Here is a 61,074-nt window from a genome sequence, read left to right as displayed (position 1 = left end):
GAAAACTGAAAATGTGGAGGAGTGTAAAATAAGCAGAATTTGGTCTTAAAAAGAAACAAAACAAAGAAAAGGTAACAGGCAGGAAACTGAGCTGGGCTGCTTTCTGTATTTTCAGATTTCATAATTCACACTCCTCATTATACGCTTCCACTTCTGGAACATATATGTGGCCACTTATTTTCCAGTCAGTCACATAAGGTATTGCAGAATTCAGAAATCTTGACCCAGCTGTTAGGTCCAGCTGGTGACAAAAAAGTGTAGATGGGAAGGAAAGCCCTGGTCTAGGAGAAGCAGGAAACTGGAGAAACCTAAGTTGTTTTTAAATGAGGCTGGTTACTGTTTGGGCTGTAATTTATTGAGATAAAGGAACCATGCATCACAGAAAGACTTCGATTGTCTGCAGGGGAAGGTTACTCCTTTTTTTCTTTCTTTTTGTGTGTGTGAATGTGTGTGTCTGTGCATTTGCAGCTTATAACTAAGAGGGTAGAGCTAGAAGCTAATCAGCCATTCTGTCTCCTATCTGCTGATCTGCTGGCATTGGGGGAAGGGGAATGTGGGCAAACAGGCATTAAATTCCACCAGCAGGCGACGGGAAGGTATTCCTTGATAAGCAGCATCCAAGATGATGAGCCATAAAGCAAAGCCCCTGTGAGGAAGCAGCGGAATAGGCAGGAAAAGCTTTAGCCATCTGTCTTAACCCAGCCTTGCTCAATGCTCACCAGAGCAGAGGTCACCACCAACAATAATAACCCTTGAGAAGCCAGACGTATGCTTTCCATTCAACAATAATCTACAAAGCGTCTTAGGGTGAAATCCTGGCTCCTCTGAAGTCAATGGGAGCTTTGCCAACAACTTCAGTGGAGCCAGGTTTTCATCCCAGATAATTTTAAAGCAACCCTCAGGCTTAAAGATAAAACAATGGCATCCAGGAGTGGGTGCAGGCAGGAGCCACTTGAGGGCAGATGGGGCTCTACTAGCTATGCTCCTCTGAAAAAGCTATCGATCTTACTGACAGGATGCATCCACAGTCCTGGAGCAATACCAGGACTGTCAATAAAGGGGTAAAGCAGACAGGTAACTAAGCACCACTATCTTTTAACTGCTGGAACTACTGGGGTGAAGGACCCAAATGAGCCATGATACTCCTACCTTTATATCCTCCTCACTTCTGAGATAAGGCATGTAAAGTGACTTGTGTTATATCACAGTTTCCCTCCCTTCCGTGTTCCAGCAGTTCTCATGCTGGCTTTGAAAGGTGTCACCTGGTCAGCTGCAATGGCTGAGGCAGCAGACAGGAACATCACCAGCAGAACATGCCAGTGAGGACATTGCAAATTCAGCCCTAGAGACTGTTTCTTGGCCTTAAGCACCGAAGGTGGCCATGGACAACTTTGTGTGTTTTTGTTGACAGGCTGGTGTAAAGGAAACACTGGGGCCTCCCATCTGGCAGCAGCATGACTAGACCCAGCAGATCCACGAAACACCTCCCCAGGAGAGGCATCTCACCATACAGCAGAGGCTGCAACGTGGACAGCTGCACCCATGTTTAGAGGCTGTGCAATGAGGAACATAGGATCTGTGGAGTTTGACAGAGGCAAGACATCAGATTATGAGCTATCACAGCTTATTGACTCTTCATGCATTAGCTGAGCTACACTACTGATCATGTTGTGTGCCTCTCATATCACAAATGCTGCATGAAATCTGTGACTTTAACCCTGTTTCTAAGAGCTTGGGCTCAGTATGTTTCCCTGGCATTGCTGAAAGACTGGGAGCACACAGGAGCTGTCTGCTTTTATTGCCAGAGGAAAGAGAAATGGAAAGTAAAAGCTGGAGGTGGAGAGGTGAGATGTGAGCTGTGAACAGGGAAGGAGCTAAAAAAGGAACACACCTCCTTACCCTAATATCACAAGACCAACCTGCTGATTTACCTCCCTGCTGGGTGCTCATAACCACATCCCAGGAGCAGCATCCCCCTCAGGGCAGCTGAACCTCAACTTCTTCTAGGGACTAGATAGTAGCTGCTGGAGCAAGTGATCACCCAACTATGAAGAAAAAAAAAAAGAGAGAGAGAGAGCTTTTTCCATTGCTTTTAGGCCTATCTCCCTCACAGGTTGCAATTCAGCCATCTGGATTCATCAACAAAGTCATCTGCTAACTTAACAGTGGTTGTGAATTTAAACTGGCATCTACAGTGGACTCTCTGGTCACCCCAGCACAGCCCTGCAGGCAGGACAGCTGTACCCAAGTGCTGCTTTTACACTGACATTTTCAGGTGGGAAAAGGCTTTGGTTTCTTGCTGCCATGAGCTCACTGCTGATAGTAGAACTGCTGTGTCCCTTGCTGTCTTTAATGCATAAAACTTAATGTCCCATGGGGAAACCAGTATGGGCCCATCTCATCTGGATTAAAGATGTCTTTTGGTTCAGTCTCTTTCACAAGGCAAGGGAGAACTTACATTACCCAGAGCTCAGTGGTGGATCCATGTGTGTGTTTTCCACCAGGCTGTCACTTGGACTGTTTCACATCAGGAGCCTTCAGTCTCGCTCTGGCTGTCAATTTGTACTATTCAACTCTGAAATACAGAGCTCACATGCCAAGTTTCCACTTTTCTTCACCAGCCAGGATCCGCTGACAGCCACTAGGTAGGGCCAGACTTTGGCAAACTTGGAGAACAGTTCTCTTGCCTCTTTGTTGCCTGTCTCCCCAAATCTGCCTCCTGAACCACCCAGTTCCATGCTTGCAGTCATTGTGGTGTGCCTGACTGGGGACACAGCCAGGATCATAGCAGGAAGAGCCTAAGCCTAGTGATGACAACTGAAGTACTTCAGTGTTTTTATCTTCTCAATATTTTGATTAGCCCACGGAATGTTTGGGTTAAAAAAACCCAACACATATTTTTAAAACCACGTGACAGTCCCACAGGCTGTTATGGCTTTATGTAATGTTGAATAGCTCCGTACAATTTGCTGCATAACCTAGTGCATCGGTGCAATATCCTATCAGTGTCTCCTGACAAGTGATTTTGGATGGAGGGTTTGTACCTCTTTGTAACACACTCAGGACAGACCTGCAGGAGTCCCTGCCATGCACCATCATCTCCAATGATCGCTCCTACTGCAGCACAAACATGGAATACATTTTCAGATGAAAAACTCTTACATCTGAAGTGTTTGGCTCTGCAGCTTTTGGTTGCATCTTTCATGATACTTCAGTGCAACTATTTTAACCAAATTCCTGCCTGATGGCTAATTATTTACAGTGGAAGAGAAACCTATCTGACTGGAAGGGTGTGAGACATTGCTCCAACTCATTTGTGACTACAGCCTTCAGACACACCAAAGCCTGCAAGAAAGCTCTCATGAGCTCTGACTCTTCTTGTGCCCCATATCGGCCAGCTTCCTAGGTTGGGCATACCATAGGCAGAGGCTCCCATTTTGTGCCTCAGCCTCTGCTGGCACTGCACACTGCAGGCACAGCAACCCTGCTGAGGACATTGGCCTCAGAATGAAAATATTTCAGATGCAAAAAGCTTTTTATCCAATTTGTCCATTTAGACATTTTGGTATCAACACAGCCTCCCAGCTGTCACACACCTGGACAGGCCCTGATCGCCTCATTTTTATACATAACTTTCCCAGTTGTGGAAGAGCAACAACAAAGACACCAAAACTTCCATTTTAGATGACTTTATGTTTCAAGTTTATTTGAGCTAGCTGTGTTTGTTACACTGAGCTGCATCTCCAGAACGCTAGCTCCACCAGATTGGATGTAAAGACATTGACTTATAGCAAGCAATAATCCAACCCTGATTTGTCACATACTTTTAAATTCACATTAATTTTAAATTTGGAGGCCCCCCCATCCAAGAGAGAAAACTTTTTCCACTTTACTTAGCAACCAAGAGGAAGGGAAACGACAGTGAGGAGTGTAAAACCCCAGGGCCCCGAGCCCTCCCGCGCCTTCTGCCCTGCCGGGAACACACAGCGCAGCTGAAGAGGAAACGGCACCATCACAGCTCCATCCCTGCCGGTGAAAATCATTACGCAAGGTGCAGCCTCCCGTCAGCGGGGGCCCAAACCAGGGTTGCAGAGGGGCAACTCGGCACAAGGAGCAGAAGAGCCAGGCAGAGAGGGGGCGATGCTAGGCTGCAGCAGGAGCTGCAGAGTGGGAGAAAGAAGAGGGGGGAGCGAAAGAATAGGGGAGGACGGCAGGGGAGGGAGGACGGGCAGTATAAAAGCATCCGAGACGCATCTCTCCCGGCACGGAGAGAGGGGGTAGAAAATTGGTCTGGAAGCAGCAGCAGCCCGGAGGAGAGCCAGCCGCTTACAAACACGCACACACGGTGGCAGGAGTGAGCGCGGAGCTTCCCCTGCCAGCCCTAGGGCCACTGGAGGAAAGAGGAGAGATGGAGCCAGGTATCCAGCTCCGAGGGAGGGCTGGCAGCTGAAGCTTTTTTGCAGCCCTTTGGCCCTGCCCTTCCCCACCGCCGAGCCGGGGACCGGAGAGGAGGAGGAGAAGGAGAAGTAAGGAAGGACGGGGAGGAAGCAGCGATCTGCCCCTCTCTGTCCACGGGGACCGCGCAGCTGCCCCGTCGAGGGTTAGGAGCCGGCGGGGGTCGGGGTGCTGCCCTGCTCTCTCACACCCCCGCCGCGAGGGGACGGGACTGGCCAGGACCCGGCGGGGCGGGCAGCCCAGAGCAACGCCTCGACGGGACGCCGTGAGGGGAGGGGAGAGCCGCGGGGCGGGCGAGGACACAGCGGAGAAGCTTGTTCAGGAGCACACCCCCAACCCTTCGCGAGAAGGGAGGCGATAGCCCCAAGCTCTCTCCTCCCCTCGGAGCGTCCCGGCTTCCCCGCCATGTGAGAGTCGTCCCCAACCTCCCCACTCCCCCGCCTCTCCCTCTCTCCCTCCTCCTTCACTTTCACACACGCTCTCGGCTCCCCCCGTCCTCGCAGCGTTTCCCCGTCGGCAGCCGTGCCGCGCTGCTCTACACCGGCCAGCGGCTCCCCGAGGCGGTGGGGCCTCAGCCCGCCCGCTCCCTCCTTCCGACGGCCCACGGTGACTCTGGGTTGCAGGGCTGCCCGCAGAGACGCCGCCGGTCCGCGGCCCCGTCGCGGCTACCTGCCGCCCCCCGCCGCAGCCGGGCAGCGCTGGGATTTTCGCTGCCGCCGCCGCCGCGGCGTCCCGCCCCGACGTGGCTCCGCCGTGGTGTAGCGGCCCCCGCTGCTTCTGCTGCCGCCGCTGCCCCGCTCCCGCCGCCCGCCCCGCCGACACCGAGAGCGGCGCGGTTCCCACAGCCCGTCCTGCGGCTGCCGCGGCCGGCCCCGGGGCCGGAGCTGCTCCGGCGGCGGCCCCGGCGGCGGCGGCGGCCGCCGCGGCTCCTCCTCCTCCTCCGCCTCCTCCACGGCCGCCGCCGAGAGGCCCTAAAGCCGCCCGGCTCAAGAGGATGGTGCGGCTGGCCGCCGAACTGTTGCTGCTGCTGGGGCTCCTCCTGCTCACCTTGCACATCACCGTGCTGCGCGGCGGCGGCGAGCCGCAGGCCGGCAACCACAGCCAGCGGCAGGTGAGTGCCGCCCCTCCTCCCCCTCCCGCCTCGTTCCACGCCCGCGCGCGACCAACGGCTGGCCAGCGGCCGCCACCTGCCAACCCTGAGGGCTGTGATGGGACGCGACGGGGCCAAGCACCGGGGAGGGAGGACGGTCCGGGCCGGGCTGACGAGAACTGCCGCCAGGTACTGACCCCCTCGAGGGCTTGTCTCGCGTGGCTGTGCAGGGGGGTGCCATCTTCCTCCCCCCTTGGTTTTACGCTCTCGGGAGACAAGGTGGGAAAGAGCAGAGATGCTCCTCACACCACGATTTGACGCGCTGTCGTAGAGGTCAGGGCGGCTTCCATGTGCATGACAAGTGCAGCACGGACAGGTGGCAGGGATGATAGCCACCTCACCTGGGGAGCGCATGTGGGGCCCAGCAAGGGATGAAGCTAGGCTGCGCCGTGTCAGCCACGGCATGTCCCACCCAGGCCGCTCGTGTGAGGGCGCATCGTTCGCCAGGGCAAGAGGGGACACTGTGGGACTATGGCGTTGGGAAATACGGGAAGAAAATGCACAACTTTCCTTGGAAAACGTCAAGAGAGATGTAGATCCTGATTCAATCCTGAGATAGCCAAGAAACTCAGGATGATAGGTGCCTGTGTCCGTGAAGGACAGGGCTTCTGATCAAACCAATCTGCTCCAGTCTTCTGATCCCATGATACTAACGGTGAATTATGTCTGGTAGAGGTCAAGGATTTTTTTGTTCCTGTTTCCTTATTTTTGCAGGTGATTCTTTAAAAAGAAAAAATCAGCATCACATGTTGCCATTCCTTTAAAATAGTTGGAGACACTGATAAAAGCTGCAAACCCATCAAAATCCCCTGGCAAAACTTGTAAATTTCTGGTCAGTTGCATGTATCCTGACCAACTTTTCCCCCTGTATCCAAGCATTAAAGAAGAATCAATCACTGTATCATCCAAAGACCTGACAGAAAATGTATAGTTGTTATCACTGTAAATTTATGTAAACTCCTGCGCCATCACAGAAGGAGTCATTTCCAGCAGAGCATGAGGGAGAATAAGGAAAGTGCAGGCTCTAACGATTACTGTTTGCAGGGGTTCCCCAGCTGGCAGTCCACAACATGAAACCACTAGCTACAGGAGGGAACCCAGATCTGCAGACTCAACATCCCAGTTACAAACTGGGATCAGCTCCTTTTAACTCAGAAAGTCTCCTGTTGAACTTGGTAGGAGTCCTGCTTGGGAGTGCTTGGCCCTGTGCTTTGGGTGAGGCCCCAGGATGCTGTGTCTCTTTGAGCTGCAGTTTTATCACCTGTTCAACATTCCAGGATGTTTTTTTTTTTTTAATATCTTCAAGATTTCTGGTAATAATGTTTTATAAATGATGCTTTCTTTCCTCATGGGCACTTGAAATGCCTTTCAAAATGATGTTCCTTGGAAAAGTAAATTTGGGGAGGTTTTTATGAGGTGTTTGCTATCATTAGAATAACCCTGAATTTGCCTTTTCTTGACAGCCTTGTAACATAATGAGGGAAACATCTGGGCAACTGAGAACTCTGGGTGATGCCATTTCCCTGAGGAGCTCTTTTTAGAGCACTGTTGTAAAGTTAGGGTGAAACAAGGGAAATAATCTTCAGGTAATTATCCTAGAGTAGTATCATTCTAGTTGGCTGTCTTGTGAAAAATCTGTTGATTGTTGACTTTTTCAAGAGTTTTCTTCTGTCCAGTGATTTTATTTTTTTTTTTTTTACAGATAACTCTGTGGCTTTAAGCATCATGATAGCTTTAGCACTTCATATTTTCATCATGGGTTGCCATTTGTGGAAATGAAATTTTCATATACTTTCCAACTGAATTGATTCTGCAGTTATGTATTTGAGAGTGTGTCTGTACAAGACATTATGGGAGGAAGGTAAATTGATTAGAATAATCAGTTAAACAGATGGAAGTCTTATCAATTTCGGGGGCTTGGATTCTGTTGCTTTCTGTTGCTAGCCTGAACCTACTGTAACCTGCTTTAGAAACTTGTACTCTGACAGGCAGATGCTTCCTTGCAGAGCATTACAATTCTCAATGGAATTTGCACTGGGATCGTCAGATTTTGAGGCTTCTTGGGATGTTATCATGTCTCATAGTGAAGTGAAACACAAAATTCTAGTGTGTTGGGTTCCCAGGTAAATAGTCCATGTGGAAAATAAAACTGCACAAACCCAGGTTTGTTGGTATGAGCAGACAGAAATGTCTTAAGTTGCCATTGCATAGGCTGAAAAAAAAATCAGACAAACAAAACCAAAACCACCTATTGTTTTTTGCTCTCTTGGTAGGTCTATGGGAAGAAAAGATTGTGAAAAGTGATTAGGTCAGTGTTTGATTTGGTGAAATTTCATGTGATGAAGTCTGTTGCACACATTTTGGCAAATCCAGGAAAGAATAATCTTTGCAGCAACTGTTTATAGATGTACTTTGACAAGGCAAAATGGTATAAGACCAAACTGGCTGTTATCAAATGTAGGGTATAGTGGTATAGGACTTACGTGATCTGTTTGAACAAATAAAGTGGCCAGAATTTGGGTCTGTGTGAAAGAATATCTGAAGTATTAGTCCAAAAAAAAAGCCCCACCCACCCAAACTCCAGGAACTTGGCACAACCTAGAGCCTTTTTGTATAAAACAGCTTCAGAAGAACTCCTTAGTAATCTTAAAATATTGTTGGAGATCGAAATAGTCTAAAATAGAGATTTTGTGCATTTGAAGTCTGAGGAGGGGGAAGACCTTTTTCTTGCTCATGGGCCTTCAAATAAGGATAGGTTTTTGAAATTTTTTATTTTTGTTTTTCAGTTGTGTTAACCTCTGCAGTTAATTAGACTGATTGATAGATGAAGGAAATCCAAGAAAAATTCAGTCCTAAAATTAAACAAGTTATTTCTTTCTGCCTCTTATTTTTACTTGTGGTGCCCTTCTCTTTACTGTGTGTGTCTCTAAGATTGCACAGATGTCTGGGACTGTGGTGTTGTGCTGCTGTGACTGGCTGTAGCAGAGCAGCAGTGAGGAGAAAATCCTGATGTACTCTGCTGGTCATCTTTGGGATGGGTGAGATGTGGACAGAGGCTTCCTCTGTTCACTCCTGCAGAAACAGGCACTGGACCTCTGTGTTGCTTCAGTTTCATGCTGCTGGTAGAATTGGCTTGTGGTGATGAACTAATGCAAAATGGGAAGGAGTTGGAAACTATCTTGCATCTTTGAGAAGAAATCAGCTTTTTGTTTCTCAGTCATATTTTATTGCCTCTTCCCTTCTGTACCCAAAAAAAAAAAAAAAAAAAAAGAACAAGGAGAATTGGGTAGGGGGAAGATTTTGGGTTTCAATGGTGAGAAATCTGTTTAATTAGCATGCAGAATCTATTTTGGAATGTATTCATGAAATGAACAAGTACAAACTTTTGCTTCTGAATAGGAGCAAGTGAAGCTATATTAAGAGATGGAAAAATGCTGCTTGGGTATGTTTTTATCCTTTTATATAGTTAGAAAATGAAGGGAAGGCTTGAGCATAAGCTTTGTAAGATGTAATGGTTTATGATGCTCTAAAATCTGTGCTTTCACTCTGACAGAAAATATTTCATCAAGAAATTTCTTGCCATCACTTTTAAGTTTTCTGTAGCAAGCCTTGTACACAAGAAAAACAGTGTTACCATACCAAGACAAATGACCTTGTGAAATGTAGCAGGGCCACCAACAATACATGCCATGGCACATGAAGTCAGATTCTCCACTGCGGTACTTGCAGCAGTATTACATTAGCATGAAGTTCAGTAGTTGTGCATAAAGCTGGAGCCATGTAAAAGAACATAATTTGAAAAGAAGCACAAAGCTGTAAAAAGCTTTTTCCCTTGTAATCTGTTTGCTCCTGTCCTTGCCCTCCTCAGTAAGTTTGCAAGCAATTGCAGTGCCTTAGAAACATTCTCTGGGCCCTGCCAGAACAAACATGTTCTGCTGCTTCTAAATGGTTGCATGAGAGTCACTCTCCAGGCCATGAGGAGTCCTTTACAGGGCCGAGCTCTCCATTTTCCTTTAAGATGCACAGCACGAGACGGTGTGAATTTCATAGATGATGTGCTGCCTGTTACCCTTGCTGGACTGTGCTTCAGTCGTTTTGAGGTTGATGCTTTTGTGCTGCCCCCTGTACCAGATTCAGGCAACATACAAAATGATCTCCAGGTCAGAAATAGTGGCTTTCTCAGTTTAACTGGGACTCAAGCTCTGATTAATTTGGGAGAGTTTTAGACTGAGGTTTTTTTACAGCTTATCTGAGCTCTGGGACTTTGGATTTGGCTATCTCTAATAGGAACTGATAGTCTAGATAATCTGTGAAAAACATTTTCCTTCATACTTTCCAGACTGTCCTTAGCCTATATAAGATGCCAATAAGTGAATGTGTGTCATATATTTAATATGAGCACTAAATCCTTCTCTGCCTTAAGAGCAGTTTATACATTACACAAATAACTTTCAGAGCAGGTGGCTTGTTAATGAAGCAGGCTGACTCTCTGAAAAACATAATCTCTTCTGATGAGGTTGTTACTCATCACAGAGAATGCTGGTTTGTGCTTTTTGACAGTGACAGTAAAACCTGCCTGTTCTCAGCAGGCATTGTGGTATAGGTTCTTGGCTGTAGCTCACCCATACCATGAGCATGTGTTCTTCCAGTTATGCACTAAGCTTTACAAATGACTTTGACCACGTGCACTTCATTCTCTCATCTCCCAAGGGAGAGAATTATGTGTGCTCTTTAGTGGTTTTGCTAGTGGGCTGTGGCTTGTTTCAGGATCTAGGGGGAAGGAAGGGTGATTAGCTTTGCATGTCCTTCTGCTGCATGCATGGAAGCAAAGGATAAAATGGGAAACAAGAGCAAAGGAGTGAGGCTGCTCCTCTGAGCAGAGGAGCATTTGCTGTTGTCCTTTGCTGCCAGGAGAGATTCTTCTAGCTTCCAAACTTGGCTCCAGGAAAACTCCACGAAGTACGAACTAATCTCCTCATACCTGTCACTTCATTTCCTAGCAAAGTAAAGCATCCCTGGTGGAAAAGAGCTGCCATATCTTTAGGGTAGGATGTGGTAAGCTTTTTAGTATCTAAGACTACTGAAATAATTCAGAACAGGGATCCAAGAATAGTGTATTTAGTTATGGCTGCAAGGAACAATGTTAAGCAGGTATGAATGTCACTTCCTGCATTAGATTTGATGTTTGGGTGAGGCATATTTTGCTGAAGTTCTCTTCAGCTCAATAGCTAACAGTTACTGTACTAATCTTTTTGGGTCATCACAGATAAATACCTGGCATTAAAGCACAGTGTATGTTTCAAGTTTGTCTCTGTAACTGTAGCTTGGAGTAGTTTTTACCTAGTGCTTTATACAGAAGAGTCTGTTGGAGTTCTTTTTTTTTTTGTTTAGAGAAAGATGTAGGATCATTTTCCAGCTCTTTCTAGTATTGGGATATTTGTATGGGGAAAAAGAAAATAGATTCTATGCAGCTCTAAATTAGTTCTGAGCCATCGTGGTGTCTTTTATGTCCATTTGCATGGGCCTGGATCCAAACACAAACCACAATGACCACTACAGGGCAGAGGTCCCAGAGACACTGTTGCTTTTGCCTTTCTCTTCTTTCAGTCCATCCTTATCTGTGTTCTTATCTGTGTGAGTGTGGAGGGAGATTGGTTAAAAGGAAGCCTGCTAAGATGGGGTTCTGAGCCCTGTGCTGTTCAGACGACTGACTCATGGTAATGAAAGGAGTGGTAGGTTTGAGTCCAGATCCTGAGACGGTCCAGAGCTGTAATGATCACCTTTGGCATGGAGAGACTAGGCATAGATACACAGAGATCCTAGAAGGAGCTGGGTTGGTACTTTTCATGTTGGTACATCTACCATGGACAGACAGCACTAGTTCTGGAGTAACTTTTATTTTGTAACCTTCATTGATCATGTAGAGAAGTTTGTTCTACACAGGAAAAACAGACCTGGTCCATCACAGCTGTAACAGCAGTAGCAGCTGTAATAGCAGTGTAAAAGCAATACAACCATACTGTTACTGACCCTTCACTGTCATCTGATTGACACAAAAATCTCTCCATCACTCCTCCAGCTTCAGTTGTCAGCACTTAGGTTCAGTCACATTTCCCTTCTCTGTCCTTTCTTAATGCCAGCTGTCCACAGAAGCAGGAGGTCTAGAGCTGAAGCTCTGCTGTTGATCTTTATGACCTTAGCAATTTCATCATCATTTTATTGACTGGAGCTGGTCAGTGTGTACTCCCTTGTGATTTTTAACATAGATGTTATGACCTGCTAGTACATAACCAAGCCCTAGTACTTAAAGCTTCAGCTTACTAAGCTTTTCAACACCTTGCTGGGCTGTGGAATTCTTTTGCCAGGGAGACATCTGTTTAACCAACCCAGGTGACATTAAATGTAAGCTGGGAACCATGTTTTGAAATCAGCAGTCATTCTTTTGTCTCTAGTTATATCTGCTGCATCTGGATATTAACAATCAATGCTGTATTGTTCCAATATGGTGGGGAAAGTCTTCAAAGAAAAGAATGAACAATGAAAGAATTATTGATTAGTGAAAAATCCTGCTGTGTTGCATTGCAGCAGCCGAAACCTTTACAGAAAGTAAAGTGCAGAAGATGGTGGTGTTGGTAATGGTGAAGACTGGGGTGCCTTTGCCTGCCAGACCTAATACCTGCATATAGTAGTTCTGTTTGAAAAGCTTCCTGAAATGATATGGCAGAGATAGACAAGACTTGTGAAAACCCTGCCGTTAGTATGTGTGGTAGTGAGGAGAGAAGATTTCTTGGGAGGCACTTCATTTTTCTAGATGCACAGATTTGTAAATATTTGTGCTCAAGAATTTCTCTTTTCTCCTTCACTATGTAAAAGTGAACAGAATGCAAGTAAGGGTAGGAAATTATTTTGCCTTGCTTATGCTTGTATTCTTCATCATTTGAAAAATCTTGAAATGCACTCATAATTCAAATAGACAAGCAATTTAGGTGTTTCCTTACACAAACATAAACTAAAAACCTAAAGCAGTGTAGAGGGGTTTGTGCTTACATACTGACAGTATGGCAACAAGCATGATTTAGCAGCTTTGGCAGGTTCTGCTGTTGGAGCTGGTTGCTTTATTCTCGTCTGTGCATTTTGCCAACCTTCCCTGCTAACAAATGTGGTGATACCCAGTTGTGTCTTATTCGTTCTGTTTGCAGTGCATGTTTGGCCTTTTTGTTAGGGTTCTTACCTTGCTGTCTGCTTTGAGGCTACGTGACTTAAAAGTGCTTTGAATTGACTGAGTAACACTCTCTACAAAAGATGACTTTTTAAAGCATTATTTTTCAGTGGTAGCAGAGCTACGGCACTGACACCTTTCTTTTTCTTTTTTTTTTTTTTTCCCCCAATCTCATCCTAAGCTCTTTGAGGTTGAGATTCTGTTGTTGTGGCATTGCTTGTGTACAGGATGGTAGTGTAGAAGGTCTCTAGGCCTGAATGGAGGCTGTAAGCACACAAGTCCTTAGCGACTAAAAATACAGTGTGCTTTACTAAGTTGCAAAAGGAAGCATTAAATGATGCAGAGGTGGTTGCTGTCACACTTTAATACTATGGTGCTTCCAGGATACTGATGTTTCAAGTTTTGAAACCAGAAAATGCCAGGCTGAATTCATAGTCTAGAGCATAATGATGAATAACATTTCCAAGAAGTAGAATAGTGAGCTCATTGGTACATCAGTAAGAGCGGAATGTTTCCAGTGTTGGTATTTCCATGTACTTTTAATTTGAAATACCAGAAAAAGAAAGAAAAACAGTAAAATGTAGCATTATTGTAATAAGTGATGGCTTGCCACAGCAGCCAGTTGTGTGGCAGTGTAATATTTGGTCAGAGATGCTGGTGTGGGTGGTACTGGTAAGCAGTTGCTCTATGCTTTTGCCCTTGTTTTTCAGTGCTTGGAGAGCTCATAGCAGTGGGTCATATTTTTTTATTCCTCCCTTTTAGCAGTCAGCAGAATGAAAGCAGGCCTGGAGTTGTTAAACTCCAAGTTCATGTAGAGTAATGCCTATTTGGGTGCTTATAATGTTACGGAGGTTCTCATAAAGATGCTAGAGGAAAATTGGAGATGAAGTTTTTTGCCTCTCTTGGTGGAGTCAGTTCATGTTGAAAGGCAGGAGAAGTTCAAATTCACCTTGGCTTTTCCACCTCCATGCTACTTTCTCAGTGAGTTTAAATTGACCTTGCTCCACTGACTTTCACAAAGCAAGACGACTCAGTGACCTGTATCCATTACAGACGCAGCTGAAGTTCCTCTTGGATTTGAATCTTTTGGAGTGCAGTTTTTCTCAGAACAGATATGCACATAACACACATAAAGTGGACCTCCATCCATGAAGGCAAGCTGGGCTTTGGTGTGTGGCTTTCTTCAGATTGCATGAATTAATTTCCATCCATTATGTCCCATTGTTAGTTTCATACACACTGAAAAGTCCTGGACTCTTGTGTTCCACAGTAACTTTTCTCCCTCAGGAAGATTAGTTTCCTCTTTGCCTGCATGGCTGTTGAGATCAGTACTTGTGACAATACAATTGTGTAGTGCCTGTAAAAAACACCCAAATAACGTGACCCATCTTTTTCTGCCATGTTTTTCTAGGTCCACTCTAAAAAATAATCAAACAAAAGTGGATTTCTCCTTTCTAAGGAACAGTTACTGAGTTGGTGTCCATGGCCAAGTTTTAACTTCCAGAATTCTTCCTTTAGGATGTCTGGTCTTTGTATTCCGATAGGCTTTGAACAATGAAACACTGTCACTGAAAATCTTTCTTGTACATGCCTGGAAAAGCTGAGCATGTACAGGAGGTGAAGTCCTTGCAGGAGGTGAGGTCTGTGCACCCGAAGAACTGTGCTGTAGGATGTGATGGGAAGAGGTGACAGCAGAGCATAGCATAACGGAAAGAGCAGTGAAGAGGACCTAGCAATAACATGGTTATTTTTTGAAGCTAATGCTTCAAAAATTAGTCACATAGCTTGCTATCTTTCTCATCTTAGAAGTAACAGAACAGCAGCAGATTTTGCCATAAGGAAACCATAACTAGAGTGGAACCAGCTGCCAAAGATTAATATAGGTGTAACAAACCAATTTTTTTTATCTGCTACATGTATCAGTGTAGGATTGTAAAATCAGTATGGGCTTGATTTAGATGCAATATTAGATATTTACAGATGCCTTTTTGCACAAGTTACCTGAAGAAGGATTAATAGCTTAAACAGTATGAAACAAAACCTCCTCATGATGTTGACATGTAATTTATTAAAAATTAAAAACCATGGATTCTCTACCAACCCTATATACTCACCTATTATGTATTATGAGTTGCTCATACACTATCTAATTTCATAGCAAGAAATTGTTTAGTGTCTGTTTAGCAATGCAACGGCCGCAAAACTGTCTCTGTCTTTAATGTCTCCAGATACAACTCTCATCTGAAAGTGTCTCTTGTAATCACCTCAGTAATCAGGCTGATGTTATTTAAGATGCAGTGTATATATTGACATTTTGTGCCACTGATTTTAAGATTCTCTGGACTGAAGAAGTCTGTAAAGGTTCACTGCACAGAGCAGGCTATAACAAAGCAGTTAATGATTCTTGTGACATGAATGCTGCCATCTCAGTTTATTTGAATGACACTGCCGTTTTATCTTAAATATTTATCGCTTTTTATTAGTGTTGGTTTGGGTTTGTTTTTCGTTGTTTGGCTGGTTTTGTGGTGGTTTTTGTTTTGGTTTGTTTTTTTTTTATTTCTGAAACCAACTAGGTATTAGACATGGATATGTATTCTTATCTAAACTATAACCTATGCAGCCCATGCCTTTTGCCCTGTCAAGTGACCAGAGTTTTTCAAAACATGTAACCACAGTGATATTTTTATAGAGGAATGTTCACCTCATGGGATTTTTTTAAGGTGTTCTATTTTTTTTTCCAAGTTACAGCTTCACTTTATTGTACATGATGTCCAATAAAAAAGATATATGTCAGTGATTGGACTTTGAAAAAGGGCCATGGTGCCTATTCCATTTAAAGGGAATGAAGTCAAGCAGTAAATTTGCTGGTCGCCCTTTTCATATTGACTGTATCTCGGCCAGCAGTTGGTCTTTGATGTTGTAACAATAGAGCAAAGGCAGAGGAGGAGGAGGAGGAGGATTAGGACCTTCGTAATATAAAAACAAGCCTGCATTCATCATGATTTTATAGAGCACAGTCCCTGTCTATTGGAGTTTTGCAGTATAGACTCAATGCTGCAGCAATCTTAACATTTGCAGGTAGTTTGCAATTAATTTGTCATTACTATTGCTATCTCTTCTTAACTTAGTTTGTTCAGACATTCAGCATTTAACTTTTTATGTCTTATTCCTTCCTACAAGAGGAAAACAGATACAAGTCAGGATAGAGCTTCTGGAGTATCATTTTCCTTTACAGGGGTTGATTGTTGTGTTATTTATGAAAGGCTAGCTGCAGCTGGCCAATGGAGTATCTATTGCTCATCTTGTGCTTTAGAGCGTAAGCTTTCATTAGGAAAGAATAGAGGGGTTGATACGTCTGTGTCTAACATTTGTGAAAATATATATTAAAAGAGAACCTAGGGCAGCCACACTGAGTCTGTTTCTTTAGGCAGAGTGGAACAATAGCACCAAAGTTTTGAGTGAACTCTTTAGAGTGCTGAAGCTTTTGATGTGTATTTAAATGGTAGCAGCACTGGCTCGTGATGAAAACATGCAGAAGGAACAAGGGTCATCTATTTCATGAAAATGTGTAAGGTACCAAGTTGCTTTGTGTGCTGTTGGGAGTAGGTAGACATTGAGTTGTGAGAAGAGCTGGGAAAGCTGAAAAATCTGTAATGCACTGTTGTAGCCATATGTGTAATGTAGCAGATGCAGAAGGCAGGATGAATGGAGCATTCACGGGGATGTGACAGTGGCAGCAGGCATGAGCCCAGTGCAAGTGGATCTGTATCAGAAGCCTGAGGGCAGATGTTTAGGATACTGTCTGGGGATGCACCAGGTGAAATTGCTTTACTGCACCCAATTCAAGTGGCTTTTGTTTAAGGCATGCTCCTGAAGTGGCAGGAACACCTGGAAGCTTCTCTACCAGATTCCAAAGGCACTCGACCCAAGGAAGCGAAGGTGGGAGGCAGGAGAAGATGCTGATCTGTGTAGTGCATTTGACAGTTTAGGGCTTGATTTAGAGTTGGATCCTGTGCCTTCTAGGTGTTGAGTTTAGACCTGTGAATGCAAACTCATAAACAAGTCCCCGCTTGCGACCTGAGCTCCTTAGATGTTGTATCTCACCTTCATCCCACAACAAAACAGGAGGTGATCATATCTATCAGTAAGTCGGTGCTGAACATACACAACCTACCCAGGGCTCCCACCAGGATGACTGTGTCCTGCCCTTGTACGAAGCTCTCTATTGTATCACTCGTTCTTTTATTTAACATCTACCATGATGGCTATTAAAAAGGCAACATCTGGTACAGAAAATGCACATATGCTATTTCTGTGCTCTGCTGTATGTCTCCTTCATCAGGCCCAGATACAGCAGTGCCTTAGCTGTCTGTGCTTTCCCCAGTGTGCCAGCTGATGAAAGCAAACTATGTGAAACTGAGGAGGTATAAGGTGGGAGTTCTGGCTAGTGGGAGGCATCACCTAGTGTTTAAAGTTTGCCCTTGAGGGATCAATAGCTCTGAAAAAGCTGCTGAAAACTTTATCCTGAATTTGATTCTTGCACTTCTTTGATCTAGCATTTATGACGTTTTGAATAATGTAAATCAGAGCTGCCTTTCTCACCTACTTGTCCCTTTTCTTCTAAGAGGATAATTTTTTCATATTCTTAGGAATATAGCTGTGCCCATCTTAAGACTACCACAAAGGGAACTAATTATTTGCATAACATCAGAATAAGGGACAGACTAATATCACCTCTCTGATATTTTTTTCTTTATCCTATTTAAGTCTTCCTATACTAAAATACAAGAGGAATTTGCAGCTGAAATTGTGTATTTGCACATGCGATCTAAGTGGGGGTAAAGAGCTGCTTGCTTGTAAGATCCATACAAGGAGGTTTATCTCTTTAGCACAGTTCAGTAGCTGGAAATGCATTCTGTGCCACAGCCTACCAGCAAATGCTCTTCCATCTTGCTCTGCAGCCTGTCTACTGTATAGACACTTTGGAATATCTCTGTAGAGAAGCAAATCTAACTCCTGATGATGTGGCACATCAGCTAGGGTCCCATCTCTGGAGGTTCAGATATCTCACACCTGAACTGTGCTTATCTTTCCTCTTCTACCTTTTTACTATGCCAGGCTGCTGGGATTGATGCAAAGGTGCATTTGGCCTGTTCCATACAATTTACCATCAGTGGCATCTGGGTGGCTTCAGGCATATGCTAAGATTGTAACAAGTTTGAAAAATAAAGCCATTTATCCTAAAAATAGCTCAGAACTAACTAGTGATCATGGGGCGGAGAGGAGACAGAAATGAAGATATTTTCTTTTCACGTAAGTGTCAGATTCAAAAGCATCTGCCTTGTTCAGTGCATGTATGGTATTCATTTCCTGTCTGCAGTCGATTGGAATGCCCCCCGAGTCGTTTGAAATTGAAAATCGAGTCATGCTTCTTTAATCAGCTCTAGGAAATACCCCCTCTCTGCCTGTTCTAAGAAAAATTTTAAATACATGCACAGAATTCATAATACTAAAAGCCCATGCCTCTCTCCAGGGCAAATCTTTTCCTTCTTCCCTCTTAAGCAGAGAAGGGTCTTCACACTGTCTTGTCATGATGTATCTACTCTCCTCACTTGATCTTCTTCCTCATAATGTCACTGGAGGGAGGCCTTTCTCTTATGTATCTGCTTCCTCTTATTTCTTCCTCTTGTTCTGTCAGGAGGGCAGTTCACAGAGTTGTAGAGAGGGGGCATAATGGCCACTGCTGATGTCTTGATTCAAGAACGAGACAGTTACTGCACTGCGTGTACAGATGCCATTTATACTAATGACTTCCAGTTGCTCGTGTATCAGTCTCTGAAGTTTTCTAAATGGAGAGGGTAAAACTCTACACTCAGGCTTGAAAGAATACTTCTCTGCAGGAGCAGAGGTGCCTGGTCCTGAGGCAGCTGCTCAGGTTTCTGCTGCCGTTTGGCTGTAAACTCCTGGGTGTAGTAACAACCTCTTCCAAAAAGCATTGTGAGGCATATAGTTGGTGCACAAATGTAAACAACCACTGCCTTTCCTCTGCCTTCACCCTCTAACTTCCATCAAATGGAAAACAAATATTAGTGGGGAGGCAGCTAAGGGAGGGTCAAGTAAATTATCTTGCAGTGATTCAGTGGTGTATATGTTTTGAGTGTCAAGACTCAAGTGATTTGCCTCTTTTTCAGGCACAGAAGTGATATTGCCAGAAGCACAGGAAACATCATGTTTTTGGAATATAGCACTTGTCTGCTTTCTTGCTTTCCCATTATTAGCTTTTGCTTATGTGATGAAGTCATCATGTAACTTTTAGTCTACAGGGACTAAACACTTTCTAGTCTCTAAAAACATCTGCCAGCTAATACAGCCAGAGTCACAGACACTTTTGAAAGCATAGGGTGGATAGTCAGTCGCATATGAGAGTGAGACACAGAGACTGAGAATAGCTGTTTCTTGGAAAATAACCACTGAAGACAACTTTGGAAATTGAAAAGGCTTCAAGTTAGTTTACTCTTTTGGCTAGGGGTAGATGAAAACTTTGTTTATTAAGGCCGGTTCACCTAGTGAAATCCTAGCCTTAGTGGAATAAACTTGCAAAAGGACCAAGTTTATAATCCGTAAAAATAATTTCAGATGTATATTTGTTCTCTTTCATTTACACTGACTTTGTGTGTGCTGGCCTGCAAAGCCTGACCAGAAAGTCGTGTACAAAAAGTATTAATATTCTGGATTTCCTTTGCTTTTGTGGTTTTGATTGCAGCTTAAGGGCGATTTTCCCATTCTTTTGGAACCTGATATGTAAATTGTGGTGCAGATTGCAATGATGGGTGAGATCAGACTCGTTCAATGAAAGTTAGCCATGATATAAATGAATTCTAGTCAAAGCTTTGTTATATTACTGATTTAGGCAAGTATTTAACAAAGCTTAAAAAGAATTGGAACTTTCAAAGAATTTGAACTTTAGCACTGCAGGTTCTGAAGTGGAATAATTGAGCAACTCTTCAGTTGTACATTTGCCTGTTCAACCACTAAATCAATGAGTCCTGTGTGGAGAGCTTCAGTCAGGCACTGATTACAGATCTTCAGAATCATGAAGAATAACTAAGTATTTACCACCAGCTTAGGCAACTGAAAATATTTGTTAACTATGAGCAAAACTTGGCACTGAACTTCTGTCAAAGCTCTACAGAATTTTAGGCCATCCCATGGATGGCTGAGTATCTACTGAAGAACAAAGCAACAGTGTATACTATGTTAGAAAATTTGCTGAAGGGCCTCTGTTCTTTCCAGCAGACATTGAGCTGTAATCACCACTAGGTCCTTTTTATTATCAAAGTGTTTATACAAACTGGCAGTTGTTCACCTCAAAGCTGAACCATACTGTTTGTATTTTCCAGCTGAAGGAAAACATGAAATACAAGCAAACAGCAGAGTATGAAAAATAGCTGTGCTGTGAAATGTGTGTCCACAACATGTAGCAATAGGTTGCCAAAATGAGTATAATATAGTTTGCTTTCTTCTCAAGCTCTGAGAAAAAAACATTGTCTGCCAGAGCAGTTCAGATGTGGCCTTACTGTTTACTAATGGTGTGGAAGAGACAGCAAGCTTGATGAGAGAAACTCCCATGCACAGGTTGAACAAAGGATGGACCAAAACTCGATGTCTGCAGGTGAATAAATAGGCTCAGTAGGGAAGGAATAGCAGCAGGGTTACTCCAGCACTTGGGATGTATCAGTTCAGATTGTTCAACAAGGCAACAGTCTTGTCTTCCACTGCAGAGGGTCGTGTTGTACCATTGGCCTCAGAAGAGTGATCTGGGACTTACTAGACCTCAGATGTGAAGGGAGCCTCAGCATTACTGCCCTAGGATCTCTGCAGTCCTAACATAAGTCCAGGCTACCTGTTCAGTTCTCAAGATTTTCTGTGTTGCTCTGAGGACTGGAAAGTTTTAGAGTTAAAAAAAAAAATTAAAAAAAAAAGGTCACGATCTGAGATAAATGTGTCCAGATGCTTTGAGATTCTGCTCTGCTACTGTGCTATGCAGCTCCTAGGAGCCATTTCAGCATATGGCAGAAAATTGGCTGTGGTGCACTGAGTACATCCCAAGCACCTCACTGTGCAACTGTGCTGCCACTGGCACCCAAAATTTAAGCTGTCTACAGAGGACCACTGCTCCACTGGTGGCTGTGGATCAACATGTCTGCTCTGAATTTCTGCTTTCCTAATTGCAACAGTATTTGCCATTCCACCCTACTCTCCACAGAAAAAAAAACACTTCCATGGGTTGTAGGGCTCCTGAAGCTCATGTGTCCCGTGGTGGTATCCTGTGGGATGGCTGGATTTGGTCTTTGCACAGCCACTTGGTCACACACATTGTGAGTTAGAACTGGGTATGATGTCCTTTTGCTTGTTTTGCCAGACTAAACAGATATTTATTAAAAAATAGAATTCTTTATTACTTTTGATTGCCATCTATGGTCAGTGACACAATGTTGAGAGCAGATGCTATATTTTGGAGCCCCAAAGTGAAAGCAGTTGTGTACATGCAAGCCAGTGTAGTCCATTTTAAGTGATTTATGAAAAATAATTATCTAAACCATGCTATTAATTATTGCAACAATGAATTATTGCAGCTTTCTAAAGACAAGTAATGTGTTTGGTTTCACTGATAGATGTGAACATGAGGGACAAGCACACTTTAAGAGAAAAGGAGAGTGTCTCAGTAACTGAGTAGCTGATGTGACACCCCTCTGTCTGACTTTTTCTGGAGCTATGAACCATCAGTAACTCCTTGGAGTGAAGCAGAGCTGTGAGGTTCAGTGCCACCACAGAAATACAAACCCAAGTGATTTGCCTGTTAAAAGAAAAAGCCAAGAGAGAGCTAAGATCTGAACAAAGATCTTCTGACTGCCCGGACTGTCTGTGGCTTTAATCATAAAAGATCTTTCCCTGTGAATCTCTGGTAATGCGTTTCAGCTGTTAACTTCATGGTCTGCTTACCTAACAGCATCCTCATACCTCTTCCTGCTGGGTCCTGACCTGCTTATACTTATGAGAGAGAAAAACAATAAATAAAGCCCAGGAATTAGATCACCCAAGTTCATAATGGATCTTGGATCCACAGAGGTGAAAGCTTCATGTAGTGTCCTGGTGTGTTACTCAACCTCCCCAGACTAGTTAATTTTAAAGTGATCATTTACCACTAACCTGGAAACATGCAACAGCCTTGAAAATCAAAACAATCTGTGTAGGCAGGTGGGAAATGAAACCAGTCCTAATGGCTATAATGGTTTTCTGTGAAGGCCCCAGGCCTCATTTTGTCTCTGATAGCAATATAATCTTTTACAGCGTCTGTGAAGTTTCCTAATAAATAAACATTCCTTGTTCCTGGTGGTTGAAGATGCTGTACAGGTGCATCATGAAAGTGCATTGACAGACTGTCGGGTTTCAATTCAAGCCCTCTTGTCAAGATCATTTTACAAGATATTTCAAAGGAGTGTGCAAGAAATAAAAAAGCAGTTTAGCTGAAGCAGGGATTTGGTAATAGATTCCCTTGCTGTCTGGGAGCTTTTTGGTATATAAGTTGCATCAGTTCTCCTACATTCTTTCAAGTCCATAATTAGCAGTGCTTGCAAATGTGCCCTTCCTGTGGCAGGTGGGGAGAGAATGTAGGAAGGTAAGAAATATGAAGGAGAGAAAAAAGCAGCTGCTCCAAAACATTTTCTATAGCTCCAGTCATTACTCAATTATTTTCTGTCTTGGTTGTTTTTCCAGAACTGGAAATGGGATTAAAATAAGGAAAAGAGGAGGGAAATGCACTCCTCACTTGCTAAAAATGCAGAGACATTCCCTTTCTTCCTAGTTTGGCATTTTTACAGGTTCCCATTTCTGTATAATTTCTCTGTGGGGAAGAGAGACAGTACAATTCCCTGCAGAGAATGTCTGTAACAGAAGAGAAACAAAATGGGAAAGCAATGGAGTGAGTTCAAATACCTGTTGAATTATTAAAAAGTTAACTGCAGTATCAGGTAGGCATGCAGGTTTGTCTCTTGGTGCCTTTAAACCTTACCATGGTGCAGGTCTTGTTTGGATCACCAGTATGGCCAGGCTCAAGGAGTGGTGGTGAATGGAGTTAAATCTAGCTGGTGGCTGGTCATGAGTCCTGTTCCCTAGGGCTCAGTACTGGGGCCAGTTCCCTTTCATATCTTTATCAATGGCTAGAAGAGGGAATTGAGTGCACTCTTAGTAAGTTTGCAGATGATACTAAATTAGGTGGGAGTGTTGATAAGCTTGAGGGTAGGAAGGCTCTGCAAGGGGATCTAAACAGGCTGGATCGATGGGCTGAGGTCAGTTTTATGATATTTAACAAAGCCAAGTGGCAGGTCCTGCACTTGGGTCACACCAACCCTATGTGATGCTACAAGATTGGGGCAAAGAGGCTGAAAAGCTGTGTGGCAGAAAGGGACCCAAGGGTGCTGGCTGACAGCCAGCTGAAGATGAACCAGCAGTGTGCCCAAAAGGCCAAGAAGGCCAATAGCATCCTGGCCTGTATCAGGAACAGTGTAGCCAGCAGGAGCAGGGGAGGGATTTTGTTCCTGTACTGGTGAGGCCACACCTTGAGTACTATGTTGACTTTTTAGCCTCTCACTACAAGAAGGACATTGAGGTGCTGGAGCACAACCAGAGAAGGGCAGAAAAGCTGGTGATGGGTGTAAGAGATCAAGCCTTATGAGAACTGGATGAGGAAACTGGAATTCTTTAGTCTGGAGAAAAAGAAGCTGGGGGTAGACTCTCTATACTGTTAAACCTGTTCCTGTTAGGATTTTCCTAATATCCAAGCTAAACCTCCCCGGCAGTTTCAGGCCATTTCTTCTTGTACTTATACTAGGGAGGAGAGACCAACCCCCACCTCATTACAATCTCCTTTCAGAGAGTTCTCTGCTGGACAGCTTTCCAGCACGCTGCTCCAAGCCTTTAGCATCACATAGGAATCTTGTGACCCAAGTACAGGACCTGGCACTTGGCTTTGTTAAATACCATACAACTGACTTCTGCCCATCAATCCAGCCTGACCAGATCCCTCTGCAGAGCCTTTTTACTCTTGAGCTGATCAACACTCCCACCCAACTTAGTGTCTTCTGCAAACTTACTGAGTGTACACTCAATTCCCTCGTCCAGGCCGTTGATAACGATATTAAAGAGAACTGGTCCCAACAGCCTTTGGTGTATGGCAGTTATCATGTCCCCTTTCCGTTTTTCTTTTTAAAGTGGATCAAGCCCAACTCATTCAGTCTGTAATTAATGACAGTCCCTGCCCCAAGCAGCTTGGTAGTAGGCCTGATCAGCCTGATGTCATTACTTCACCATGACAATTTTCTAACTAACTCCATGTGATATTCCATCTGTTGGACACCATTAAAAACTTTCTGTGTAGCCTTTTATTATCGTAGTTGCTGAGCTCCCCACAAACATCACAGTGAGGAAGGGAAGTGCTGTTATCCCCACTGAGGCACAGCCAGACCGTGACCTGCCAAGATCACACAGAGAGTCTTATCAGAAAATTAAATGTAGGTCTCTTAAGTCTTTGGCCAGCTCCAGCCGTATGGTATGTTAATGTGGAGAATCAGGGTGCTCCTGAAGTGGCAAGCAGATAGGGAAGGTATGGAAATGTATGTGAGAATTTTATTATTTTTTAATAAAATCTCACTTTTGGTGAGATTATGGGCATGATGCCCCAGAAAAGAAATAGTTAAGTACCACATTTCTTTTGCCTCCTGCCTGAAGTAATTTAATACTGTCAAAATCACACCTTGTTGTTAGTCAGATATAACTGAGAAGCCATTTAATCCTCACATGCCAAGAATGTTGCAGTTAAATTGTTTGGTAAGTGTTAAAGCACTAGCATATGGGTAAAGAACCTAAAGTTAGCTAAGCGGCCCTCAGTCTTGTTTCCCAGAGTTTGCTGCTGTGTGATTTGCTTTCTACTTTATATTCAATGAGAGATGTGTTAATGAGTGACCCACCAAAGGCACCTGAAAGTCCTATCTGGCCTTCAGCAGAGAGGCACATTCTTGTTTTAACCTTCAAGCAATACAGACTGCTAGGAACATACACATTTTTTAGTATTGCACATGTGCACTAATTCAGAATTAACTTTTTGTATCTTTGCTGTAGATCTATAGAACTTTCAAAGTGATAAATCTGATTTCACTCTTTATGAATGAAGTACAGTGAGAAGGTGAGAGGAACACTACCTTAATTTTCTCTTGAGACAATTTTGCTTAGTCCCGGATTAACTATTACATCTTGGTTTATTTAACTCACAGAATCACAGAATTGTTGAGGCTGGAATAGACCTCTGAGATCAAGTCCAGCCTATGATCTAACATCACCACATTGACTAGACCAATTCATCAGGTGCCACATCCAATTTTTCCTTAAACCCTTCCAGGGACAGCAACTCCACCACCTCCCTGGGCAGTCCATTCCAGTGTCTAATTACCTGTTACATGAGGTGCTTCCTAACATCCAGCCTAAACCTCCCCTGGCGCAGCTTCAGGCCATGCCCTCTCACCTTGTCACAAGTTGCCTGGGAGAAGAGCCCAACCTCCACCTTACTACAGCTTCCCTTCAGGTAGTTGTAGAGTGGGCTAAAGTCCCCCCCTGAGTCTCCTCCAGGCTAAACAACCCCAGCTGCCTCAGCCTCTCCTCCTAACTCACTGAATATTTTCCTGTTATGGGCACAGATTATACTGTAAAATCTCTTGAAAGGCAAATTTAGAAACTTCTAGGCAGATAAATACAAAATAGAAGAAAAAGCATTGGAGGTGTTGTTTATCTGAGAGCTGAGCAAAAGGTATGCTAGTTTAATTTGAGACAGGGGAGCTGGATAAGAATGCATTTAACCAGAAATGCTGGCAAAAGCAAAAGCTTCAGTAGAGCCAGAACCACATTCAGGCATTCCACTTTAATTGTGCTTGTTTTAAAAGATAGGTCTTTAACACTTACCCTCTCCATGCTTGCTGTCTCTTTATGAACTGAAAATAAAAGCTCCCCTAATAAAAGGCAGTCCTACTAAGACCTCAGGCCTGAAATTTTTCAGCTGAGTCAAAAGCAAAACCTGTGCTGAATCTGCCCTCTGCATTTTTTCAGTAGCCATAAGAAGATTCTACTTCTCTTCTGTTTTTTCCCCCAGGTCCCCAAGCCAATCCTAACCCAGGGAGTGAGTGTTTTGATACTAAATGTGTCTCCGTGGTGAGGTCAAAGGCAGTGGCAGCAGCGCTACTGGTTCGAAGGCAGCCTGCTGTAATATACTACAAAACCCAAAAGTACGCTCAACAATAACAAAAGCATTAACCACTGACCCACAGCTTGGTGAAATTCAATCTCACCATTAGACAAACATGAAAATGAGATCCCAGAGGAAGAAGGTTCAGATGTTCAAGACCAGAGAAATTGGGTGAGGAACACTGATGGAAGCTGTTGCAGACTGAGGAGAGAGAGGGAGATGCTGCCAGTTTGGGATCTTTTAACACCATAAATTTCAACATTCATTGAGCAGTCAGTGATTTTGCTCCACTTTGGAGCAAGGTAAACTAAAATGATTTATAATTATAATATGCCTTTCACTATTTCAGGGATACACTTACTGTGATATAATCTAATTTGCAGGGGGTTGCTTCAGATCCTCAAGTTTCCAGATTTGCTCTCTTAGATGTCTGTGTCAATATGTAGGTGCTCAGCACAGATCTGGAATGTCTCAGGAACCTGAAAAAGCTACACACCCAAGTGTGATACAGTCTTATCTTGTGTCAGATAGTTACAGCCTTGCACCACTGGAACCAAGTATATTTCAGTGAGAGTCAGATGCCAAACTCCTGAGCACCCTAGAAAATACCAGTAACAACTCCTGTGTTTCAGTAAGGAGACGTGAGTCTGTGTGCTGTGAGGGCTTTTTGTGCTCCATTCTGGCAGGACTACACACTCTCTCAGTTGCTGTTACAGTGTGTTGCTTTTTCCCCCAGAACACACTTACTGCAGATGACCCTTCGCCTGAAGACAGCTTCACCCTGAATCCTGAAGACAGAAGAGAGTATCCTGATCTCCAGGCTGCCCACCGTCCGTTCCCTAAGCAGCGATTCAGGCAGGAAAATGGACACACATCCCTGCAAAGAGATGGACCAAGATCTTTCCTCCTGGATCTCCCAAACTTCCCTGACCTGTCAAAAGCAGATATCAATGGGCAGAATCCCAATATTCAGGTACAAATTTATGTTAACGTGTTTTTTTTTTTTAACTTATGAGCTGCACAAAATTACTTTACTGAACCAAAACAACTTTCAACCTGGCTTCCATGATACGCAGTCAGAACACCCTGTCTTTCCACCAATAACACCAAGAAAGAATGTAGATCAGATCATATCATCATATCTCATACCATATCTATGTTTTTGTTTTAAGTGAATGCACAGATTTAACTTTTTTCCCTGAATTTCTCTTGGAATAGTATTGATTGCATAAGTGTACATATAATAGAGATCTATTTGTGATACTAAAGCCATCTTTACTATTGCCATTTGGGAACACGTTATCTTCATTGATATCAAAAGGGTATTTTAAATTCTGGTTTCAATTCTACATTGCAAAATTCGTGAACATTTTCTCTTTTGGGATCCTATTCTAAAATGTAACCATCCCCGAATGTTAGAATAGAGTAAGTCTTTAAGTTTCAGCTCAAAATGTGGTCCTCTGCAGGGAACTGAGATTCAGAATTAATTTCTGCAGCAGCTGCCTGGAGCAAAAAAAAAAAAATTGTCTGCAAGGAACTTTGTTGTATGTTATTCCTCAAAGTCTTCTTGGGTTTGGAATGGCCTCTTACAAGCCACTTGCATCTTGAAACTTCAAGGATTAGAAAGAGGAAAAAAATGAGTGATTTGTTTTTAATTCAGAGCCTTCAAGCAAAACTGGCATTAATAAGCAGTTTCTTCTAACCAAAACAATAAATTGAAATGTTGTTCAGCCTGAGATATGCTTATAAAAACAATACACTAATAGAACTGGTTTTATGGTTAAATTAATTCCTGGCTTATCCTACTTCCTTGGCCCACAAAATTACTATCCTTTTGATATGTCTAAGAAGTATGTATGTAAAGATATAACAGATCTATTGGTGAGAGTCCAACGTGATGGGGTAAGAACAAACTGTCTCCAAGCTGATACTGTTACGTCATAGATGACTTGCACCATTAAGTAGCCTAACAGACAGATTTGGATCCAGTCCGGGTCCAGTACTCGATGGGCCAAGGTAGTAAACATGTTCAACGTGGTGGCTGCACATCCCTCATGCTAGAAGCCTTCCAGAAAGCCTTAGGAAGCGAAAGCAGGGAAACTATAGGGGCCCCAGATTGTGGTATGAGGTAAACAGTGTAACATCATTGTTTGAACAGCAAGCAAACCACGGAGGAAGCAAAAACCTTGTCTGATTGGTAACAGCATTTGATGTTTAGATCCAGGGAATAGATAAAAGACATGGAAACATTTCCCTGGCTTGTCTTTGTAGTAACTGCTTCTGCTGTGTCCTCTTTTTCCATCACCTGATCTTGGATATGTGTCAGCCAGCTATGTCAGCAGTTTTGCTGGACTCTCAGGACTGGGAGGCTTAGTCGTGTGAACTGGAAAACATTGGGTAACATTAATGCCAGAGCTTGTTGTGCACAAGCATCAGCTCTTTCTGAAACACCCTCCCTCAGTTCTGCAGCATATTTATCTACTCTGCTTACTTAGGTGCGTAAATAGGGATATACAAAGCTTCTTTAAGTCCCTGCTTGATGGTCCTGTAGCAGGTCAGGCCTCATGGAGATAAAACTCCCTTTAGTTCATTACAGAGTCAATGAAATTTTATTTCTTTGCCTAAAGGCTGTAAAAGGTGGCGTACTCTTTTTGGGAAAAACAGGATTAGAGTGAATTCTTGCTCGTTAAACAGTACTGTACTGACCAGAATGGAAATAATAACATCTTGACTTGCAAATTTCTCATCAGCTGTTTGGCAGGTAAGAGCAGAATCAATGCAATCATTTTTCTTTTTGCACAATGGCTTCAGGCTGTGCAAGTTACAATCCTGGGGGTGTCAAAGTCCTCCTAGGACAGTGAGATTGGAAAGGAGAAAAAGCCCATGTGTTAATCTAGCACAGTGGCCACATTAACTTCACAAAGACCCACAATTTCTTTTTCCTTCTGCTAGTGCAAACCTATACAGACCAAAAATAACATTTTAAAGGGAAATTATACCTGGAAATTAAAAACAAACAACAACAACAACAAAACCCCAAACAAAACAAACAACAAAAAACCAGACCTAAAAGCCTGAGAAAGCATGTTGAAAAGATACTTCAGTAAGTTCTTTTATTTCCTCTCTGTTTTCCTGTGAGACAGCTGTTGCTGTATGATGTCCTGGTTGTGTGCTCTTTGAGGAAGGAAGGGAATCTGAAGGATGCTTTATTATTCAGAGTGAGAAAGGATCGTTCTTACCCCTGAGTAACAGAATGAAGTCACGTGGGAAGTGTAAGAGACCTGCTTATTTTCCATTTCTGATTAATGTTTTTCATCTGTCCCAGCCAGCATTCGACAAGCTCTCATCTTTTCTCTGCAGCCAATCCTCTGTTTGCTTCAACCTGTAATTCAACTTTTGCTCTTGTCCCTCCCCTTTTTACTCCTGGTTTCCCAGGCCTGTGTACTGCAACAGATATGCTGCTCTCTGCTGTTCCATTGCTTTGCTGCTTTCCTGTCAGTGCTGGGCACCATGACATGTGAGCAGAAAAGAGAAAAAGGGAAAACTCCTTGCTGATGATCAGGCAAGGGCGTTTCGTTGGTGTTAATGCCCTTCAGAGAACTTGAGTCTTGATCAAGCTTCACCACTAGTATACCTGAAGCACAGCTGGGTGAGTTCCAGTTGTGATGGATGTGTTAAATATTTCAGATGAGGTGAGAGGTTCCAAGTAGAGTTATGTAGGATTCCTGTCCTGAAAACATATTAATGTGCCCTCAAAAAGTGAACTAAATCAGTATAAAATTAACTCTGTTGTGATTGTTGTCCTCAAGTGGAGTTGTGGGATTGGTAGTAATTAGTAGGAGTCATTTTAAGACAGAAGAAGTTAGTATTGCCTACATGACAGCACGTTCGTTATTTTGTATGAGGTCTGTGGGCCATATCCACTACTCATGCCGCTCCAGTGCTGCTGTGTTAGCTTTCTTCATTCCTTTTGATATCTATTCAGTTTCTGCCTTCTCTTAAAAAGATAGCTGCACAGAACAACCCACACAATTACAGAGAAATAAGGCTACATGAATCACAGAATCATAGAATGGTTTGGGACCTTCTGGTCCAACACCCCTACCGTAAGCAGGGACATCTTCTACTAGATCAGGTTGCTCAGAACCCTGTCCAACCTGCCCTGGGATGTTTCCAGGGACAAGGTTCCTACCACGTCTCTGTGCCCCCTGTGCCAGTGTTTCACCATCTTCATTCTGCAAAATTCAAATTCTTCGGGTTCATCCATGGCCATTTCCCTCACCTCCACCCTATAGCACATGTCACTTTTAACATTTTATTCACTCTATGTTTCAGGTAGCAGTTACATTTGTCATCTGGAGCTGTTGGTTTCACTCTGTACTGGAAAGAGTCAGCAGCAGCTGACCAGTACACCTTGTCCCTAATCCAGCATAGTAACAACTGCAGACCTGCAGTAGTGCTTATTTCTTTAACTGAAGTGATGTAGCATACACCTAAATTTACCCTTTCGATGGCTTACAATGGACTTGTTTCTGTTTTACCATTACAGTTACCTCACTGCTGACTTGCACATATCCACCTTTACGAAATGGCATGTTCTGCATTGAAAAAATGCATTGGTTGAATGAAGGAATCAGAGGATGTTGTAGAATCCACTACTTGCACAATATGACAAATTTAGCTCTTCCTGAAACATAAAAGTTCAGTTGCATAGGGCAATGTTTACAGCATTAAAGTGAATGCAGAAACACCATCTCAGTAAACAGGACAAAGTACACAGAACTTTTTGTGCACTCCAGCAGGAGGGGATAATATTTATCTTCTGTGTGTTTTTGGCCAGGGAAAAATTGGATGTTGGTGTTTCAAGACATCTGTGCTTGATACATTTGTTTCCTTAGTAACTGACTGCAAATCTGTTGTTTTAATGTACCTGTGCCAATTGTTTTTAACAATTTTTAGAGGAACATCCTTATTTATAGCTCACACAAGCAGAAAAGAAGTTGCTTCATTTTAGGTTTGAATACTTTTGGAAATGGTTGTGGGTTTATACAAGAACCATGTTACCACAGATATTTTGGGAAGCTTGAGAAAAGAATAAATAATCTTTACAGTTTTGATAATCACTAGAAAAAGAAATCAGAGAAAATGAAGTCTTTAAAACAGTCTCCAAGACAGAAATACTAAACCAGGTCTACTTTTTAATTTTTGAGAGAACATGTTTTCCTTGGAGTAGTTACACAGCATGAATGCTTTTCCACAGCTGCTTCAAATGCCCATTTTTCATGACTCTAGTTCTAGCTCTGATTTCTTCTTTCCTTTTATAAACAACTCTCAGTATAGAAACTGATCAAACAAGATACATTTTTGTATATCATGAGTATGTATTATGCATGTGCATAGTCATGGGCTAATGTGAAGTCTGTCTGCAAGTACTGGGAAGAATTCAGTGAATTATGATTTTTTCCAAATTTTAGACTGGGATAGGGGAGCAATTACTTGCCTGAAGCGGAAGCCTTTTCTCATACCTCTTCCCAAACTTTTTGGGTCATACCATGGAGGATGACCCAAAAATCCCATACTAGGATTACTCACTGATTTCCTCCCTGCCTCTGGAAGGTCCATTAGAGTTAAATGGGGCTGGGCAGAACATATCCATATTCCTGAAAACAAACAGAACTAGAGTTAAGTGAAGCTGTCCCTTTTTTCCTTTCTAACAGTGACAGTTCAGACAGCCCCAGGAGTCTTTATAGAATTGCTTTCAGCCAATGGGGATTATGCCACAAGTTAAACATACAAGCTGAAAACAGCAGAGGGAGGAATATCACAGTGGAGTTTGCTTCTATTATGTTAATTTTTTAAATAGGCTGTGTGTTGGAAAACTCATTTAAAGGCCTTTATGGTAAAGCCTCATTGGTAGGAAAAACGGATTGAAACAGACATCTCATTGAACAGACATGTCATGACAGTGAGTTAGTGGCAGTGCTGTTGGTGGTCTTACGGGGTCTTACAAGCCTGGAACTTCATGCATTACACCTGCCTCTCTTCCCCAGTGTAGCACAGAGCTTAACAGAAGTGTCTCTGTCCCTACAAATTCTCCTTTGCATAAACTGAACCACAGAATCATAGAACCAGTCTGGGTTGGAAGGGACCACAAGGATCATCTAGTTCCAACCCCCCTGCCATGGGCAGGGACACCTCACACTACATCAGGCTGGCCAGAGCCTCATCCAGCCTGGCCTTAAACACCTCCAGGGATGGGGCCCCAACCACCTCCCTGGACAACCCATTCCAGGCTCTCACCACTCTCATGGTGAAGAACTTCTTCCTTACGTCCAGCCTGAATCTCCCCACTTCCAGCTTTATTCCATTCCCCCTAGTCCTATCACTACCTGACATCCTAAAAAGTCCTTCCCCAGCTTTCTTGTAGGCCCCCTTCAGATACTGGAAGGCCACAAGAAGGTCACCTCGGAGCCTTCTTTTCTCCAGACTGAACAGCCCCAACTCCTTCAGTCTGTCCTCATAGGAGAGGTGCTCCAGCCCTCTGATCATTCTGGTGGCCCTTCTCTGGACACCTTCCAGCATGTCCATATCCCTCTTGTAATAGGGGCTCCAGAACTGGACGCAGTACTCCAGGTGGGGTCTCACCAGAGCTGAGTAGAGGGGGAGAATCACCTCCCCTGACCTGCTGGCCACACTTCTCCAGATGCAGCCCAGGATCTGGTTGGCTTTCTGCAGGTGCACACTGACAGCTCATGTTGAGCTTCTCATCCACCAGCACCCCCAAGTCCCTCTCCTCAGGGCTGCTTTCCAGCCAGTCACTGCCCAGCCTGGATTTGTGCTTGGGATTGCCTTGATCCAGATGCAGGACCTTGCACTTTGTCTTGTTGCACCTCATGAGGTTGGCTTGTGCCCACCTCTCCAGCCTGTCCAGGTCCCTCTGGATGGATCCCTTCCCTCCAGCGTGTCTGCTGCACCACACAGCTTGGTGTCATCAGCAAACTTGCTGAGGGTGCACTCAATGCCTCTGTCCATGGCACCAACAAAGATGTTGAACAAGACTGGTCCCAGGACTGAGCCCTGAGGGACTCCGCTTGTCACTGGCCTCCACTGGCACATGGAGCCATTGACAGCCACTCTTTGGGTGTGGCCATCAAGCCAGTTCTTTATCCATCTCGTGGTCCACCCATCAAATCCATGTGTCACCAGTTTGGAGACCAGGCTGTGGTGCGGGACAGTGTCGAAGGCCTTGCTCAGGTCCAGGTAAATGACATCAACCCTCATCTATTCATGTTGTGACCTGTTCATAGTATAAGAATAAGTACTTTAAATCCGATTCATATGGCTTTTCAAACTGTACCTGGCTGAAATAATGCCAGTTCCTATCACTACAGATTACCAAAGCACTGGAACAATTATCAAGTGCCCCCTGCCTATTTTTTTATGAGAGAGTTTGGTTTGGTTTGGTTTTTAGGTTTTGAGGGTTTTTTCACTTTGCTGAGTCATTGTTTACAGGGTCAATGTGGTCATTAAAATACTTGCTACTGAAGTCCTAGAGTCATACCAGTTTTCACGTGGGCAGTGCTAAAGCCTTGTGACTGGCCAGCAGTGCACAGTGTTAGCCACTCAGTAACACGATTTCCTTTCACTTATTGTGAAAACTGTTTTGCTTGGATAAATGCAACAATTTTGAATCCCTGAACTAACCCTGATGTTTTCAAACTTATGAAATCCATTTTAATCCTTGGTCTGCAGAAACTGAGGTTTAATGAAGTAATCATTCCAATTCCATATTTTGTCTGGGAGTACAATATCTCTTGTGTAAAGATGCTATTAGGCTGGCAACTGCACTTTCCCTCACTCTTGGTCTTTCTCCCAGTGGAGCTTAGTAACCTCAGAGTTGTTTCATTTCAATGGTCTATGGTCAAATGCAAAGCACAACAGATATGCAAAATCTCCTTTCTGCAAAAAACGGCGTTTGGCCATTGTGCAGCTGTGTCTACAGCTATGAAGTTATGGCAGCAGTTCTGGTTAACTTCCTATGTACAGTCCTCTGTGGATCACAGGTAGGTGATCTTCTGCTTGTGTCTTGTGACTTTACCAATAGCAATTGTGTAAAACTAAACCTTTTATCCAAAATGCAAATCTACAGAGCTGTGTAAATTACTTTTAGCATAATAGTACATTATTCTGTTTTTACTGGGTTAACACAACCTGATTTTCACGGAGTAGTGTCTTGAAAGACTGCTTTGTAAATCTATAAACGTGAAGAATACTGCTGTACCCTGCTCTGCCAGTGGGGTTGGACTCGACGATCTCCAGAGATCGCTTACGACCTGTATCATTCTGTGATTAAACATAATGGCTTTATCTGATAGTCACTTCTGCATCATGGGTGTTTAGTCAGTCCAATGTAATTATTGAACTGAGTTAACAAGAAGCATCAGAACATTTTACTGTCTATCAGTGGCTTGCATGACTCATATTGCTCCAGTTTCTGATGCCTAGTTCCATTTTCTACCTAAATAGCCACCTATATGCACGCACAGTATTTATCTGTTTCACAGAGTTTCACAGTTACACATTGTTCGGCACAGAAGAGGAAGAATCAAGAGTTGTCCTTATGCAGAATTATATTTTTACATTCATGGTATCTGTGAGGGAATCAGCAAACTTGGAATCCTGCCTCTGGGCTTCTGTAGAAAGCATGAACAGGTTGTATGTCACTATAGCCTCTAGCAAAGACAGAGGACCTACTTCAGAGGGCTTAGCAGCAAGTTATATACTGGGTGATTGTTGAAGGAGCTGCTTGTCTATCATCACTGCAAAGCATGATTTCTCATAGCAGGGACAGCCCACCCTGTTGTGTGGGGAGGCCATGAGAAGGGCTGGTCTCAGCTGCCACTAGAGGGCAAAGCAGATGTGGACCCTAGGCTCTCCCTCTTCCATCTTCACACTTGTGGACTTACTCGTGCTGTCTTGAGTCAGCCCAAGTCCTAGGAACAAGCTTTGAACCCTGGTGCACTTCACATTTGCTTCACATTCGGCCTCGGTATAGTAATAGATTTTATTTTCTTTTTCCTGGTCACATATGTTTGGGTTTAAACATCTTTTGCCCATAAGGCAGAAAATTCTGCTGCAAAAGTTTTAGGCACAGCAGGGTTATTATTTTGTGCAGGATTTTTCCTAGCCTTTGTTCCAAGGTCTGATTCAGCAGAGGTAGCAGAAGGAATCACTCAGCTGCTGCATATCTGGGCTCAGTAATCCACATATGGTTCACAACATGTGAACCCTACAGTACGACACAGCCCCTTTGCGAGGCAGCACCAGTCATCTGTCTTTGCTGTATGGAAAGTTTCCCACTGACAGACAGGCTGCTCTATTTTGAATCCCAAAGGTTACCATTGAAGTGGTAGATGGCCCTGACACCGAGACGGACAAGGATCTGCAGAAAGAAAGCATCAAGCCTAGCTGGCCAGTCCCATCACCTGACTGGAGAAACTGGTGGCAAAGGTCCTCCACCTTGACTCGCATGAGCAGCGGTGACCAGGACTACAAATATGACAGCACTACTGAAGACAGCAACTTCCTAAACCCTCTCGGTGGGTGGGATAGCCATGCACCCAGTCACCGGACATTTGAGTCCAAGGAGCAGCCAGAGTATGGTGAGTTTGTGTTCCAGGCCTCTTATGGGCATCTTGGGATTGTAAAAATGGTTTGGGAGAAATGAGAATGGTGAGGCATTGCTGAAAGCAGGCCAAGCAAAATGGAATGGCTTTTCCTCATCAGCTTTTAAACACAAATGTGTGCAGATGCACAAGCTCTACTGTGGTAGCTGCATTCCACCAGTAAGTCTATAATCTTGAAAATCATAAGAGAACCTTTTTTTAGTCCTAAGTGTACTTTTTTAAAAAGCAAAGGAAACAAGGTTTCATATTTATTTTTAGAGCAAGGATAAGTACAAATTTAGAATAGTATGATGGTTTGGGAATCAGAATAGAATTATTGGATAAATAAGCAAGATCTAAAACGTGGTGGGATTTGATGAATACACAAATAGGATGAGTTGTGTTGGTGCATGTGTGGGGAGCGGCACACGCAGCAGGAACATTGTGTATTTGCGTGTGCAGTTCTCTCCCAGATGTGTCCTGGCAAAAACAATTGTTTTCAGCTTGTGTATTAAACACTTGCAGAAACTAGGAACAGCAGAACTACAGCTCCTCTCTACCCCAGCGGGCTGGAACTGTCCAGAGGGCACCAGCTGGAGGGAAGGGATCCAATGCATGCTCACAGGTAGCTCAGAGCTTCTCAGGTTTCAGCTTTGTATAAACATAGAAGATTTCTAGTTAGAGCAGGGTTTCACTTGGACCCTGGTGCTTCTCTGTCATTCCTTTAGGTGCTGCAAGAGTTGCTGTCATACACTGGTTAAGTTTTGGTTAACTGTGAGTCCTAGAGCCTAAACAATATAGAGACATCTTTTGTGCGGTGGTGCATTTAGACACATACATATATGTTAAATTTTGTGGCTGGAAGGTTAAAGTCTCTCCCTTCTTTCTGCACCTGCATTGATTTGTGAGCACACTTTATAGACAAGAATTCATATATTAGGTAGTTATTCCTTTAGGCAGAATATAATTGCTTGCACAGATAAATATAGTAGAATAAAAAAGAACTACAAATATAAAAGCAGGAAGAACAGGTGGAACTCCAACTGAAAATCTGACATGGCATATTTAATAGTAGATACTGTCTGTTTCATAGTGCAATATAAACACTGGGCAAGCCTGAAAATTATACATTGACATACACCAGAGCACCTTATTAATTGGAAAAGTCTCCTGCCCTTCTGACTAACTGAAAATGTCATGAGCCACTGGCCTTGGCCAGAAGGATGTAGCAGCAGATCCCACTCATATGCGGCTTTTATACTAGTTCCATCCATCGGCCCATTCACACGTTTCATAGCTCTGTCATCTCCTTCATCCCACCCCTGGCAAAAAGCACCACAGGGCTCTGACTGCCCTTCTGGGGCCTCCCAGGATGGGCTTTCTGACAAGCATTGCACCTGCTTGCCCTCCATGGAGACAAAAATGCAGAGTTGGAAAAGAGCTGGGAAAGGACAGCAGGGCCAGGGAGAAAGGACCAGTCACATCTTCTTAAGACATCTTCAGACTGTTGTAGCGCCTGCCTCTTAGCAAAGCCCAGGATCACAGGTCTTGGCACACAGATAGTTGCCATATTCCCACCCATCTCATACCTGGACACCTGATTTGGTGTAAGAAAAGGAGAAACAGCACATAAGGTCCTTGCCACGAGGAACTCGCATCTAAGCTGCTCGCTACAAGCGAGATCTGTAACCTTCCCATACTCAGGGCAATAAATGTTTAATAGCACCCCACAGAGTTGTCATCAGTCATTACATGTGGTACAAATCAAGTTACGTGTTCTACTAACCAGCACAGGAAGCCCACAGACAGCAGGGCGGGGGGGCGGGGGGAGTGGGAATTGCATGTAGCATGGAGGCCAGTGCAGGCAGGGATCTGTGTGCCTTGCCTGTGCATACATATCCAGCCTCTACTGAGCAAGGCTGCTTCAGAGTCACCACACATGATTTTGCTCTGCTAGTTTAACCCAGATGAGCAAAGGCTGCGAGTTATGGTCATTTAAACACCCACTGTAGGTTGCAGAGAAATCCATTAAGCCAAATGTTCCCTAGCAAGAGACAACACTCAGCACGGGGAGGCAAAAGTGAAAGCAAGAAAACTGGGACTGATTCATGGACTCCAGTTGGTGGCCTTCACAAGGTGAGATGTGCTACAGTTAACTTGGCAAACAAAGTCTGGTTCTAAGGGGTCTAGGTACCAAGAGTGGCACTGAGCTGTGATGGCACATACTGGGTATTATTTGCTCTTGGCTGTCTACCAGAAGAGGGGAAAGTTGTGTTTTGCTTTCAGAAGGTTCTGGCTAGTTAACACGTTTGATGTGATTTAATAATTCACATGAAACACTACAAATTGCATGTTGTTCTGAGAGCAAGGTGCACATGTGGTTCCCTATATCCATGGCAGTGTTCCTGTAATAACTGTTTCCTGTTCAAGGGACTGAAAAACAAAACTGCAATTTTCATGCATGACCCTCAGCCTCCCATGGCCCAGCATTCATCATGTCCTAAAAGTTAAGCAAGTCTTACTGTGCTATTCCTGTGTGTTTTGAGAAGAAGAAGAAGAAAACTTCATTTATCCTGTGCCTGATTAGTCTCTGGTCAGAAAACATTAATATAGAGAGGGAAATTATGTGAATAGATGTGTACTGTAGTTCATGACCCAGCTTTGCAGCTGAGGAGTCTTAGCTGCCAAAAGGTCAAAAGAGAAAGGAAATATTTTTTCAAATACATGCATGCATTTCCCTGAGGATCATCAAGTGTGAAAACCATTTAAACAGCAGGCTTATGCCTGGCATCTAGCCCAAGCTTCAGGTAGAGACATCTGGATTCCATTCCTGTTTTGCCCTCTTAATAAAAACCACTACACAGTAGTTTGGGGTAGTAGGAGTTTTGTTTCTTCATTTCCATCCCCATCTTTGTTCTTACACAGATTATATTGATGGTGAGGGAGAATGGAGCCCATGGTCCCTTTGTAGTGTCACCTGCGGGAGCGGCAACCAGAAGCGGACGAGGACCTGCGGGTATGCCTGCACTGCCACGGAGTCACGGACCTGCGACAGGCCCAACTGCCCAGGTGTGACCACATTCATGCGAATAGCTGTCGAGGGGAGAGGTGGTCAAGGACGTGGTGGGAGAGTCTTCCTGTACACAGAGCCCAGGGCCCATTTGTTCCCTGGCTGGGTAGGATTTTTTGTGTGAAGAGACACACTGGTTTTCAGGGCCATCTCTGAAATGGCAGGTTCTTTGCTAGTAATAACATGCTGCTAGATGCAGTCTGCTTATCCCCTGGGACTTAAAAGACAAATACAGGCTTTTTTTAGGTTACAGCAGTCAATTTTGTGCACTGTACGTTTTGTATTCCAAAGGGTGTGATCTACTTTCTTGGAACAAATTTGTATTCGTTTTAGAATTTCAAAACAGCTGTGCTGACTGTTACCTCAGTAAGCTCCTGTTTTGCTGTGCAGTGAGTGGGCTTGTCTAATAGCTCCCACTTGATCAATGGCTTTTTGGGTTTCTGCCTAATGTATGCAAAGTTGCTTTAAGCCTCTATATGTATTAATAAGAAAAAAATACTTTAAATACCTGCTTTTTTTGTTTCACAACAGAGATTTTGAGTTCCTTCAACATTAAGCTACAAAATTTCCTGTTGTAGAAAGTGTTATGGTAGAAATGTCCTCTCTGTTTCATTACATGTTGCTTGACAATTGGAGAACTATCAAACAGCAAGTCCTGTCCTGCAGCAGCTGTGCAGGATGAAGGCCTGTAGAGTTTTGGCTTGAATGCATTCAGAAAATCTGGCCAAGGAGCCATACTTTAGCCCCTCCCCATCCACAGGCACTGGTAATTAAATGGCAGTGATGGAAATGTTCTTACCATCATGCAGTTTTCACTTTCATGAAACTGGGGCTGAGCACTCAAACCTGCAACATAGAAGTTTAAAGCTGCTTTGCAAAACTTCCCTGTGATGTTCTTTAAATGCTGCTATCTGTTTGGATTTAGCTGTAATTCAGTGGTGCAGCAGTGGTGCAGCAGTTGTCACAATGCATGGCATGTGTGCGATTTCATTATTTCCCAAGGTTGGAGAGAAGTAAAAACACATGCCGTGGTGGTGTGCATTTCACTGAGTTTGCTTAATGACTCAGAGAGACAGAAATTCTTAAACTTGGAGGTCAGGTTTTTTGATGGGAAGTGAAATGTCAGCAGTGCTGGAGAGAAGACTTAGGAACCTCAGTGGGAGGGTTGGAGAAGTTTATGACTCACAGATAGATGTGTGCATCCATTGCAAGGGAATGGCTGTGAGGCAGTTCAGGAGAAAAATGTTTTTGATGCTCTCACACATACATAAACCTCAGTAATAAGGGGTTAATTCCAGAAGAAAGCTTGTAGCCCCCAGTATTTATGACCAGCTAGCATCAAACAGTGGCAAACTTGGAAGAATACATTAGGTCATATAACAGACCCCAAACAATCAGCAAGCAAAATATATTCACTCTTTGAGGCCATGCTGACATTTTATAAATGACAAGGGCAAAGCTCAGCTTCTGCTGTTTATAATTCCAGCAGTGAATTACTGCCTTGTAATGGGTTCTTGGGTATCTAGTATTCTGCATCTGCTGCTGGAGTTAAGGCAAAACCCTATGATAATTGTATTGAAAAGCAGCCTGAGGCTGTTCCAAAGTTTTTAAGCCACTGTTATGCTTTAGTTCAGGAGATCAGGAGAAAGTTCACTGGCAAGAAGATGAATGGTGAGCAGACTTTGTTATGAACCATATTGTTATCATGTATGGAAGAGTTTTCTGCTCTTTTCGGTGGTCTTTAATTCTATGGTGAGGTAATGTTCCTTTGGGGAGATGCTTACTTTAAAGCTACATGTACAGAAACACTGGGAAACATTAGGCTGCTAAATAGGCCAGGCTAAAGCAGCAGTGAGAGGACGTTTACTTTGGCACATTATGTAAATGTAATCTAAATTCCAAAAGTGGAGAACTTCCATCCTTTGGGCTAAGATAATGCTCTTCCTACCACCACAGGTTCCTTGGTCATTATACTTTTAAATGAATACTCACTCCAGCAGCAGCTCTAGGTTACTTCCCTGCTGAACAACAGCACCTTGCAGAGCTGGGGAAAGAGGGGGTGGCAGGGAGGCAGTTGGTGGCATTGGGCTTTATTGGGAAAACATCACCACCACTAACTGTGTTTGTCTTAGGGATTGAAGATACCTTCCGGACAGCTGCTACAGAAGTCAGCTTACTTGCAGGAAGTGAAGACTTCAATGCCACTAAACTGTTTGAAGTTGGTAAGGAGCCTAGTCAGTCTTTTGGTAGCAGATAAGAGAGTTCCTTAGATTTTCCTGGTTTGACCCTTTGCTGTGGGACCAGGATTTTGAGTTGACCATTAAAAATGTCAGTAATAACAGCCATTTATTATCTTGCTTAAGTTTACGATTTGAATCTTAGCTTGCCACTGCCACAGAATCTTTCTTCTCTTGGATTTTAACACGTTTCTGTGCTTCTGTCATTATAAAATCATGATTCTCCATCCTAATTGAGGGAAAAAAAATCAAAAACCATTCAGCATTTTGCTGAAATTGCCTTGAACGAAAGATACTGTAAGAGCATTTAAGGCTCAGCTGTCACATTAAAAAAAAGACAGTTACTTCTATGAGCATATCAAAGCTTTTGTAAGTATGTGTGCTGCAGTGGGGCTAGCCACAGCTATTTTATAGGGCATGACTTGATACTGATCTCTATAAACTCAGCCCAGCCTCTAATGTTCTGATTTCATCCTTCCAAAGAAAGCAGGGTGTAGTCCCTTTTTAGACACTGGATGCTGGACTAATTGGATAAACAATGTAATCCAGCACCTCCCTCCTATAGTATAGAGCACAGTGGTTAGTGACAGCTGGGATGAGGCTCTTTAAGGAGACAGAAAAACAGGACACAGATCACTAAGTAAATATTTTGCAAGAATGTTTGCTGTAAGGGTTTTAAGTCCCAGTGTTTGCCTTATTCCAGAGTTCTGTTAAGTAAGTGTGGAGCAAGATGTGCGGGGCTTTTTTGAAAGCCCATAGCATGATACAGACACCTTAAATAATGTTTTAGGTAGGAGATATTTAACTGGATTATCTTGCAAAATAATAAAGTGCCAGTGTTAAATATGCTACTAATCTATAAATCTTTTTAACCCCAGCTATGAGTCATGGCTCTAGTGCCATTAAATCCTCCTAATGTACAGACACTCTATATCACATATGTCTTTTAGAATCTGAATCACTTCTGGCTGCATTTGCCAGCTAACATGTCAGTCTCCATGACTGAACTACAGCTGCTTGAAATACCCCTTTGGGAAGGTAGAGACCAAATAGATAAAAGCATTTGTTAGTTAAAAGATAGATTGGAACAGGGCTTAATAATGAATTTCATAAAAAGTAGCCCAGGCCTTGCTTGCCATCTTGTATTTCTAGCATCATGAGAGCTTAATCTTTCAAGCTTTGAATCTGCTGGTCCTACATGGTGCTTGTGTTGGGTGGGGGTTTAAGCTGGAGAGTGGCATTAAGTCACTGTGATTTCCCTGTCAGTTCTGGTACCTGCAAACCCACAATGGTATTTTTTGTGCTACATGGGAATAGCAGCAGCTCAATTAGCCTTTGCCAAGTGGAAGAAAAGACGAAGGCCCTTACTGGCATGGTCTGCACTGTGATTCAGACTAGTCCTACCTGAGGCCCCAGAGCCAGTCACAGGTGTCATTTCTTTATCTGAGAGGACAGCACATTGCAGGCAGGGAAGCGAGCTTGGACTGCCCTGTTAAGCAAAGCTACTCCTATACTGTTGTGTTATTGCTGCTGCTGCTGCTAGGGTCTGGGATGCTGCATAACGTATCTGAAGCTTCCATTTCCTGCCCTTGAACAGATACAGATAGCTGTGAAAGATGGATGAGCTGCAAAAGTGAGTTCTTGAAGAAATATATGCACAAAGTGGTCAATGATCTTCCCAGCTGCCCATGCTCCTACCCCAGGGAAGTTGCATACAGCACTGCTGAAATCTACGATCGAATTAAGAGGAAAAACTTTCGCTGGAAAGATGCAAGTGGTCCAAAGGAAAAACTGGAGATCTATAAGCCTACTGCACGGTACTGCATCCGCTCCATGCTCTCTTTGGAAAGCACAACGCTTGCAGCACAGCACTGCTGCTATGATGATAATATGCAGCTAATCACCAGAGGGAAAGGGGCAGGTACACCAAACCTTATCAGCATCGAATTCTCAGCAGAGCTCCATTACAAAGTGGACATTCTGCCTTGGATTATATGCAAAGGCGACTGGAGCCGGTACAATGAAGCGCGGCCCCCAAACAATGGGCAGAAGTGCACAGAAAACCCTTCTGATGAAGACTACTACAAGCAATTCCAAGAAGCAAGGGAATATTGATTTTCTTCCTCTTCAGGCACAGCATTCATTTCCTGGATGCCAAAGAACTGATCACGGCTGCTGCAGAGTCTCCTTGGTGGGGGTTTGCTCAGTTTCTTTCTAATGAATGTACATAGCTGTAATATAATACGTAAGTATTTTTCATAGCGTGTGTAATTTATAAACACGTATCTCTCTCTCTCTCACACACACCTGTTTTTACATACAGACATACATAAAACCTGTCCTGCTAGGATTTTATACTGCAATAACATTCATTTAATAATGTGCATTTAATTTTAATCCCCAACTGTAACAGAAGTGTGAGGTGAGGAGAGGGGTGGGCAGCTGCCATCACCATCCGTCAGGCCCCGTGGTCCCATGGCCCCAGCTGAGGAGGGCATATATTTAAAAGCTGTTCTAAACAATCAGGTTGAGGAGTGTACTCTTCCATATGGGAATGGTTTACAAGATTAATGCACCTACAGCATCAGTTTTCTCTGTAACTGATTTCATGACCAGTCATATCAAAGAAAGGAAGGCAATACTCAAAAATGAACATATAGACAGTAGCAATTTTTTCTTGGAATTCTTCCTGCTACCTTCTAGCTCAGGTCTTTGCAGTCCACCTGGGGTAGCCTCACAGGCAGATGTAGCTGTGGTTTTCCTACGGAGCAGAAAAAAGTCCCAATGTAGTGGTTCTGCAAGAGGTAAACACACCCCACTCCTGGAGACATTTACAGGTAAAGAGCTACTGCTGCCAGGGCTTACAAATTGTGCTGGGGATCTGGGATCATATCTTGAGTTACAGGGCAGATACCTGTGAGCTAAGTATGCCATAATTCTTTGGATGAGGGAATCCAGAAAAGGAAACCATATTGAGGGGAAAAAAAAAAAAAACAACCTGAATTATTTCAAATTATTTCAATTACTTCCCAGTTTTTAATATGAGGACTGTTTAGATCTACTTGTTTCTTTCTTTTCTTAAAAGAAAGAATTTTATTTTTTAAAAGAACAGGAAATGGGGAATGCATGCAATCGGCCTCTTCCCCATTTACATATACTGAGTGCACAATGTCCTACAGAAAAAGCTATTCCCTAAGGAAGCTGTCTGGGAGGAGCTATTGGTGAGTTAAAATGTCTTTTGGGTTTTTTTGGGTTTTTTTTAAACTAGCATTATTTTTGTAAGGTATTTATTGAATTGTAACAAGAACACACATGTGGGGTATGTGTCTGACATGAAAGGCTTCTGTAGATAGAACTTGACTTCCAGGAATAAGACTGATTTTAGGCAAAGGTTTTCATTCCAAAATTTTATGAAGTGCAAGTTCACATACATCATCCTGTAACTAAGCAGCAGATACCTGTATTCTTGTGAAAGAAAAAAAAAAACCAAACAAAAAACCCACAGCACCCTGGGCAAATAAAAACAGTTCCATCCTGTGAAAGGCTGTCTTGCTGCAAGTCAGTGTCTTCATTTGGAAAGCTAAGGGCTAAATGTTCCAAGGTAAATGCCTGTTTTGGGGTTATGCAGTGTGATGCACAGATGTGCACTACATGTGAAACCTCGCCTAGTGGTGCAGCCAGTCTTGCATTGCAGTCAGCCTTAGCTGAAAGATGCGAGACAGACACAAGAAACAAATTCCTTCTGCTCTATACATGCACACATACGTACTGTAAATCTTTTCTCTAGTTTTGCTGGCCTTTCAGGTGCTGGTTGCTTGTGATTCTGATGGGTGGTACCCCCAGCATTACCATATGCATAATAAGTCTGCTGACTCTGGGAAGTGTGGCACTGGTGCTTGTCTGCCCAGGTGGTGCAGATCAGGGCATTAAGCAGTAGCCTGGGCCTTGGACACCCAACCTGAGCAAAGGTGTGGTACATAAGCTGCAAAGACTCTCTGGCTCTGCCAGATCTAGTGTGACAGGCTGCAGAACCTCAGGGATCCACTTACACTCCAGGTTTCCAGAAACACAGAGATGCAGGCAAGGCTACTGCACGTATGCACTAACCACTGCTCTGCTGAGGTAACTTCTGCAGCTGGAAATATTGGCTCCTCTGAGACAAAGGCTTGAGTTGGGGGAAGTGGGGGCAGACATGGGTGTATTCTAGCACTAGCTGGTCATAACAAAACATGGTTAGTTGAGCAAGAGGGTAAACGTGGGTATTGCCCCTTCATCTTTATAGAAACCAGGTTTTGTAAATTCTTGCAAAGTCCTAAGAAGGAGCCTAAGAAGAAGCAGAGCAAGTTAAATTGACAGCAGATGGATGAAATGCATAAGCAGCTCCAGGACCAGCCACTTACCAGGAAAAACAGGTATTTTTTGCCCCATGGAGGAGAAGGCTCTGCTTTTTTACTTCACTTGGCAGTGTGGGGGTAACAATAGCCTCAGATTTCTTTGGGGCAGTGATGAGAGGGCAGTCACAATTCCTGAAATATAAGACACATCTCTGCAGTTCATAGATTAGTAAATTATTGTGCTGTTGAGAAATGCTACTACACCATTAATAGGGAACATAACAAATAAAGTGTCAGGGAAGAGGAAAAATTATTCTAATAAATGAAATGACGCACGAAGTTTCAAGTGTGGTAACACTCATGATGTGCCAAAGCTAAAAACTCCAACGGTGCCTAAGAACCACTGGTCAGGGCCTACAAAGGCTGAGTCCTGGAGCACAGCTCCAGAGACTGGTCACACGTCTGTAGTCTTAAGCAACAGTCTTTATTAAAAACAAGATCCTATTTTATAATAAATTATGATCCGTTCAGGATCGGGCTTCTTTGTTTTGGTCTTTTCTATTTTCTTTATCTCTTTTCCAATGACTAAAGTTGTACCTAGGATAACTTGTATAGTAGCCCTCAGCAAGCTACTGGACTTCTGAACTTTACCATGGCTAGATTTGGCTCAGCCTCTTCATATTTAAGAGTCCTATGCGTTCGGGTAAGAGCAGAGGAAGGGTTTGTGGTCTTACCTTTCTACACACAGATTGGTATTAGAAGCTGTTACGTGTCTATGGTACCACAGAATGGGCATATTAGAAGACCCAACCAAAGATATGAGGGAGGCTGAAACAAAGAGAACTAAACAAGGCTCATGGTATCAACAATGAGAAATCCTCAGAGTCCCCAATGGTAGTCATCCTGCTTCCCAAAAAGAAACAAAATACAGACTTTATGGCAATCTCTCTGTACCTCAGCAGTTCCCAGCCTGAGCAGTTCTACATCCAAGTCTATTTCTCAGCAAAACCAGAGCAGAGTGTTTTCACCTCCTGGCCTCTCGTCGCTCTGTGCTGCCTTTCTCCTGGGCAAACACAGCTGTTTGTGCAGCAAAAGGAACCAGTCAAGTCCTCCAGGTTATTATCCCTGATCAATCAACAGATACAGCTTAATGCATGACTTGAGTCAAGCTGGCAGGAACGTCTTAAACTGGTACTGTTGCTGAGAAAGATGCATAGAGAAGTGCCCCCAGGCAGGCATAAATGGACTGAACATGTACCTTTGATGGTTAAAAGGATGAGTGGGCCTGGCTTCACAGTGCCAGGACAGCTGCTGAGCAGCAACATTCCTCTACCATAACCCGCAGTGATGCATATGGGTTATAGGACAATATAGGGAAAAACAAAAAACACAGACACATTCATGAATCCCCACAGCCCTGCATTAGCTCCCAGCTGCATTCCCCCCACCCCGCTGTGCAGAATGGTTAGCACTGTCAACACCAGACGTGCTTTCACAACATGCTGGTGAGTGTGCAGGACAGCCTGCCTCGTCTACAGCATTTCCAGTGACACTGTTGGGCTGGTTGGAACAGGTAATTGATGCACCTGATGCTTTCAACTGAGTGGGCAGGAGAGGGGCAGAAGTCACCTTTCCTGGTTGCAGGATCTGTTGATTCATGGCAGGGAGTCCAGTGATATGCCAGCCATTTCACAAGGGGATGCCCCTGCCAGACCACTGAGTCTTAATGCCCTGTCTCTTACCTGTAGTGGTCTCCCTGGTCAGCAGCTGGAATGCAATGAGGCAGTATCCACACCTCGTGGTGATGGCCCAGGGAGCTGCCTGAGGCTGAGGAACCACAGGTGCTCCCTCAGGCCTCCTCTTGCTTCCACGTCTGCTTTTCTCAGTGAGGGTGGTTCTGCAGTGGGTGCCTGCTTGGCAGCACTGCCTTGGCTTATGCTCAGCAGCACTGAGTCACACATTCATCCCTCCTTGGAGAAAATTACTCAGGTTTGGGCTGTGGAGACCACACAGAAACCTGGTGAGTGCCATTCTTTGCCAAGTCAAGACGCTTGCAGAACAGGGAGCCTGTGTATAACCCACACAGAGAAAGTTACTCTGCAGGCGACACACAGTCACTCGCAGTATCGCCTGGCACCACACAAGGTGATTTCTTTATAATCCAGAGGAGGAAACCTGCAAAACAGAGAGGGACAAGCTTGGATCTCTTTATGCTCACAGCATGCACCTGCAGAGGCACAAGCACAGCCATGCCCTCCCCTTCATATACGTATAAGCCCAGAGTGCTTAGGTGGGAGGGCATGAGCAGGAAGAAGACCAGTAAGCACCAGAATAAAGGTCACAGTTCTTCCAGCAAACTGGTGTGTGCACGTGGCTGCATGGCATGTATGTGACATCTGGGAGCGTGTGTTTTTTTTATCACCAGTCCCCCTCTCCCTTCCCTTTGTAACTTTTAATGGAAAAGTGTGTGGGCAGTTTCCACTATGCCTGCACTGTTTTGGGCAAATTAAGGGGTTGGGTAAGAAATGGCTGGTTTCATATTTCGTAGAAATACTCACACACACATATATATTTATCTATCAATGGAAATGAGTTTAGGATACCTCCTGGTCATGTACTGTGCAGTGGCACACTTGCGTGTGGTGTCTGCAGAACAGGCTCACAGATCACTTCCTTTCAGCCATCACGGGGAGGGGGAGGAGATGAGGCTACTTTTTGCAGTTGCATGGGGGGAGAAGGGCTGGGAAACTGAAATGGCAGCAGTCATTTTAGGACTCTGCCCTTGTACTTTCTGAGTAGCACGTTTATGCCTTTTATGACTGTGCTAATTTTCTGTCAGTTTAGGGAGTTACAAATTTTTCCTTATTTGTTCTCTATCACAAGAAGATTCTAGCAGTGGGGGAGTATTTTTAAACACACAGCAAATCTTTTCATTCAGTAAAATGCACAATTTATAAGGCATTCCGCGTGTTATATTTTGGAAGCGATAGCAATATTACACAGGTCAAACCAGCCAAAGCTAACAGAACTAGGTGTGGGTGGCTCTAGTTTTCAGAGGATACCTTAGATAATATTTCCTTTCTAAAACAGGGCAAACAACATTACATGTGTTAAATGTCAGACTTTGCCATTTGTCATGGCAAATTTATTTATTTATTTACTTCAGACTTTGCCATTTGTCATGGCAAATTTATTTATTTATTTATTATGGGCCTGACCAACGCTTTTCTTAAAGCAGAACAGTGCTTCGCCCTGTGGTATAACTCTCAAACATGCCTGAAGCATCTGCACGCAATTGTGGAAGACGCAGGATATGAGTCAAAGTTTGGGGAGCAGAGAAGGCTTGAGAGCCAGCTCCCACCCCAAGCACCATCTCCTGGGCTGGCTCCTGCCTCTGCACAGCTCTGCTTAACCTAAACATTTGTCCCCAGAGCCAAGCTGCAGCCATCCCCCTTCCCCACTTCGCAGTGGCAGCTCTTGAGGGGACGTTGGTCAGCTGCAAAGAAAACAGAGCCAGGGTACAGCTGGCCTTGGTGAAAGCCCTATCTGGCTGAGCAGGGCTCTCTGAGTCAGGTAAGAAGATGAGAAAGGTGGAAAGGGACTCGACCATGCAGCATTTCTTACTGTCCTTGGCAGTATTTAACATGAGGCAGTCAATGGAGAGCACATTCAAACCATGGCACAGTCTGGTTTCATACCCCTCCTGCTGCCAAAGACACATGAGGGCAAATCAGCACTGCCATGGTCTCCATCACCCACCAAATGGAGAGAAGCTCCAGCCAGCACCCACCAGGAGGCAAAAGCACAGCTTCATTTTACATGCAAATGTCTGGGCTATTCCACTTCACACAGACATGCCAGAAGGTGGTGGCTTGGAGAAAAGACAAGGTCCCCCATTGTCTCTGCAGGAGTAACCACACCTAAAAGCAATGGTGACCTGAATTTAATGCAGCAATACTCTTACACACCCCTCTTACGACACACAGAAACAGAATGTAAGAACAGGAGGAATCTCCCTGGACTGAGAAAGGGAACACAGCAACACGAATGAAATGACATCTGGCCAGTGTGGAGAAGAAACAACAGTACACTGAGCTACAAAGTGGTCTCACTAAGGGGGACCAAAATTTAAATCAACCTGTGGGCAATACTATCCTGAAGGAGGAGGGGCTCTGAGAGGGGAGACCCAGAAGGAACAAAGGGAGTTTTGAAAAGGAGCTGAGTAAAGGAAATGCTGAATCATGCCCAGTCCAGAGCAGGCTGAGGGCTTTCCTTGCCTGGCGCTGCACTCACAGACCCATTCCCCAACTATTTCACCAGATGCTTAGTCACCGCTAGGTACAAAATAGGAGAAAAGCCAAATTAAAAGGTTCTTCTGGTAGGTGTGAGAGGAGGAAAAGTTACTGAGCCTTCCTTCCTAATAGTCCACAGGGTCTCATGCTCGCAGAGATCACAGCACAGTGGTAGCTGTCCCGCAGCTTTTAGCTGTCCAACAAGATGTTGATAGCGGTGGTTAACCTTGACCAATAACTATGTTTTGACCTTGCCCATAGTGGCATAGCCATCAGTATGCCTGTAACTTAGTGCAGTTTGTACTCAAAAGATCAACTACCTTTCTCTCATGCTCCTAACAACCACCCAGAACAGTGGGTTTGCCCCGCTCTTAGCACAGCCAGCTGCTTAACGGAGCAGGGGCACCAGCTGAGTCATTTTGCAGCTGGCCTTTTCCCACAACAAAAGGGAGACCTAGACTCATCTTCTATGGCACACAGACAGGAGGCACAAAGCCACCAGTGATGCACAGGCTTAGATGTGGGAGAGGAAGCTGACCCAAACTCAACCTCAAACACAAACCCAACCTCAGCCTCAAACCCAACCCCAACCTCAAACACAACCCCAGCCTCAAACACAACCCCAGCCTCAAACACAACCCCATCTCTCATTGAAAGGTTGGGTGCTCCAGTTACAGATACAGCATAGGTTTTGTAGCCTGTGGGACTGCCCCACAGATTCAGTCTGAGCCAAAGTGAAAGCAGCAGCGAGCTCCATGTCTGGCCATCACCTGCACTGGTAGGGAGCAGGAACGAGGAAGCCCTGATTGCTATGTACTTCAAGATCCAACTACATACAAGATTCAACACTGACAAGCTGAACCTCAGTCTGAGGATGGAACCAGCACCCAAGCAGCCACACAGGGAGCTGGCCTTCACCTACACCAAGGGGTTGCATGGAAAGAGAGCTGAGATTTGATGTGTAAATATCTGTCAGAGGTGTTTGGTCTGCATTAGAAAGGAAATGAAACCAGGTAAGTGTGGATGTAGATCTGCAAGCTCAGGGAGTCCCACAGGACTATCTGGTCCCAGCTGACACGCCAAGATGGGCAGCTATACTGTGAGCTGCAAAAGTCTCTTTAACCAGAGCATGAACAGGAAATAGGAAGTTTAATAGAAATTTGATAATGTTGACTGATAGAAATTTTTCCTCCCAAGAGTCTCCATCTATTTTTCCCATGGACTGCCTTCTGCAAAACTTACCTCTGCTTTCACCAGGCATGTAGCTGCTCTCCAACCTCAACAAAGCCAGAGCCCTGCAGAGGAGGAACACCTATCACGCCATACATAGCTAAATGACATCCAAAATGCCACTGCACCTCTAGAAATGCCTTTCTTTGTATCAGCACTCACAGCTTTCCTACCCCCTGGCTGCATTTTCAGGTAAAGCCAGGTATGGCCTTCAGCAAATGCTATTGCAACCAGGCAGGGCTGTTGAAAAGCCTCTAAAAATCACCATGCCAACGTTTGCTACTTACCCTGGGGTGCAGGGGACAAGTGACAGCACCCTTCCTACCACTAACTTGCCCTGTGCTTTGTACCAAACACAGTCACACATGGCACAGGTGTCACTGCATCTCTGAGCTCCAGGGTCTGACAGTGCAGCTCAGCACCACTAATGGCCACTGCATTGCTCTGACATCCCAAGACACTTCTCATGCCATATTTTTCTTTTTTTAATGGGAAGAAGCACAGCCAGACCCTCTGCATGAAGACAGTTTGTCTCTTCTGGATGAGTTCCAGCATGAGGAGGGTACTTTGTACATATGCGCTCTTTTTCATGTTTGATTGCTGGACTAAGATCACAATGTTGTCCAGCTCAAGGGGGAGGAAAAAAAAGAGCAAAACCCACACAAATCAGGAAAGCGTTAGGTAAATTAAGCTAAGAATACATCTTCTGGCCAAATGGAGAGTCATATAATTAGACTGTTTGCAGGAAGTCCAAAAGAACAAACTGTGATTGTTTCAGTGCTGTGGGAAACATGCAGTCCCCAGGACGCGATCGCATCTCTGCCCCAAAGCATTGAGTTGACATCCCCAGGAGGGGTGCAGCTTAAAATGCCCTCAGGAACTCTGTCGTGTTGCAGTTCCAAATGCCATCTCTCATTCAATGAAGAGCCATGGACACATGAAGATAAACGTGAAAACAAGCCCTGACTGATCAAAAAGTGTTTGAATGCTGTCCAGATTTGCACAAGGCAAGCAAAACACTGGGTTTGGCAGTACAGGGCCAGTAGCATAGCCACGACAAGAGTGGGTTGGATGCATGGACCTGTACTGCGTGGTGGAAGGAAAGATACTCTGTACTCATGCATGGTATCAAACAACAAATGATGCTGTCCATCATATAATTACTCTTTCCCTCACAACCTTCTCCTTAATGGGAACAGCACAAATGGACATTGATACATGAGGGCACAGAAATGGTCATGTGGGCCTGGCACCCACAGTTCTGCTCAGTGCCACCTAGTACAAGGGGTGAGGGTTTAAACTAAAAGAGAGGAGATTTAGACTAGAGATAAGGAAGAAATATTTTACAGTGAGGGTGGTGAAACACTGGCCCAGGTTGTCCAGAGAAGTGGTCAATGCCCCATCCCTGGAAACAGCCAGTCAGGCTGGATGGCACTCTGAGCAACCTGCTCAAAGTTGTCCCTGCTCACTGCAGGGGAGTTGGATTTGATCACTTTTAACAGTCTTTTCCAACCCAACCCATTCTGTGATTCAATGCCCAGTGCTGGGGATACAAAGGGCCAGGTCCTTCACCCCCCAAAGTCCACAGTGAGGCTCAAATAATCTTTAGCCCAGCCCGTTGCTTTGGGAATGAACTGTTTACCAAAAAGAAACAAGTAAACATTTTCCATTCCCTTCTCTTCCTAGGCATTGAGCAAGAGTAACTTGTAAATTACTTCCAGCAACTTTGAGACAAGAAGGGAACAAACAACTATCAACAAGCATTATACTCATTGCTTCACACAAAAACAATTATGGGACTGAAGGGATCCTGACAGGCAATTGGAAAGCATTCCTTTTTATGCTAAATTTATTGTATTTTAGACCAATTTTCCATAATTTAAAGTGTGTGATGTAATAAAGATCTGGAATGCCTTCTTTTGTCATAATATTTCACACTCAAGGCAGCACTTTGTGAATCACCCTCTGCAAGAGTTTGCAAAGCAAATGGGTTAGGAAGCAAAGAACTGGGAATAGAGGGCAGTTCTCCAAGCTGTTGGTGGTCTAAGAGCACCTATAACAAAACCCAACACTGTCCCAATAGCTCCCCTGTCCTGTGACAGGACCATAGGCTTTTTCTTTCCTTGGGCAGCCATCTGCTGACCACCCACTGGTTCCCTTCACCCGGTGCTGCAGCTCCTCACCTGCATACCTACACTGCACTGTGCCCCAGCAAGGACAGACATTCAGAAAGCAAGCTGAGATGGTTTTACTGAGGGAGGAAAGAGCGGGGAACGGTCAATGAAACTGCACGTTTTGTACTATTTCAGATTCTCCCCAGGAAGGGAACAACATCAGCTCACTTGACACCATTGCTAACTGGACCATAGCTAACTGGGACCATTTGATGGTGCCAGTTCAATTCTCATGGACAAGGAGTCCTGATTGCAAAAGCCAGTCGTAACTGGTGCTGTTAGACAAAGAGCTCAAAGCCCGAGCAAACATAAAGGCTGTGTTGCTTCCTGGAAATCCCACACGAACACATATGGGTGAGGCTTTTTAGTGCTTCCATGCAAAGGAACTTGCCTATAACCATAGGCAATAGTAATGCAAACTTCATTAGGTTACTGGCACATAACTAAAGGGCTTCAGGGCAGTACAAGCTGTCAGCTTAACTATACCCATATAGCACAGCTCACACAACCCCTTCCTGAGAGCACTTTTCCACCACAGGCGGGATTTCCAGACAAAACAGAGGAGGAGCTGGGGCCTTTCCACTATTGCAGCCTTATTAATGAATGTTATGTTAAAAACAACCCCAAAGATCTGCTGATGCTTCTTACAAGCAATGCTCAGCTTCTGCACACCTTCAGATGGGGCAGGCAGGCTTAGGCAGCAGGATCACAGCCACACATCATATGGTTTGCAATGCTCACCATGCTCAGTATATTTCTACGCCACAATGCAAAACCTCTCTAAGACACTCTCAGGAGTCTCAGCTGCTACAAATATCCATTTTCCCCAGAGCTTTAAATTGTGAAAATTAATATTTTCTTCATGATTTTTAGAGAAACTCATGGTTTCAAGAGAATTAACCTGGTCACAGTCAAGATGTGGCAAAACTGGGACCTAACTGTAAAGCTTTTTTCCCATAGATCTCCATCTCACTTCTTAAGGTATAGGCACTACTAGGGAAGATCATCTGAACTCAAATTATTTCAATGCTGATAGTTCCTATGATTTCAGTGATGTCTAATATCCACCATTATTTTAGACAGAACATCAGCAGCCACCAGGCTGTGCAAGGCAGAAGCCTGTGCCCATATTAAATGCTCCCCAAAGTAGCACAGGTACAAATCCTTCATATCTCGAAGAGAACAAAACAGGGTGCAGGAATCTGGTGCCCATGGTGCCGACACCTGCTCTCAGCAGCTCTCAGGAATGCACCACTGACCGATGGGGTGGCTCAGTGATAATCATCCTGCATCCAGGAGGGCTTTGTTCTCTGTGGGGTGAAACCTCAGCCCTCAGTTTCTTAAATGAAACTGCAGAAACCAGAAAGATGAGTCACAAAGCCAGTTGTGTAAGCGTGCGTATGATGAAAGCACAGAGGACATGCATCTTCTTCCCAGAGGACTGTTTGAGTCTGCAAAACCCTTCTGATGAGCATGAGGCAAAGCCCTCATCCATCATGCCCAACTTGATGCCAGCAAGGGCTCAGGCAAATGGCTTATGCAGGTACTGGCTGTAAACCAGACACAGCATCAAAGCAAACTGCAGGTACAGCCACAATGGTGGGGCGCACTGACACATGACCTTCCCTGCAACACCAACAATAAAGCTTCTCTAGTCAGGATCTGGACAAAAAAAACAAACCAAGAGCTGCAAGCTGCAGCTACATTCCACTGATATGGTGTCATCTCTCCCTGCCTCACTGGACAGATCAACTCCCAAATCACTTCTCACTGCCCCTGACCCCAGCCCCCTTTAAAAGATAAATTAGGAAAAGGAGAAAGGAGACAAAGATGGAAGAGCACCTCTAAAGGTCCACCAATACAAGTTCTTGGCCCAGGACACCCTCACTAGCAAGCAGGCTTCAAGCAGCACTGACTACAGGATACAAATGTACAGAAGCAAGGGCTGCAGCATGTCTTGGCTCAAGCTGGGCATCCCCCTCTTGGTTCAGGAGCTTGCAAAGCCTTTGCAGCACCAAACACCTGCCCACCTGCTGGTGCCACAACAGAGCAGGCAGCCTTTCCCCATAACAGGATTCTGTTTCTCTGCTGCACTGGGCTTTTGCTTGGGAAAAATAAGGCTGACTGTGGAGTAGTGCTGGAGGAGAGACAAGGGAAGGTAACCATCTGTGGGTGCTGCTGCTGTAGCAGACACGTCATCAACTCAGAGAAGGACCTGTTTCTGTGGAAAGGCAACAGAGGTATGGCTTAAAAAATCAGTGCTGAGGACATCTGTGCCTTTACACTGCCATCACTCACAAGTTTTCACCCATTGGCTATGAGCAACTTTGGTGGTGTAGGTGGACTCTCGGAAAAGTGACCAGGGGTGGATCCACTTTGTTCTCCTCACCCAGACCATCTCTTTTCCTTACCCCCTGCCTCCAGCCAGATGTGCTCACTGCCTCTCTCCTGTCCACCCTTGCCTTCACATTAGTGTTAATTCAGCAATTCAATTCAGGAAGCTGATCCAGCTAAAATCCTCAGCAAGGGAAAAACAGACATTTCCAACCAGAATATAAGCAATGCCTTTGAACATGCACATGCCGCCCCCCCCCCCCGCCCTAAACCCACAAAAAACAAAACAAAACCTTCCTAATTTGTTTTTTAAAAACCCCAACACAGAGATGGCGAGGGGGGGAAAGAGACAGAGACTGAAATGTCTTCACAAAAATCTCCTTTTAAGTCAAAGACTAGGCCCATGAAAATATCAACCTTCTATCACCATAAAGTGAGTTGGAGAGGAGATGATAGTCTCTTTACAGAAAGAGACATCAGAGTGTATGGAATTCATCACTGGTTTACTCTTTTAAAATAAATCAGCTGGCAAGGTTATGACATGACCTACTTAATTTTTTTTGTCTTGAAACTTAACAAGCATTTAAGATTTGTTCCAAAGGCCTGGAAAAGGAGAAGGAAGAGAAAATGCAGACACAATATCCAAATCCCTGCATTGTCATCCCCTTTCAGACTCTACAAAAAGGCACCACAACAGCAGTCAGTTGCTGCAGCAGTGCTACTAAGGAGGGGAATATTAGGCTCCAGTGGCCCTGACAGGGAAGACCAGTCCACTGTCCTGTCTTAAAGCAGGCCAAACGCAGCGTTTAGAGCAGAGATTTGTTCCATGTATTTCGAGGTGTTTCCACTAATGGAGGTTTTGCTCTACACCTGAGCAAGCTTACTCACCAGCAAGTTTTTGTGTAATCCTCCTTCCTTTCTGCTTCAAAGGTCTGCACCTTTGTCTGTGGCTAAAACGGACACAGAGGGAAACACCTTCTCTTTCTCCTTGTAGCTGTCCTCTACATAGCCAAACGTTATTGCACCAAGCCCTTACTCTTGACTCTCCCAGGCTTGCACTTGCTCTCATTCTCTTCTCATTTCCTCATGTGCCATGAAATGGGGTGCCCAAGTCCACAGGGCTTTTCTGCAAGCGTACACTTTTCTGTTCACATTTTTGTTTCTGTGCACCCCAGCTCCCACAAACACATGCACTTGCTTCAGTATCAATGTATAGTACAGAGTACACCTCCCTGCTGCCAAACCACCCTCTTGAAAACTTTACATAACTCATCCAGAAACCCATTTTTCCTCTGTTGTTTTTTAATACTTTCATAACCTAAAATTATATAGGCTGTGTGATGGTTTGAAACTGTCTTTTTAATTTTTCCTTGCAAAGTTCAGAACAGAGAAAGTGAAAGAATGTAAATAAGTCACTATTGGGTGTAAGAAAGCAAAATACTGATTGTTCTACACACTTCCATTGGATAGATAGAAATGTTTAAGAACTATTACCCAAAACAAAGTGGGCACTCTGCACATTCTGCGTTCTGCAGTGGGGGCAGTTGCTGGGCTGTCTGGCTGCTGTTTCTTCTTCTCTTCTGGCTGAAGATAACACGTACTTAACAACTTTCTGTTTAACTAACTGTGCTTCTCTGTCCAGGGGAGGCTGGGGGGAAGCTCCTGGGAGAGAGAGAGGCCCCTTTGGGAGGGTCCCCTTGGGGGGAAGCAAGGGGAGATCGGTTGTGCTTTTCTGTTGATTGTATATATTTGTGAATGTTGTGAATTTTGTATATTTGTACATATTCATTGCATTTCATTGTAGATTTTAGACTCTGCTTGTAAATACAGCCTTCATTTGCTTCCAGACTGGGCTAGCCTGGTTATTGTCGGTGGGGGGGGGAATTTCAGCTCACACCGACACAGGCTGTCATGCAAAAAAAAAAAAAAACCACAAACAAACAAAAATAGGCAATAACACTATACAACTCTATCAAAAGTCCAAAATCTACTTGCTCTTTCTTAGATGAGACACCAAAAAAACTCCACTGACACCAACAGAAGCACAGCACTGCCCAAAAAAATGCTGCCCAAGGGCTCTGTGAACCCAAAAGTTTGGCAAATATACCTTGGTGCTTTGATTAAAAATCCTTGATAGGTTAAAGAGCACTTGGGTGGTTTATTTTCATTTGTAGGGGAGGGAAATTGATTATATCTACCTGGGCGTATTTATAGCAGCTTAATCTTCTTTAAGACTTCATATTTTCTCTGATTCGATAAGATTGTGGCCCTTTAATAAGCTGAAGCATTCAGATACTTATGACAATCTGGCACTGGAATTGTTTGCTTTAGCATTGCAGATTGCACAAGAGACATGAAAGGCTTCGGTGTAGCTGGAAAGTCACTTCTGATGAAATCACACAACCCTCCAGGGGCTGCATTCTTTACAATTTATGCATACTGATGATATGTGTCTTCAGATGCATTTTGGCAACCCTGTGCCATTTTCAAAAATCCATCTGGGACTCAGGAACAAAGCAAACGCACACAAACATGAGGAAGACAGAGCTGGCACAGCCACCGGATGGAATTTCTTTAGGGAAGTTAAATCGCTTGTTCATTTTGCTGGCAGAAAAAGATAGGAAAATGAGTGTTCCTGTTCTTGATGAACTCTGTGATATTGTTAAAGCCTTCAGACAACGTATAATTCATGGCAGAGCTGTGGCAGAATTCCTTTGCACTTATCCACAGCGTGGCTCTCCCCCAAAACACAGCTCTGCCTTTATTTCATACACAAAAAGTTGCTCAGATGAACAATAGCTCTAACTTTAGAGAAGAACAGAACACTTGCCTTTATTTTTTTGCTTGAACCCTGTCAACATTCATTAGGACTCCATCAGTTGCATAGTTTCCTTTCTCTAAAAGGACAAAAAAGAAAACCCAAAACCAAACACAACAGCAGGCTGCATGCTGTGATATGGACTGGCAGGTGATTTCCCAAGACATTTTGCCAGTTTGCCTGGAGCTTTGCCATGCAAACACTGAAAGGAATGGCACAAGCAATGCCCCATACCTGCTGGCACTGTCCCTCAGTGCCAATGGCACTGAGCCACAGTCCCAAGGCTATGTGATGGCACATCCCTGAGCCCAGAGCAGCATGGGGAGGTGGCACATACTTGAGCTCTGACCACCAAAGCCAACTGAAATCTCACTTGTACATGCCAGCGAACATTTGAGTTATGCCAGTTGAGGATTTAGCCTGGGACTACAAATCAGAATGAGCACCCACCTCAGATTTGCATTTCTTTTGGAAAAGAGAAGTGAATCACTGAAGTGGAGGCTTGCAGAGGAAATCCTCAGCCACAACAAAAAGATTTCATCTTTATCTCCCCCTCTCAAGCATTTTAGCAGACAGACGGAGGATTTTCCTCCAAGTGACAACAATAACTATGCTCATTGAAGAAAAATATGTGGAACAGGAAGACCTGCATTCCTTGTGTGAAAAATAAGAGTCATCTGTGCCAACTGCATTTTTCAGGAACAACTCATCCACATGAAGAAATGGCTGCTGGGATAGTGTCAAGACCAATGAGGCGTATGGTAACGTGCTACATAACTGACGGAAGGGAAAAGCAAAGAGAGAGATGTGGCTCAGTCTTTGTTTCTTCCCAAGTTTCCATTGTTAATTTACCTCTTTAACTCACATTTGAATGACTCATGTGTTCCCTCATCCTTGCTCCCATTGCTTTGTGTAGCAATCGCACCTTATTCCTAATTGCAGCATTCCCAAAAGCTTAGTTACTTTGTGTTTAAGAGACTCCTTGAAATACATCCCGACATCTTGAGCTCTTCAGGGCAAGGATTTGGAAAGCTTGTCCTGCAGTATTTTAGGCATGTGCTTAACTTCATAGAATCACAGAATCAACCAGGATGGAAAAGACCTCAGCGATCATCAAGTCCAACCTATTACCTAATACCTAACACCTCCTGACAACTAAACCATGGCTCCAGGTGCCACATCCAATCTTTTTTTGAACACCTCCAGGGACAGTGACTCCACCACCTCCCTGGGCAGCACATTCCACTGGCCACTCTTTCTGTGAAGAACTTTCTCCTCACCTCGAGCCTAAACTTCCCCTGGCGCAGCTTGAGACTGTGTCCTCTTGTTCTGCCACTGGTTGTCTGGGAGAAGAGACCAACCCTCACCTGTCTACAACCTCCTTTCAGGTCATTGTAGAGAGCAAGAAGGCCTTCCCTGAGCCTCCTCTTCTCCAGGCTATACAACTCCAGCTCCCTCAATCTCTTCTCTCGGGCTTGTGCTTGAGACCTCTCACCAGCATCATTACCCTTCTCTGGACACGTTCAAGTATCTCAATGTCCTTCTTATTAAATTAAGGAGCCCAGAACTGGACACAGTACTCGAGGTGTGGCCTAACCAGTGCTGTGTACAGGGGCACAATGACTTCCCTGCTCCTGCTGGCCACACTATGTCTGATGCAGGCCAGGATGCCATTGGCTCTCTTGGCCACCTGGGCACACTGCTGGCTCATGTTCAGCTGCTGTCAATCAGTACCCCCAGGTCCCTTTCCAGCTGGCTGCTCTCCAGCCACTCTGTCTCCAGCCTGTAGCTCTGCATGGGGTTGTTGTGGCCAAAGTGCAGAACCCAGCACTTGGACTTGTTGAATGCCATCTAGTTCGGCTTGTCAAGGTCCCTCTACGGAGCCCTCCTACCCTCCAACAGATTTAGGTAGGTCCCTAAATTAATGAAGCTTACCAAAGTGATAATGCTTAAATACAGCCTCCTAGTCCAGTCAACAATATGTCTGTCAGATTTGATTATTATCATTCACTGTTATTAATTTTAAAAGGGAACTCAGAGTGGGGGAAAAAAGAGCTTGGAATATTTGTTAACCTCTTGTAGGTGGAAAAAGAGTGACAAAGATACCAGTCTCACTTATGAGGTAAGGAAATGCCCACATTTTACCACATCAAGTATTTAAAAAGCAAGGACAACACATTTCCCACACTCTACCTGATGACCATCATCTTTAGAGTAGAAGATTGTGGACATGTCCCAGTTGCAAAAATTTAAGACTTCTTGAAGTCTTCCCCTCCCTGGTGGCCCCAGTGCAAGTGCTTCTCCCACATGCATTGGGTTTGCTCAAGTCACCCACAGCCATGAGAGCAAGAGGCACTACCCCCTTTAAATAAAGGGACCACTGCTTTTTGCTTCCATTGTCCTGGAACCACAAGACACATAGGACAAAATCAAAGGGCAGGAGCAGAGACACCAGTGTGCAAAATTTGGGCAGGTGACTCAAGTGACAGAACAGAATTGTGCACAGGGGCTGCCAGCAAGCTGTAGGGCCCACTGCACCATGCTTGCCTGGGTGAGCAGAGAAGGGCGTTAGGCGCCAGACAAGAAAGCAGCAGCTGAGCTGTGCCAGTCTCACAGTACAAAAACACTCAGCTCCCTTTCAGCCATTAAAATGAATGAAGAGCAAACTGTTTGGATAAACATCAGCCAAAAGAAATCTTGGAGGCTGTTAGAAAGCTACTGCTTGATACAGTATAGACCATGTTTCCAAATACAAATATTACACTTGGCAAAGACACTCCTTTGCTTCATGAGTTATGTTGCATT

General features: G+C 44.2%; 1 protein-coding gene across 1 annotated transcript; it reads left to right on the top strand.

Moving 5' to 3' along the window:
- The first annotated feature begins 5,449 nt into the window (after window positions 1-5,449).
- Window positions 5,450-43,211, top strand: ISM1 (isthmin 1). The gene is made up of 6 exons (XM_054383665.1): window positions 5,450-5,575; window positions 26,852-27,088; window positions 35,510-35,777; window positions 38,706-38,849; window positions 40,983-41,072; window positions 42,685-43,211. The coding sequence occupies exons 1-6, from the start codon at window positions 5,450-5,452 to the stop codon at window positions 43,200-43,202; spliced, it is 1,383 nt and encodes a 460-aa protein (XP_054239640.1). The 3' UTR covers window positions 43,203-43,211.
- The last annotated feature ends 17,863 nt before the right edge of the window (window positions 43,212-61,074 follow it).

Source organism: Indicator indicator, chromosome 9 (assembly GCF_027791375.1).
Source record: "Indicator indicator isolate 239-I01 chromosome 9, UM_Iind_1.1, whole genome shotgun sequence".
Lineage (NCBI taxonomy): Eukaryota > Metazoa > Chordata > Aves > Piciformes > Indicatoridae > Indicator > Indicator indicator.
The sequence above is the reverse complement of the archived record's forward strand: the minus strand, read 5'-3'. Positions and strand labels throughout refer to the sequence as shown.

What these genes read in the sequence shown, in the direction of transcription:
- ISM1 (XM_054383665.1), top strand. Translation starts at nt 5,450, where the DNA reads ATGGTGCGGCTGGCCGCCGAACTGTTGCTGCTGCTGGGGCTCCTCCTG. An exon ending in GGCAGAATCCCAATATTCAG is followed by an intron (nt 27,089 to 35,509) that starts GTACAAATTTAT and finishes TGAATCCCAAAG; the next exon opens with GTTACCATTGAAGTGGTAGA. An exon ending in CACTAAACTGTTTGAAGTTG is followed by an intron (nt 41,073 to 42,684) that starts GTAAGGAGCCTA and finishes GCCCTTGAACAG; the next exon opens with ATACAGATAGCTGTGAAAGA.